This window comes from Pleurodeles waltl, chromosome 9, assembly GCF_031143425.1.
Source record: "Pleurodeles waltl isolate 20211129_DDA chromosome 9, aPleWal1.hap1.20221129, whole genome shotgun sequence".
NCBI lineage: Eukaryota > Metazoa > Chordata > Amphibia > Caudata > Salamandridae > Pleurodeles > Pleurodeles waltl.
The window spans coordinates 222354453-222426541 of record NC_090448.1 but is presented as its reverse complement, the minus strand read 5'-3'; positions in this window follow the sequence as shown (position 1 = coordinate 222426541).

The window sequence follows — 72089 nt, the reverse complement described above, 5'->3', positions numbered from 1 at the left end:
ATCTGCTTTATTTGTGTATATTCTCTAGTCCAAAGACCTTTGAAGCAGACTACAGTTGCCATTTTGGTTTAAAAACTCCAATACAATCCAGTGAATTGTCAAAATGGTACAATGATTGATTTTCAAAACTCACACAGCTCTCAGATTTCTTCATGTCAGGCATGAGTAGCTCATCGAGTTCTGGTATTTACTTTACTTTTTGGCACTCTCAGTTCCCTGTTTATAGAGGGCAAACCAAAAATACAAATACCACCACCCAGAGTAAAGGTAGGGATTAGATAAATTGACTCACACCTCACAAACAACAAATTCAGAACTTTATTTTGAATAAGAACATGCAAGAAATAGACCTTTTAAACCCTTAAATAATAATGTGTTCGCCTAAAGGCACACACAGGAGGGGTGTTAGTGAAGTAACACTTGCTCTTCAGAAAGTGGACAGCTATCACTGCTGCCCTCTAGTCATCACAACTTGATGTACATACGCTGCCTATGGAAAACCGCGAAGCAATATAGTGGCCAAAACACAATTATCCTGTGAGAACAAAGTGGTGCCAAGTGACACATAGCTATATTTGACACCATCAAAAGTACAAACCCTAGAATGCAAAATGTTAAAACAAAACTAGAAAAAATACTCACACATGATATAGAATGACTTGGAATCTAGGTTTCTCTGAAGTGTTAATTGCTTACCTTTTCACAGAACAATACCCATTAGGCTTACTTTGCCGCAAGAGCAGCAAGGATTCAGGTGTAATCTGTGCAGAAAAGGTATTCTCGTAATTCATAAATCCCAGACTGCAAACTGTTTGTATCACCATCATGTTGACACCTAGAAGCCCACACCAGTAACCATCAACCCTCTTCACGACTTGCAGTAAAGCAATAAAGTAATTTTTTAGAATTAGTTACTCGTTCCCCTGTTATGAGATTGGAAGTGTTTCATTGTTACATGTCAGTGGCTCTTCCTGCTTCATACTTTCCTTTACTTTCTAGAACTTGTAGTTTTGCTTTATGCATGATTAATCCAAGACTACAAATTCCGGAATGCATAAAAAATATCAGGATGGTTTAGGCGCTAGATATCTTCACTTCAGTTTAAGTCAGTCACTAGTCACTTTTTAGTTCAGTCCTCTAGAGAGCAGTTTCCAAAGCTGAAATACTTGCTGCAACAATGGAAAGAAACAACATTGTTTGGGGTTTGTAATAGGTGCTGGAGGCAAGATTATTAATAGGGATAAGTGCACACCTCCTATTATCAATAAGGCCACCACCACAACCTGAAGTATCCGTCCATCAGCCCCTTTAAAGCAGTTACATACATCAATGCAGTAAATAAGTTAGGCACAACACAAAACAAAATCACATACCTATTTATAAACAATAGGAAATAATGTTATCTTTGAAATGACACTAAACATCCAATATAGACAACCAGAGATATGAATTGTTAAAGATTACATAAAAAAATGTGTTTTCTAGTACTTAAAAGCAAAGAGCACAAACTGGGGACATCTGCAAGGTAGTCCTCAGGGCTGTAGTTCCCAGTGTGCAGCAGGAGCAGTCCTTCAGAGATCAGATCTTTGATGCGTACTGAGGCTCCAGCAGGGCAGTCCTTCTTCTCCCTGCAGTTTCAGGCAGCAGATCTGAGTTGCTATGTAGCTCTCACATATTTAATCAATTGGGGGGGTCAAGCAGGTGGGGCAATCCTGTCCAATGATATTCAGGGTGCCACCCAGTACCATGACAGCTTCCTCCGCAGGGTGGCATATTCTTGTCCCACAAATCACTGCACTTCAAAAATTCAAGATGGTGGATTTCTCTCAAGCAGAGTAGGACATGGCTAAATCAACCTACTGGTGTGGCTCATTTGCATTCACACTCCCCCTCCAGACCATCTGCAAATTCCATTCCTAGGCCTGCCATCTGTCTGTGGATTCCAGGTGAGGGATTAGGCCTGGCTGGCACTCCTTTCCGTACTGTTCTCTTTGAAACAGAGTTTGATTTACCCAGCCCCTTTCTGGCAGCTGCAGAGCTCTCCCCACCGATAACCTCTGCTCAATGCAGGCCGCTTACCCACTCATGAAAGCAGCCTGCTAATCCTGTTAAGGACGACCAATCAGGAGAGGCCCCTAGCAGGCTAGATTTTGGCTCACATGAAGGAAAGTCCTCTAACTTCTTTACTATATTAGTTATTGTAAGTTCAACTGTGGCAAGTTGTTGTGCTTATCATTAACAATCTTTTGAGTCCTTGAATGACCATTTAGCTAATTCCTAGAATGATTTATATTTATGTGAAATATTCCAATAGTAACCTAAGGAGCTAAGTATCTACAATTTGGGAAAAATGAAATGGACTGTTTTCCTTCACCAGGGCATATACAACACCTTTTATAATGTCCCTGCTTATAGTTACATGGCACCCCACCAATGGGGCACCTAAGGGAGATCTTAGGGGTAACTTATATGTATAAATAAGGTAGATTACCACTTTGGCAGTGCCTTTGATTCCAAAGTCGTATTTGCACACATTTTACTGTTTAAAGACAGTCTGCAATGCAGGGCTGCCTTTAAAAATGACAGCAGGCAACACAGCAGTGCACATTCCAGAGCAGGAAATCTGCTGAGCCTCTAAACCTCCCTTCCCTATTATATACTAGGGACTTATGGGTAGTTTGGATCCCCTTGTCCTATTATAAATTAGGGATTTACAGGCATCTGTCATTGCCATTTGTAAGTATACACAGCACCATATATCTTTTCAGTCAGAGAACTGGCCCTGGACCTGGTTAGCAGAGCCCAGGGTACAGTCAGAGTCAGTTACCACTAGTATCAGTCAGGAAAACAATTGGGTGACCAGGTTTAAAGTATTACTTTCTCACAACCGGGCACTTTTTACAAGGCACTACTGATCAGTATAATATTTATAATATTTCGTACACAGAGATAACAAGGCCTTGTCATGAATTCAAGCCACTACTGCAATAGGTTGGCCAGGTACCCATGGCAAGACCAGGACCCCAGGTCAACTTTGCTCAACCACTGGGAATGGTATCTGTTAAACCTAAACAATGACATGTCTATCTTAGATTGTCAAACTTGTAAACTTGTTTAGCACACAAATTGACCTTATTTGTCAGCAGCCATTTTTCATGATGTTAATTACTTTTTCCTTGCCAAATAACTGATTGCACCTATGAAGCTAATATAACATTTTACTCCAAACACTGTTAATGGTATTGCTCTCACTGTAACGTATTTGGAGAGACAACCTGACACATAGCGCTGTTAGTTGTCCAGGAAAGGTACTGTGCCTAATGGCTAGAATGACTGACTTTGGAAGCTGGGGTACCAGATTCGAATTCTGGCTCAACATCATGTGATTTTGGGCAAATTACTAAATTTTCCAGTACCTAAATGTGAGAAATACATATATGTGTGCGATCTCCAGTTGATGTACACATCTCCAAATCCAGCCTCATGTAATGTACGGCTCTCTGCTGCTTCCTACCTAGGTTTGCTTTATATAAATACCAATGCGTATAGAAAAACAGTACCACAGAGGAAGGTGTGGAACTAATCAGCAGGAGCGGGTAAAACAAACATGAACTCATTTATACCAGTATTTGGTCAAATAAGTCTGAAAAGGAAACTAAATCACACACTGCCTTAGGAAACATGGAGTCTGATGAACCAAACACTTTTACTTGTACCGGCAGCGATTCAGAATGTTTGTGAGCCTTAAAACAGTGTTTGTTACACACAAACCTATTTTAGGACTCATATTATTATTGAAAGACATGAGGTTATTGGTTGAGTGTTGGAAGTGACACTCAGGCAACAAACACAATCCTCGTCAGGGTTAACCACAAAAGTCATCTTCATTGTCACCTTTATTCAATTTTTAAGTAAACATCATAAAACCATATATACAACACATGGTTCGAAGTACAAAAGATAAAAATCAGTAACATTAATAAATACTGCATTCTCCAATAGGTACAAAATAAGTGAATGTATATAAAAGCAGACATCTCCTAAAATCACAAGATGATAAAAACTCCAAAAGAGGATGTGACATGATAAGTGCAAGGGCATACTGGAAAAACAAGATATACATAAAACAAACAAAAGTCCTATGTACACAATTTAAATACTCCTGATAACAACCATGACACATAAAAACATATGGTGGGTGTTGATAAACATTTCAAGAATAAAACTGGTAGTATCGCCTGTCCAAAGTTCATAGGCCACAAAGGTGGCATTAAAGATTTATAAGGGTAAGACATGAATTCTTGGGCAGATGAATACAATCTGCAACACCTCGTAAACTGAAATATTGTCACACTCACACACAGGGGAGTTAGACATTTTAAACCAACTTCCATTGGGTTGCAACAGCTGGTGAAATATACCCAATGTAAAGTAGGTCAACGACCGACGATGGTGACTGGACATCAGCAAGTTGAAATATAGTTCCATTCTACTCACTGATGTCACCAAAATGTACTGTTCCATGAAAATCTTGATAGAGCCAGAAGACTCAACACCAGCTGCAACCCTAGACAAGAAAGCCTCCTTCATCCAAACCACATCTTCTTTGATAATACTGCACTGGTGGTATAAGAGCTCCAGTCTGACCAGCTCTTTCAAATTGGACATGATATAGGACAACCACAAAAAATACTAAATTAACCAGTGCTTAAAACTGTGGTAGCTTGTTACAACACAGCCAGGCTTAACCCAGGGGCAAGGTGTAAAATATTTATGCAGTACAAACAGTAATGCAGTGAATACACAACACAAGGCCAATTCAGGAAAATAAATGAAAATGTTAATAAATAAAATAATACCAGAATGAAAAAAATCAAATTGGTAGAAGCATAGATATGCAATTTCAAACTTTTAGGTAGATATAGCGCCTAAAAGCACAAAGCACCACTTGAAGTCATCTGGTCGAGCTAGACTGGATGAAAGTCTCAAGTTAAGGCCAACCGTGATGGAGCATGGGCGGATACAAGAAACATGTTAGTCCCACTGAACACATTATGATCTCAAAGTCCAGTGCAAAGATCTCTGTTCATGGTAGAGGATACTATGAGGAGCATTGTGGATGGCTGTCACTGTAGTGTGAATGACAAGCCGGGTTCTGCAGACAGCCCGTGGTGCAGATCTAGTGGTACTGGTTGTTGGTGGTGGTCACTGTGGTGTGAAGAATCAGGTTCACCACAGATTTGCTTTGGCAGTTATCATGGGGGACAGAATCTCAGAGGAAACAGGTCTGTTTGTTGTTGCGAAGATCCCAGAACTTCAGGATTTCACCTTTCATCACAGGAGCTCAACTGATACCAGTCAAGGGTCCAGGAACTGGTGTGGAACCTTTTAAGGATCAGAAACTCAATACAGCAGAGGCCAGTAGGACATAGGTAGGTCCAGTTGCAGGTCTAGGCAAGTCCAGTGGAGTAAGTCAGCTTGGCAGTTGTAGGGAGCCCTCAGGAGGTTGTTGTGTCCCTGTGCCTCAGATAGGAAGTCAGCCAACTCACTCAGGATAGGGTGGGATGAAGAAGGCAGACATGGTCTTCCTCCTCAGACAACAAGGCAGTCATCAAGCAACAGGCCCTCTGGGAACAGCAGAGCAGTCCTTCTTCTGTAATGTTCACAGGTCCAGAAGTATAATGAAGAGTGGCTCTAGAAGTCTAATATTTACACATGGTGCCAGCCTTTAAAGTGGGGGAATCCCTATATACTGCCACTACATCTGGAGTTGGAAATTTCTACATTGCACCTATTAGGGCTCTAAGATGTCTGGGGTGGAGGACGCATAGTGTCAGGTTCCTTTGTGTGTGCGGGAGGCAAGTACTTTGAAGTGTAAATGGAGCACGGCACAGCTCTGCCCCCAGTCAACCTGACAGGATGGCCCATCCTGCCCACATCTAGTCACTTTTTGTTACTATCTGAGAACAATACACAAAGCTCAACAGCAAAGCCATTCACAGTCATGTGACCCAGGACACTGGCAGAAGGCACAAATGGTTTGGATAAGAAAATGCCACCTTTCTAAAAGAAGCATTTTCAGAATTGTGACTTAAAATTCAACTTTACAAAAAAAATGCAATTCATTTGAGTGTAAACCAGTATTTCCCAAACTGTGGTTGCAACCCACTGGTGGATCACAAGCCGATTTCTGGTGGATCAGGAATGTCTGAGAAATAAATAAAGATGCATTTAAATTTTGTGTTTATTTTGTCACATTTGATGGTGCTTCAGAAACAGAGGTCTAATGCCAATCTATGTCTTCTGACAAATTGCTGTTTATTCTTTTAACATGGGGATTGGAGTTTACTTTTGTTTCTGTTACTGCAAAGTGGGAGGAGTTTTTAAGGTGAATTATGTGACAATCTTCTTGGAGTACAGTGAGTGTGAAAGGAAAGGCTGCAGTAATTAATTTCTTGCAACACACAACAAAATGCAAGTACTTATACATTAACTGTATTCATTCAGCTGTAAGGAATGCTAAAATAAAGCCTATTTTTTGTAAATCTGAAGTCTGGTGAAAACAGAGATATTGATAGGATAAAAGCAAATCAAGATACATTACTTGGTGATGCACAAATGGTAAATATTTACAGAAACTTGATTTCCACACAATATTGTTTATGTGCCAATTCCAATGGAAAATATTCTGTTTATAAATGACAATGGGGGTCATTACGACCCTGGCGGCCGGCGGTAAGCTGGCGGTAACACCGCCAACAGGCTGGTGGTGTTCCGCCAGCTATTATGACCGTGGTGCAATAGCCACGGCCATACCGCCAGCCCCTCCACTATACCGCCAGGCTTCCGCCTGGCGGTCATAATCCCCAGGGCAGCGGTGCAAGCACCGCTGCCCTGGGGATTATGAGTCACCGACCGCCAGCCTGTCCGCGGCGGTAAACACCGCCATGGAAAGGCTGGCGGTACGGGGAATTGGGGTGCCCCTGGGGGCCCCTGCACTGCCCATGCCTTGGCATGGGCAGTGCAGGGGCCCCCAGGCATAGCCCCGTCGCGCATTTCACTGCTCGAATTTCGGGCAGTGAAATGCGCGACGGGTGCTACTGCACCCGCTGCACATCAGCATTGCCACCGGCTCTATTACAAGCCGGCAGCAATGTTGATGTGACATTTCCGCTGGGCCAGTGGACGGTAACACTGTTACCGTCCGCTGGCCCATCGGAAATGTCGTAATAGGGAGCCAGGAATACCACCGGCAATGGCGGTATTCTGTCTCCCGCAGCCTCGGCTGTCTTTTTGCAAGACCGCCGAGGTTGTAATGACCCCCAATGTGTTATCACATGGTGCTTTAGTAGCATTCAAAAATTGCCTCTCCTCATGTCTATTAAAGGTAGGTCAGTCACAAACGTTTGTCTTTCTGAAAAGTAGTGTAAGCAGCATATTTCTATCTGTTCTCAATCCAAGGTTATCACTTATTAAAAGTAATAAGATAACCCAGTGTTAGTCAATGAGAGAGCTAGGCCTTACAACAGTGATAAACAACATTAGGAGTTTTTCTACTACCAGGACATGTAAAACCTACTTTTTAAAGACAATGTACCTTGCCCTGTGAGCCTTTAGGGCCTACTTTAGGGGGTGTCTTATAAGTATTAAGGGCCTCATTTACAAGGCCTTTGTGCCATCTTTGCATCATTTTGTTTATGTAAAGGTGGCACAAGCTGTGCTCTACACTGTTCGACATTTACAAACTGATGCTTTTGGCCCAATGAGTCAGTTTGTGTAGCCTTGTGTCACATTATACCTGTGCCTGGTATAATGTATGCAAGGTAGGCGTGCCCACGGAAAAAGACACACAGAACAGATGTAGTGAAATTTACAACATTTCAATGTGTCATTCTGTGTCTTTACTGCGTCAGAATTTTACCGGCTGCTCAGAGCAGGTGTAAAACTGACGGAGGGCTTTTCTCAATTGGTGCCTCCTGGCACTACTGGAGTAGCATAATTTTTTTACACAAATTCAGCAATGCATGAGTTTAGTGGTGCAGATGCACCAGAATTTCTGTGAAAATTTGCACCATAGATCTCTGTATTGTAAATATAGCACATCCATGGCATCACTAGGGGGCTGTAAGGCAGCACAAGAAATCTGACACATCAGAGCCGATGCATCCTATTTTTGTAAATGAGGCCCTTTAGGCCTTGCAAAATGTTCATATTGCAAGGTTGAAATGACTAGTTTAAAACTGCACTACAAGCTGCACTGGAAGGTCTGAGACAAATTTCAGAAGGCTACTTTAGAGGGTGACACAATGAGTGCTGCAGACCCACTTGTAGAATTTATTTACAGGTCCTGGTACATGCAGCGCCATATACTGGAGGCTTGAGAGTAAATTAAATGTGCCAATAAGGTATGCGCCAATTGTTTAGCAGGGAAAACGTGCACAGGGTCCTTATGTCAACAAAAATGGTTTCTGTAACAGAAGGAAAGGATTTGGATGAGACCCTGCAAAAAAAAGCATGGTCAAAACAATTCTCAACTCCAATAATGGTTTTGTGACTCCATAGACTATTATTGTTTGGAAGGGGTTCAAATTTGTGGATTTTTTAAAATTTGTATCAGGATTTTGCAACCAAATATTTGACGACCTTCTCAGGTTTAGTGGTTAAGCAATTTGCAATGGGGAAGGTTTAGGGACCCCTTCACCTTGCTGAATAAAACAAAGTTTGTTGGGGAGTAGACAGTGGAGCATGGTACACTCTCTTACAGATGTTTTAAAAAACTAAGCTGTCCCTTTTAAACACTGCTTGTTTTCCTTTATCCTTTATGTAATGCAGGCTGTATTTTAAAAGGTTTATTTTATTCAAGTGTGATCACAGATATAGTGGTATGTTTTTCCAGGCAGCTCTGCATTCCTGAGATGGCATCAGATCAGAATAAATTGAAATTTGTAAACTACATAAATAACATTCAAGAGGTAGGTCAGAGGCAACTAATTTCACATGGAAATTTTGTGAATGTATCTTTGTAGGTTGGTTAAAAAAATCCAAACTGGTCGCAAAAATGCAGATTTCAATTTGTGACCAATATTTTGTGACCAGTGTATTGTACATAAGACCCAGGGACATGAGATCCAACAGTAATGGTAGAAGCCAGTTGTGTACAATTGATTTATGGGCTGATTATATTTGGGTTATGGAGTTTCCAACTAATTTATTGGCAGGTTTGCAACTTCATTCATGACAGCCATATTAGGATTCTTTACAACATGGTGCAGATTTCTCCACAGATAACAGGTATTTGTCCATGCTGTGGAATCACTGCAATCAAATGTGAGCACTATGAATGTCTCCAAAAGGATGATACATTGTCACTGCTCACATAATTGGTCTCTGTTAGAAATGCCCATCTTTTGTGTGGTGTATCACCAGATTTTTGCCTTGACTCTTTTGCTGTTTGTAGAACTCTGTGCATGTTATGCCTGTAAACCAGTGATAAAGTGGCTGTGCACACCCTTTCAACATCATGAAATTGGCATTCCCCTAATTGGCATACTTTGTCCCTAGTATATGGTACAAAGTGTACCCACAGCCTCTAAGTTAATGTCACCACTAGACCGCAACACCCAGTGTGCCCCTACTGCAGTGGCAGTGCAAACATGACTGCAGGCCTACCATATGTAGTTCTACCATATTGGTTTCAGGTGGAGAGAGTCACTGTGGGATTGTTTACTGTAGGGTACACAGGAAGTGCTGCAAAAGAGGGTGGGGTCACTCCTGGGAACGTTTACTCCATTCATTAGGAAGTGGCCAGAAATCTTTCACAACCATAGGCTGGTTCCATGAATAAATGGTGCTTCTCCTCAGAACTCTTTATTGACCTGTGGAAGGACAGAGGAAGGATGTGCAAGATGACATTTGACCTAAGAAGAGCCTAGAGGGCTAGTTCTGATCCCTCTTCTATTCAGGACAAAGAAGTAAACTCCAGGGATCATAGGGCTGACCTTCTGTTCAATCTACAGGGGCACAACAAGCTACCAAAGGCCATTCCTGCACCTGCCCAGCTGACCAGTTCCAACTGGACTTGCCTTGGACCCTGCTTCCGGAGTGAGTCTTGGCTCCCAAGAGCTGCGCCCAAGCTCCTGGACCCTTAGGTGGCATCAGAGTACTCCTAATAACTTCTCCTTAAACCTGGGACTTAGAAACGTTTTTGCTCCAAGGCCAACCTGGCAATCAAATTCTACAAAGGTTCATTGCTCCTAGGTCAAAGATTCAGGTTGTTTCTCCTTGGAGCTTTTCAGCAGTGCAAATAAAATTTATAGAGACCTCACTGGGTAGGTATCTGGCTTCATCAAGCCCTCTTCGGCTACAGCCTGCAGCCTTGCTCCCTGGAAGAATCCAAGTTCCAAAAAATTGACAAAGTCCAAAGGTTGAACTCTTCAGCAGGCTTAGGCACCACAAGTACCCAGCTGGCGAGGGTTGTTCTCTGGGCATTAAATTCAAATTTCTCCCACTCTCAGCTCTTCACCAAATTTCAACAGCTTCCCTGGTACATCATCCAGATGCTATCCGATGAAGAAGAGCCCTGTTGGACCACAGCCTGGTGCCTTTCACTGGTGAAGATTTTTGACTTCCATGACAGAGACTAAGTAAAACTTCCAACCAGGTGAAACTTGGTTTCTGTATCTGACCCTTGCTCCATCTTGGCCAGCCTTAACTTTTGCCTAGGTACCGGTCAAGTACAAATAGATCACCGCAGTTGGCCCTTAACAATTTTTCACATTATTCTCACATTAAAACTTCAAGTTATAACTCCAGATTATAGTATTGGATTTAGTCATTTTTGGTCATTTTATTTAATAAAATTGATTCTATTTTTCTTTATTTGTGTGTTTTGTTCTGACTTTCTTACTGTTTTAATACTGCATAAATACTTTACACATTGCTTCTAAGTTAGGATTTACGCTTTGTTCCATAGCTACTAGGGTTTGAGTTAAGGTTAACTTGGTGACTTGAAGGGTTCACCTTGACAAGGGTTATTATTTGAGGTGGTTACTCACCGTCCTTCAACTAATAGCCTAAGTTCTTATATTGGCTTTCAGTGGTGTGATCAGGGACTTGTGTTATGCAGTAACACTTGGTGATTTAAGTTAAAATCAAAAATACTTAATGTGACATCAAAATAGACGTTTTATTTATCACAATAACTTTTGCTTTTTAACTGCCCATTTTTAATATTTCCTAGGTTCACTCCTACCCTCCTATTTTTGAAATGATGACCGTAGATCAGAAAAATATTGAGAGCCTCCTCAAGACAGATATGGGGAAGCTGTGCAAAGAGAAGAGACTAAAGCTGGCAAAAGGATCCAGGATTGGGGTCTACCAAAAAAGCCTTCAGTGCAAGGATGGAGTTCATCCTGCTACAGTCCACCAATCAGGGGCAAGAGGAAGAAGTGCCCTCCAGACCCAGGTTACCTGTATTGTTGAGAGTAGGGAGCCATGTGTCCTCCCACAGTCTGATCCAGTCAGAGATATGGGACAGGCAAGCAGAGAGAAACCTAAAGCTACAACTGTTTGCCCTTGCCTTGGGGGATAAGAAAATTGCAATGGCCCTAAAGGAGAGGAAATTAGCCTTGGACTTGGATGAGAAAGTATGAACTAGGACAGAAAGAACTGGACTTGAAGGCACAAATGGCCTCTGAGTCCAGTGATGATGGGGACACAAACAGTAAAGTCCTGAGGAAAGGTAAATGAGTGCATATCTCAAGGATCTGGTGCCTAGGTAAGTGGAGGGGAAAGACATTGATAAATGATTAGCAGCATATGAGGTGGTCCTCCATATACATAGAGGGAAAAGCCCTTTACCCCTGTGAGAAATAACACCTGTAGTTCAGGGACAGCCAGCTGAACTCACACCAGTAATCGGTTGATTTTGTGGACTAATCAAGTAAGAGACTGGATGACTGACTAAAGGGCAGCAAAGTAAATGAATATGGTGGACTTTATAATTTAATGATAAAGAAGCACATACTGAGTAATTGTTTTACAGAGTTGTGCCAACACCTAATTGATTCTGCTCTAACTTTACCCAGGTAACTTGGAAAAGGGACTGACATCTGGATCAGTATCAGATTGTCCAGGAAGGAAGTGGGGGACCACAAGAAAGGTGGGTCGTGCCCTAATCAACACCATATTGTGACCCTTCAATATTCTGTCTTCGATATTCTCAACCCACACCTGATAGCATATATATTTGAAAGACTTCACTGCTAACAGGAAATTTGCACTAATGTAACCACATAGTTTTACACTCGACACAAAAGACTGTTTTGGTCCAAAAACATTTTTGCTATGGCTGCAAATAGGAGAACCATCTGCCCCCATATAGTTAACCTTTGACGCATGTTCAGCATGAAAATATATTGTAATGGTCATCTACTACATTATTATGGTTGAGCTATCAAACTACACATTTCTAGGAGTTTGAACACATTCATACAATATTGAACATTTGGGCCCTCATGACAACCCTGGTGGTAAAGTTTTCTGACCGCCATGCAGACGGCCGCCAACATACCGTGTCCGCGGCGGAAATCCGCTACGGGTATTATGACACACACTTAGAAATCCTCCACAATGCAGACATCCACACAAGCCAGCCAGACCAAAGGTCAGTGATAAACTGGTGAGAGCAAATCCCACACCGTCACGCCAAAAGAAATACGCCCACACTATCACGACCCATGAATCAACGCAGCGGTCATTCAACCGCAGTAATACATTGGTGGTACACACCGCCGCGCTCAAAATACACACACATTTACAAAACACAACCACATTGGACAATTCAAAATACACACACCTGATACACATACACACACCACACCCACACACTCACACCACTATAAAACACACACCCACATTACCCACAACCCCTCACAACGACAATTTTGAAAGAAGCAGAGACAGAAAAGCAAAGACAACACCAGCATCCAGAGGCACACAACACCATCACTCATACACCATCCAAGGACCTCAAAGAACACACCCCAACACATCACCCCACACATCACATCAACCATCACCTTACACATCACCCACACCACATCATGGCACCTCAAAGACACCCCAGGTTTTCTGAGGAGGAGCTCAGGGTCATGGTGGAGGAAATCATCCGGATAGAGCCACAGCTATTCGGATCACAGGTGCAGCAGACGTCCATTTCTAGGAAGATGGAGCTATGGCGGAGAATTGTCGACAAAAAGGTCAACGCAGTGGGACAGCATCCAAGAACACAGGATGACATCAGGAAGAGGTGGAACGACCTACGAGGGAAGGTACGTTCCGTGGTATCCAGACACCAGGTAGCAGCACAGAGGACTGGCGGTGGACCCCCACCTCCTCCCCCACAACTAACAACCTGGGAGGAGCAAGTCTTGCCGATCATGCATCCTGAGGGCCTCGCAGGAGTAGCAGGAGGACTGGACTCTGGTAAGTCATATGTTTACTACTATATCACCCACCCTACCTGCATGCCATCACAAACCCCAAACCCCTACCCTCACACCTGTCACCTCAACACCTCACAGATATCCCACTATCACAACCCACACATCCCAATACCAAGCCCTGCATGTGACAACAATGCATGGACACCCATCACAGACCTGCATGGACACCCATCACCAAAGCATGTCCAAGGGAGAGACTCACCCAGGGCACACAATCACCACTCACACAAGGGCCAAGGCGATAATGCAAGCACAGTAGTAGAGGAAAACACACCCATTGCACAAGATGGCACACACAGATACAATAACAATGCATTTACACCCCAACAGGACCCCTACACAACGTTGCCAGACAGGAGGTGCCAGGCATATCCAGACCCCCCACAGAAGAGGCCCACAGTGACAACAGCAGCTCTGCACGCCTGGATCAAGATGACCAGACTGGCCCAGCAGGGACCTCTGGACAGTCGGTTCCCCTGCCACAGTCCCAACCCACCACAGAACCTCCCCCTTCAGGAAACACCACCACAGCACCCACCCAGCGGGCCCATGCCACTGTCTCCAGGACACCTCAATCAGCAGTGTGTCCACCACTACAGGGACCCCAGGCAAACCCACTAACACAGAACGATCAGGGACCTGGGGTCAGTGGCAGGGGGCACACGGTTCAGGGAGCAGAGGCAAAGGACAACAGGGAAGCTGGGAGGAGTGCTGTGTGACAGGGGGAGGACAGGCCCAGGGAACTCACTCTCCACGAGGCACTCTCCAACATCATGGGAGCATACCACCATTCCCAGGAGACCATGGGCACGGTACTGGCCAAGTTTCAGGAGACCCAGCGGCTGTAGGAGGAACAGTACCTGGGGATCAGGAAGGACTTGAAGTCCATTAACACCACCCTGGTCACCATTGCAGGGGTGCTGGCATACATGGCCAACACCAGGAGGGAGACAGTGGCATACCACCGGGCCCCTGACACCAGCCCGAACGATGAACAGATTTCCAAGTCCGCCGGCGCTAGTGGACAGGAGTGTCAAGGAGACCAGATCCTCGGGGCTTGCGCATGTTCCCAACATGTCAACCTCTTGTCAGCTTCAAACTCCACTAGTAATATAGCACAGAGTTAAAGAATGGCCAAGTAGGGGAAGGAAACCTGTGGAAGCAAGAGTTAAACAACACAATTGCAAGATTAATCACAATGACTTTCAATATGTTTTGTTTCAAATAAACACTTATACTGAAAGCATGAATGGCCTAAGGCTTCACTATAACCAGGCCTCAAGAATCTAGGTACCTGGAAATCAAGAAAAGGTTATACAAGGTTTTCATATGAACATTCCAGAATTAACATATTATATTTTTGCACCATAAACGCTCTCCAAATAGTTCTTAGAGTAGTCACTGCATTGTAACAAGAATCAAAGAACACATGTTTTTTTCTCTGCATGAATGAACTGTACTAGATTCATGAATAACACGGCTACGTCACTCTCTGACTAAGAGTTCAAAAACTCAAATGTTCAGGAAATATTATGCACCTTAATCAAACTTGCACTTTTAAATTTCAATGTCTAGAAATGATCGCGCACTCTGACGATCTGTATTTCAAAGGTTAAATGCCTGGAATGAATCACGCACACTGTTGCGATTCGATTATCAAGAACCAAATGCCATGAAGTGATCGTACACTCTGCCGATCTGAATGCCAAGAAGTAAATGCGAGGACTGAATTGCACACACTGTTGCCGTTTCGGACTTCACGATACAAATGCCATGAAATGATCACGCGCACTGCCGATCTGAATGTCAAGAAGTAAATGCCAGGATTGAATCGCGCACACTGTTGCTGATTCGGAATTCACGATACAAATGCCATGAAATGATCGTGCGCACTGCTGATCTGAATGTCAAGAAGTAAATGCCAGGAATAAATAACGCACACCATGGATATTCCTCCACCGTCACCCCAGCCCATTGCACATCCCCCTCTACTTATTAGCACTTAAATAAACACCCTTGAATCACAAAACAATCTGGAGTCAGTCTGTACTTTCACAAATGTATTATTACAACCTCTTAGACAAATATCAATGTAAATGTTCATTTGCACATACCAAAGTATGACAGTTGTTGGGCAGCAGTAAACATAGCGGAAGGCAGAATGTGGTACCCAGATCTGTGAAAAGGAAAGCCAAAGTGAACTGTGAGGATCCATACACACAGGTAAAAAGGCAGACTTATACAATGTCCTACAGTAGTCAGATATGAGATGAGCAGTGCCAGTCTCTTACCTGTGTGTCACTGGAAGTACTGCATGATGATGTTGTTTCGGTTTTCAAAATCTTCTTCCTCTGCCTCCTCTTCCTCACTGTCCACAGGCTCAACAGCTGCCACAAGACCAACATCAGGCCCATCCTCCTGCAGAAAAGGCACCTGGCATCGCAAAGCCAGGTTGTGCAACATACAGCATGCCACGATGATCTGGCACACCTTCTTGGGTGTAAAGGATAGAGAGCCACCTGTTAGATGGAGGCACCAGAAACTGGCCTTCAGAAGGCCAAAAGTCTGCTCAATAATCCTACTAGTTCGCCTATGTGCCTCATTGTAGCGTTCCTCTGCCCTTGTCCTGGCATTCCTCACTGGTGTCAGTAGCCATGAGAGGTTGGGGTAACCAGAGTCACCTGTAAATGTCGAGGGATATCTGTTAGACATACACCAGCCTTTAGGGACTACCCCACACCCAGACACCTATTCATACTGTGTGGGGACCTTGGGCTCACCTATTAGCCACGCACGGTGCCTCTGGAGTTGGCCCATCACATAAGAGATGCTGCTATTCCTCAAAATGTAAGCGTCATGCACAGAGCCAGGATACTTGGCAGTCACATGGGAGATGTACTGGTCTGCCAAACACACCATCTGCACATTCATTGAATGGTAGCTTTTACGATTTCTGTACACCTGTTCATTCATGCGGGGGGACAAATGCCACATGTGTACCATCAATGGCACCAATGATGTTGGGGATATATCCCAGGGCATAGAAGTCAGCTTTCACTGTGGGCAAATCCTCCACCTAGGGGAAAACGATGTAGCTGCGCATGTGTTTCAGCAGGGTAGATAACACTCTGGACAACACGTTAGAGAACATTGGCTGAGACATCCCTTATGCCATGGCCACTGTTGTTTGAAAGGAACCACTTGCCAGGAAATGGAGCACTAACAGGACCTGCACTAGAGGGGGGATACCTGTGGGATGGCGGATAGCTGACATCAGGTCTGGCTCCAACTGGGCACACAGTTCTTGGATTGTGGCACGATCAAGTCTGTAGGTGATAATGATGTGTCTGTCTTACATTGTCGACAGGTCCACCAGCGGTCTGTAAACCGGAGGATGATGCCACCTCGTCATATGCCCCAGTGGATGTGCCCTATGGAGGAGAATGGTGAGCAGATGGTCATGTACCACATAGTTTGCACAAGGGTTTTTGCAGTAATGTGATTAAATCGGTGTGTGGCGTTGTCTGTCCATATTTGTGCCCAAATGCGCTGTGACGCAGTTAAGTGCCCTGCCATGTGCCACCCTGAAATGGCGGCTGCCTGACCTGTAATGAGGGACAAGGGGAAATGAGGTAACTGCGCTGGCGTTGTGCAGCGTCGCGTAGGCGGTCGAAGACAGCCACGCAATTCAGCATTGGTTATCATTTGGCCCTATGGGTTCCAGAAGCCAATGACGATGTACGCTGGTGGTGACGGTACGCACTGCGGATGTGACCACCATTTTCTAGCTGTTCACTCACTTGATACCTGACCTTCAATAGGAGAGGACCTACACTGCAAGTGCTGCTGTGACCTCAGAATGGAAGCGACTCGAGTGTCTGGGGAAAGGGCCCCTGCCTTCAGTGTGGAGGAGTTGGAGAGACTAGTGGATGGGGTCCTCTCCCAGTACACGCTACTCTACGGTCCTCAAGAAAAACAGGTGAGTAAACTGTGAGCATGTTGCATGGGACATGAATTTATGGAGTGGTGTGGATGGAAGATACATGTTGGGGGGCTGAGGCCTGCATGTGAGGATGGTGAGTGTATGTGTGTCAGGGCATGGGTGAGAACTGGTGGCCAATGAGTAGGATGAACCGGACTGGGGAGTAAGTTCCTTTCTTACTTTATCTTTCCTCTAGGCCAGCGCCCACCAGAAGAAGGGTGTGTGGCGTGCCATCGCCAAGGAAATACGGACCCTGGGGTCTGTCATAGACGGAGCACCCACGGACGCAAGAGATGGGAGGACCTGCGCCGCTGGAGCAAGAAGACGGAGGAGGCCAAGCTGGGGATGACCTCCCAATGTGGAAGGGGTGCCCGTCACACCATGACCCCCCTGATGTTCAGGATCCTGGCAGTGGCCTATCCGGAGTTGGATCGGCGCTTGAGGGCATCCTGGCAGCCACAAGGGGGTGAGTACAGTCTCATTCAGCTGACTGCGCACTTTATGAGGTGTCTGGGTGGGGAATGTGGGTAGTGGGTTCCCCTAGGCCAGGGCAAACTTGCTAGGGTAGGTCCCTTGTTAGGCAGGCTCTGTGGCACTCCAACCCCAATAGTCGTAGTGCTCATCTACAACCAGTCAGGCTCCTGTGGGTTCCAGGTGTGCAGTAGATGGGGTCCCCCCACTGGCAGGTGATTTCCCTACGAACAGTTAGTGCATGGCCTAGTGCATAGGGCTGCTCCCTGTGTGTTGTGTCCGCCAACAGTAGTGGTGTTGCTGGCATTGACCATGTGTCTCCTCTGTCTTTCCCCCCCTTTTTGTTTTGTCACCCTGTCCTTGTGTGCAATAGCATCATCTGGTGGAGGAGCAGTGGCACCGGAGCAGGAGGGAGCTGCAACCTACATGGCCCAGGAGGGTGAATGTACGGAGTCTGAAGGCACCAGTGGGACAGAGGGCAAGGGGAGCTCCACGACAGGGACAGGAGGGGACACCAGAGACAGCGACTCCTCCTCTGATGGGAGCTTGCCCTCCCAGCAGCCCCTCAGCGTGTTTCCCGTGCCCGCTCACCCAGGAGGGTGGGCATCTCCTTCGCCCCAGGCACCTCAGGCCCTGCCCCAGTCAGCCCTGCTGCCCTCAGTGAGGAGGCTATTGACCTCCTGAGATCCCTCACTGTTGGGAAGTCAACCATTTTGAATGTCATCCAGGGTGTCAAGAGGCATTTGCAGCAAACAAATGCATACCTGGAGGGCATTCATTCCGGCGTGGCAGCCCAACAGAGAGCATTTCAGGCTCTGGCCTCAGCACTGATGGCACCCATTGTCTCTGTGTCCATCCTCCCCCCTCCAACATCCACTACCCAGACCCAATCCCCTCTACCTCAGCCTATCCCAAGCACACCATCAGACCAGCATGCACACACATCAACACACAACAGTGGCTCAGGCAAACATAAGCACCACGCATCTCACAGGCACTCACACAAGCACCAACCCCATTCAGGTACACCAACATCCACTGCCTCCACTGTGTACCCCTCCTCTATGTCCTCCACCTACCTCCTAGTCTCGTCTCCACTCACACCTGCATGCACTACATCCTCAGCCAGTACCTCCATCACCAGCATGCCAATCACTGCACACCGCTCATGTGCAATCACCACCCCCACTACTATTCACACATCCCCTGTGTCCTCTCCCAGTGTGTCTGTGAATCCTCCTCCCAAAGTACACAAACGCCGCACACACCCACTCAACAGCCATCCACCTTACAACAGCCTCCATCCCATGCACCTTCACCCAAACTCAGCAGATGTACACCTCCTTCCTCCACTCGCAAACCCCCTCCGTCTTCCTGTCCCAGTGTGTCTAAAAACTTTTCCTGGCTTCCATTGACCTCTTCCCTACACCTCCACCCCTCGTCCTTCACCTAGGGCCAGGTTGTCAAGAGACAAGACCAGCACCTCAGCCACCAAATCGTCATCCACTGTGGTCCCAGCAAGTCCAGGAGGATCGAAGGGGGCACCCATGAGGGCTGCCAGTGTGCCACCTACTGAAGACAAGGACCACCCTATTCCGCCACCTGCCAAAGTAAAGAAGGGGCCATCATGCAGAAGAGAAAAGCCGCACCACCAACCCAGCAAGACCTCATCCAGAACCAAAGAGGACAGTGCCAAGGTCCCAGCAGCGACTTCCAAGGTGGGGAAGAGACACAAGAGAAAAGGAAAGTCACCTCAGGGCACAGAGCCTCCAGGTGAGGGACTGGTGACCCCCATTTCTCAAGACAGCACAGCAATCTCTACCGCTGTGAGCACCGCCACAACGACCACCACCTGCATCGCCACCTGCCCCCCCATCTGCACCGCCACCTGCACGGCAGCTGCCACAACTACAGTCACCAGCATCATTCCCAGTGGGCAGCTTTCCGAGGCTGCAGGACATGCCGGGTGTCTCCCTCCACTACTACAGACACCTGCACCACAGGCACCTCCGGCAGCATCTCCGCCACAGACACTGCCGCAGCCACCGCCACCAGCCCCGCGACGTGCCCAGGCAGTGCCACTACAGCGGACATCAGCACCGTCCACAGTGGGCAGCCATCCAAGGCTGCAGGAGCACAGGCACTACCAGCAGTTTGCAGCCTAAGTCGTCGCAAGGTGGAGTGTGGCTCTGCCTCCGTGGAGTATCATGCTACCTGGTACCGGAAAATCTCGTGGCTCAGACACCCAGGTGAGGGAATGGGAACTGTCACACCCCTGGTGCAGCATCATTAGCCACCAAGCCCCCTGCAGAACCAGTGGAGAAAAGCATTCACTAACCAAGTCCTTAGCAGTATGAAGCACTCTGGGCACCAAGCCCCCTCCAGAACCAATGGTGAAAAGCATCCACTAACCCAGTCCTTAGCAGGATTAAGCACTCTGGGCAACAAGCCCCCTCCAGAACCAGTTGAGAAAAGCATCCACTAATCCAGTCCTTAGAAGTCCTTCATAATGAACCAGCATCTAGGATTGTCAAACTACTGACATCCATTGTATTAGTACTTCTAAATACAGAAATTCCAGTGTTGGGATACCATACTGTTTATGATGGGGATCATTAAAAGCTAGATTAGTCAAATATATGGCATTTCTACATTTGGTGCTGATCTGTGGTTCTTTAGCTTAGAAAAGTATCTTTATCTTTATCTTAGGTAATTATTAAGATTTAAAGTCACAATGCTTTAATAAGGGGGAGAATTGCACCCTTGTGCAATCAATTCACTTTTGAATATCCCTCAAACATGTGCTTTCCTTTCTTTTGAGCAGATATCAAGTCAGTGAATATTTATAATGGTCTACTAATCAGCCAATCTACCACCGTCCAGAGAACTGTTAGGGTAGGAATGATTTTGGTCCTTAATCACACAGTTCACAATTTTTCTGGTCTCTTCAGACTCACATGCTATGTAGCAAGGCAGGTTCAATGAATATCACTAACTCTACTTGATCAGATCCAGTAGGAGTGATGATTGTCTTCCTTCACATTCCCACACATAGTATTGTGTTGACCTTCAGCACATTAGGGCACTATTGCTCTGCAACTTTTGCTTCTAGTACTCAGTACCTAGAGCTCTGTACTTCACTCCCTTACCTTTACTGATGTTTCAATAGCCTTGTTGCCTTTGGCACCTAGTGTCCTCAGCAGTACATACAACAGTGACATCAACAATTGTGGCTGTGTGTAAATGGTGCGCACTTCCAAAATTTCCGCTACTTTCAATGTATACAGTTCATGATAAGAAAGTCTGATTTGAAGAAAGGAGTCCTCAAGTGGTTTTACACCCAGCCACAGGGTGTATAAGCTGTCACCTGAGAAAGGTCACAGTCCATGTATAAAAAGAAGAAAAACTAGGCATATCGCAGGACATTTTGGCACCGCACACAGACGGTATAGACGCCAGACCTGTTGCAGACTTACCATGGTCTTTGGACTCTCCTATTACTTATGCCAAAATGTGTATACTCTTTAACATCCTTGAGAATTGGAGCCTATCAATACATCTATAACTTTTATATACTAGGAGCCTTGAAAAAGTCAATGTTGACGAAACACATGTCGGCTGTTTCCTTACAATCATGAGAACTGTTTTGGCTTTCAAACAACTTAACTAGTGTGTTTCATTGGATCAGGGGACTTGTTTCCTGAGACATCACAAAGGAATAAATGGATTTCACTACAATCCTGCGATGTGCCGTGGTTTTTCTTCTTTTTATACATGTCCTCAGCAGTACTTCAAAGAAGATCACATCAGAAGAGACCACTTTGGTCAATGGTTAATGTGGCGGAAATCTCTAATGGACACTGCAGTGTATAATGATGTATTACTAGGTGAATTGGAGATAAGGGTCTTCATTGTGAAAGGTGATGTTATTATGTTCTAGGGAATGTGGAGATAGTGCCATCTAACATGCAAGGCTTTAAAACCTTTTTTTACCAACTGTACGGTCCAAGGAAGGCAGACCATCTGCAGTACTCACTACTTGGATCATCATTGCCCTGGAATGTAAGGTAAAGCAGGTGACGATAGACTCCCCAGATATACTTGGGTTAGAAGTTTCATTCTGGAATCAGAGAAATCTTTTCCTATATAATGTGTTCAATTGAAGTACAACAAAGTCGACTGAGTCCCCAGTTCTATTGCTCGTGAGAAACTGTATCGAAAGGGCAGGTAAAAAGGCTGCCATTATTATGGGAGGGGATTTCAACGCAAGCTTTGAGCCCTCTACTCTCTTCAGGGACATCGCCTGCGTTGAAACTCAAGTACAGGGTATTCCACAATTATCAGGCTCAAGCACATCATTTTTTGCCAAGGTGGTTTTACTTATGATAGATATTTTATTATGCTGCCACCTGAGAGCTTGTAATGGCTGAACAGCCTCTGACCTAGCTATGCATCCTACTTTTAGGAAGAACAGCTATCTGAGCAACATTGATTATATATTCTTGGATTTACATTCCTCGCCTAACCTTATCAAATATGGAAATTGTTCAATGATACAAAAGTGATAATTTTCCACCGTTCCTTACCCTAAACATGATCCTCCAGGCCTTGCAGGAAATTATCTGATGCTAATAATCAGAGGAACGTTAGGTAGGACACCCTAGTCAACAGTGATTATTATTATGAATCTTCACAAGTGTTTTGAGGAATTCTAAAAATTCCTTTTTCACAAAAATGTCCCCCAGGCGGAGTACTCCCTTGTCTAATAATTCCACATGGTATAATAATATCTGCAAGAGAGCTAAGTATCACCTAATCAAAGCCATTAAAAACGGTTCCTCGTCTGACATTCAGGCTCCTAGAAACAAGTATAAAGAAGCCCTAAAACAGACTAAAGTAACTTTGGATACAACTCTGTGGAATGATATTTTGGAAGCTAGTCAGTCCGGAAACCAGCCAGTTTCCTGGCATACGATTAGCCATGGAGCTAATCTCATGAGGCCATTAAATAATATTTTCTCTCAGGGACGGGTTAGCTATTTCCATGTGCTTTATAGTGAAGACATAACTGGCTCTGCCATTCCTAATACCCTAGTCTTTGAACGGTCACCCCTAGAGTGAGACAGTAATCTACTAGGCATAAACACTCTGATCCTGAGGGAGCAAGTCAATGACATAGGATTTCCTTGGCTGATATAAGCTGTGCTATCTGTACATAGAAAATGGGCAAAGCCACTGGGCCAGACAAGATCCCAACCCAGAAAGATATTGTCCAATAAGCCTGATTGATGCATCCCAAATTATATTCTGCAAGCAAAGTTTGGATCACCTAGTAACATGGATCAAAGACACAAGATCCTTTCCCAGTTTCAAGCGGGGTTCCATTCTAAGACTAGCACAGTAGACCAAGCCTTTAGATTCCAGCTCCTACGATGGAAAGTGGTGGATATTAATAGGGTGAGCCTCTATGTAGAATTTGTTGACTCAAATGCTGCTTTCAACATGGTCCCCAGAGACATGCTTTGGTTATTTTAACAGAAGCAGGGTTACAATCTTTTTTACTTGATGTTATAGTGTGTCTCCATACTTACAACTATGCACAAATCAGATGAGGACTAAATTGGGAACCAACCAACCTGATAAAAGTTGTAAAGGGGAACTGGCAAGGATGTGTTCTTGCCCCAACACTCTTCTTGCTGTTTTTAAATGTTTGTGTAGACTTCCTTTTGTGCTGTGGAAATTGATGTCCAGCCTTGGGGATACAGAAAAGCCAGCCTTATTGTTTGCTGACAATACTTGATTAGTGTCCAAAACACCCAAAGGCATTAAGACTTTACTTGCTGGGTTTAATTTATTTTGTACCAACCATGGCTTGACCACCAATGCTAGCAAGACTAAGTTTATGGCAATCCACCTGACAGGCACTTTATAGGGGTTCTAAGCTTGGAGAGAGTGAATCTTGAGAGAGTCTTAGACTTTGACTTCCTTTCAATTCACCTATCCAGTGGTAACTCATAACCTAGGCTGGTCAAAAAAAGTATGGTTCTGCTAAACCACGGGGCGGCAGCAAACTTGAGATTTACAAAAAATACCTCACTTCACCCTGTATCTCCTCTGTTAGAAATTTGGAGAGGCCAAGCAGTGGCTGTCAAGGCTTAAGGAACAGAACTTTGCGGATACAGCAACACTGACCCATTAGGGGCTGAGGAAAAAAAATTCTTGAGGGTGGCATTACAACTCCTCCAAAGAACCCCATTTGTTTTCAAACTGGATTTGGGCATGCAATCTAGCAATCTATAATAGTTCAAGTAAGACTTAAATCAGTTTTATATTGGTAGAGGATCTGATTGACTGATGAGCTGGAACTCTAAAGAATATTTTGGGTCTGCATAAAGGAGTGTGAACACTACCATGGTTGAAGTATATAAAACAGGCACTAACCACACTGGGTCTGCTCGATCTCTGGGAAAATCCAGCATATATTATCTCTTTCTCCATCAAATTTGTAAAGACCATTTTCTGGAATAACGAAGAGAGGAAAATTATGAAATATTCAAACTCTGGTACACTGGTACACTGATTAATAGGTTTCTAGAGATAAAACCAGCTCCCAGCTTGAGTCCTTACTTGATGAGAATGATTTACAAAATTCCTTTATAAAAGGGACAGGTTAGGAACCCTATCTCTCACATTTGCCACTGCTAAGTGGAACGGCACAACCGAAGGCAATCAACTTTGCCCAGCATGTGAAATGGAGGAAACTAACACAATTGGTGGTTTTTGTCCAATATATATCAGGCAATGTAAGCACTTGATTGCACTTCTTTTCCGTACCCTGGGAACCTGCCAACATAGGGTGGCGTTAAGACTTTGCAGGTCAGGCACAACACCATATATTGTATTCTCCCTTGTAAAGTGTCTTGAATGCATTTTCCCATTTGGTCTAAGATACTGTTGCTTTCTGCTCTTGCTTAGCAAACTATGTGTAAAATATCTGAGCTGTTTTGGCCCTGAATGGACAGGCAATACGTGAATAAATTTCCATATAATCTGGCCAAGAATGAGCATCTAAAGATCTGGAAACTGACATTTTTATATGTTCTTGCACAAGTATAGTTGTGTTTTGTTGCTTCGGGCTAGAAGGGACTAAATTACTTATTCCTCAATACAGTTAAAATAGGTTTTATTATAAATCTAAGCTACCTTTGTGGTAGTCTAAACTGTTAAAATCAAAGCACTTTATCATTTTTGAATAACAAGTGAGTTATTTTTATAGAAATGTTTTAAATGCTCTTGCACAATGAACTTACTGAATCCCTTTATCATACAGTACTTACATTGTATGTGAGTCTTCTATAAGAATTTTTATTAATATGCTTGATTTGTATCTATTGGATGACTTGTTTGTAAATGAAACTTTGAGATTTTTTGTCCCTTTTAAGTTCTTTGAGTGAAATAAAGTGTTTTTGAACTTGAACTTAAATTGGACCCAGAATTACAATTTTCCAAGGTAATTACTCAATTCTCTGGGAAAGTGTAGGGTTCAACCCAGAGTATATGATCATTTCCTTCCTCAACCACCAGTTATGGGTAACCATATCATTATTAGCTATGGGGATGAGGCATTAACACAAAGGCACCAGGGCAACTGTAATGATGGCCTCAGTCTTGTGACATACATTCTCGTTCACTTTTCTGATGGCTATTAATGGGACAAGTGTAAAATGCATCCACATATATTTAAGATTGGTGTATGTCTGCCTGGGTGTGAAATTACATGCATGAAAACTATTTTAAATCTATGAGACCAATGGTGCTCCAGAAAACACAGTACCAGAATCACAAAAATGATGTAGTAGGCAAGTAGAAGTTCAAATGTGTGCCAGTGCAGCACCCCAAAATAGTTGTAGACGATCATCAGTGTGCAGTATGAATTCAGGATGGCATGAAAACAAGAATTATGGTATTAAAAATATTACAAAAAATCTCTGTGTGTGTGTTTGTATGTAAGTCTGTGCAAACATGTGAATAATACATTAAATCCATGAAACTTCTGTTGATGTAGGAAACACAGGCCCTCAAAACAAGACTGGTGGTCTTAAGACTGCCAGCCTTGTGATGGCGGTCGGACCGCAGAAGACAGCGAGGTCTGACCACCCCATTATGACCCTGGCTGATCCGCCTCGGTCATTCCGCCGACACCGCCAGGCTGCAGCTAGCCTGGCAGTTCTGGTGGTTGTAATCTGCTGGGGCAGCACTGCCCTGGGGATTACGAGTCCCCAACCACCTGCCTTTCCATGGGGGTAAACACCACCATGGACAGGCTGGCGGAATGGGTGTGTCGGGGGCAGTGTATGGGGCCCCCATGCACAGCCCCATCGCACATTTCACTGCACAAATTATGGGCAGTGCAATGCGTGGCGGGTGCTGCTGCACCCAACGCACCTCAACATTGCCGCCGGCTAGATGACAAGCCGGCTTCAATGTTGTGGTGAGTTTTCCGCAGGGCCAGAGGGTGGAAAACGCTATTTTTGGCCGCTAGCCCAGTGGAAAACTCCTCATAGGGTGGCAATTATACCATCAGCAGTATGATGGTGCCTGCGGCTTCAAAGAGCGCCAAAGTTGTAATGAGGGCTACAGTGTCAGACTATGGCCCTCATTACGTGTTTGGCGGTGTTCAGGCAAGACCGCCATGCAAAATTCCACCACCATCCTGCCAGTGTTGGCGGTACTGTGTCTGCCGTATTACGAGTCACAAACACCAAGCTGACGAAACACAGCCAGAAATCCAACACCGCCAGTGCCACTGATGCCGAAAGAGCGACTGTAAGCCGAGCCGCCACACCAACACCATTCCATCCACCATATTATGAGTTACAAATCAGCACAGCAGAACATGCACAGTGGTATACCATTGGTGGTGCGCACCGTGGGGGGGGCTAGAAAATCACTGTCAATAGAAGGCAATGTTAGATTGGACAGCCCGAATACCCCACACCTGAAACATATACACACACCACACACACCTGTTCACTGCATTATAATACACACACCCTCACACCCCTACAAACCCTTGCAAATATCACCACGAGCCAGAGAGATACGACCCATGAACCACTTCACATAGAGCAATAATTCACATGCTGCACGCACCCCCACAACATGTCATGCCACAAGCACCCACGCTTCACCAACAATGCGTTGTGGGTCATGGTGGACGAGATCATCAGAGTCAAGCCAAAACTGATGGGGGCACAAGTCCAGCAAACATCAATGTCCAGGAAAACCGAGCTATGGCAGAGGATGGTCGACAGGGTGAACCCAGTCGGCATCTACCTACTCACAAAGGAGGACATCAGAAATTGGTGGAATGACCTCAGAGCGAAGGTCAGTTCCATGGCGTCCAGGCACAACATTGCCGTCAATAAGACTGCCAGTGGACCCCCACCTCCTCCCCTTGACCTGACAACCTGGGAGGAGAAGGTCTTGGACATCATGCATCATGAGGGACTGACAGAAATCATTGGACTGATTGATACTGGTAAGGAACCTACATACACCCCACTGAGCACTAACCACTCCAGTCCTGCATGCCTCACAAGCACCTACCACTCCCCATCATATCACAAACCACAAGAATGCACCCCCCACCATCAACCTACCTTCCTACTCTGCATGCCACACCACCTCTCTCCCACCATCCACACACCCACCCGCACAATGCACGCTAAACCTTCACTATCTCCTCAACTACCACTCCTACAATCCAAGACTAGGCATGCCAGATCCGGGTCACACTCACAACTCACAATGGTGCACCTGCATGAACATTTATCCCACAGCCCACCCCGACTGCTAGCCAACACCACCTCACTACCAATGCCAATTACAACAATGTCAAACAGCAAACAAACAACTACAATGGATAGGACAAGCATGGCCCAAAGGCCATTCACCATGCAGTGTCAGCATTGCTGCAAATGTCATTACCACAACTGCAAGTGGCACGCCATGACACTACAACAACATTTCCACGTAATAACTCTCACCCTTTCCATCCACAGCGAACCTGCTACTGCCACCCAGCAGACGATGCCAGGGTCAGACCGCCCTCCCCAGGATGAAGGCCCTGGTGGATGTCTGGAGGATGACAAAATGACTGGGCCATCTGGGGCGATTGGCCAGTCCACCTCCAACAGCACCAACCTAGACACCCCCAATTTACCCTCCCGTGTGGCTAAAACACCACAGCTAGCCCCTCCTCCCTAAATCTGTGCCTCAGTGACCATTCAATTAGAGGTGTGCTCCACAGTACAGGGGCCTGAGTCAAGGGCACCCCCCCAGACAATGAAGGCCTTGGTGCTACTAGGAGTGGCCACACTGTGCCAGGGCCACAGACACAGGGGGCCAGGGCTAGTGGGAGGGATCTGTGCTCCAAGGGAGGGGGCAGCAACAACATGAGACTGTCCAGGAGGCCCTCAACCAGGTCCTCGGTGCATACCACCAAACCCAGGACACCATGGCCCAGATCCTCACTACCCTGCATGAGACCCAGAGCCTACAGAAGGAGAACCATCAGGAGGCCATGCAGCAGTGGCAGACCCACAATGCCACCATGTCCACAATAGCAAGGGTGGTGACAGAACTTGCCACAATCTAGCGTCAGTCAGCCTCCCAGCAGCTGTCCCCTATCATAACCCAGATCACATCTGATCCCTCATGATCAGCCACAACCAGTGGAATGGAGGCCCTTGCACAGGACACGCAGGACAACAGCACTCCTTCCCCTGTAGCTGTGGAGCCCCCACGCAAACAAGGACATCCAACCAGACATCCAGCCTCCACTGATGCCAAGACCACCACCAGGAAGTGAGCCACTTCAGAGCACACCCCCTTGTGTATCATAGTGACAAACTGTTGACTGTCCACTGTCATAACACCTTTTTCAGATGGCATTCATATCGGACAACAGCTCCCCACAGGTGGGCTAAGTACTCTGATGATCCCACTCGCCATGACCCCACTCATCAGCCCTTGCACTTGTATCATAAAAATAAACACCTTTGATCACAGTTTCTGTCTACGTATTTATCTACCATGAGTACAATATGTACAGCCATCACGTATGTAACAGGAAGACCATTGACCTACCAATTTATGTTACAGTGCCAGAAGGGGGAGCAATCCTTTACAAGTTCTGTAATACAGTTAACAGCGCCACATCTAAAGTAATGTGTACACACTACACCCACATTGAATACACAAACCTGGTAGCAGCCCTGCACATGGCAGACATTGCTACTGGTTATATAGCATGGCTCTGACACATCCCTGTATGTCAATGGAAGTATTGTTGTATCAGCTCTGCACTGGAATCAGCTGCATCCTCGTCATCATCCTCCTCATCATTCCCCATGTCCCCTTCATCAGCCATTGGCACAGCTATACCCTCCCCAGAATCCAGTAATGGGATGTGACATCTGATAGCCAAATTGTGCAACATGCAGCACGCTACAATATTCTGACACACGTTTGCTGGTCTGTACAGTAGGGCCCCTCCAGTGAGGTGTAGCCACCTGAATCTGGCTTTCAGCACTACAAAGGTGCATTCTATTACCCATCGGGTCCTACCATGAGCCTCATTGAAACGGTTTTCTGCTGCTGTAGTCGGATGCCTGAGAGGTGTCAGTAGCCATGGCAGGCTGGGCTAACCAGTGTCACCTGTGTGCACAGAGGTAATAGGCATATTGAAAACTGTAGGTAAATCTGGAAGGTGGTGTAGAGTGTGCAGAATACAGAAGCACAAATATGACACGATACATACTGATGAGCCAGGCACAATCCCTTTGCAGTGGTGCCCTCAGGTGTGGGATATTTCCTTTCTGCAGTATGTGGGCATCATGCACTGACCCTGGGAAGCGGGCAGTCACTTGAGTGATGTAGAGATCTGCGAGATATACCAGCTGAACATTGGTTGAGTAGAAGTTTTTAAGGTTCCTAAACACCTGGTCATTCCTCCTGGGTGGCACCAGGGCAATGTGGGTCCCATCAATAGCCCTGATTCCATGTGACACATGTACCACAACATAGAAGGCTGCTTTCACAGTGGGCAGATCGTCACGTAGAGGGAACCTGATATATCTGCCAATATATTTCAGTAGGGCACATAGGACGTTCTTCAAGACGTTACTGAACATGGGCTTGGCCATTCCGGAAGCCCAGCTCACTGTTATTTGGAAGGACCTTGAGGCAAGGAAGTGGAGGACTGCCAACACCTGTACTCTTGGTGTGATGGCATTGGGATGACGAATACCAGGATGCTGATCCGGCTCCAACAGCCTAACAAGCTCCATGATGGTCTGACGGTTGAGCCAAGAGCACTGGATGACGTGTCTCTCTTCAAGGGTGGCAAGATCAACCAGCGGACTGTAGACAGGAACATTCCTCACCATAATTCTTCCACTGTACCTGGAAATAGGAGAGAGTGGCAATCATTATGTGCATAATGGACTGTATGGATGCAGCAGAGCTGTGCACAGGTCACTATTAAACATCCATGACACACATCATAAACCCCCTCTGTACACATTGTAGAAGTAAAATGGCAGCCCCCTGCCCTGCATGCTCAGGACAGATGGAAGTTCGCAAATTTCACTGGCTTAAGAGGTCATGGCGGTAGGCGGTCGCAACCGCCGTGAAACTCCTCATTGGTTAACCGGGTTGCCTATGGGAGACATGAGATAATGACGATCACCGCCGGCGGTGAAGCTGATGTCTGCAGCGGCTGTGACCGCCATTTCATGTGCTCATATTGACTCCTGGCACACATGCTGAGTATACCTCCACTGGGTGTGCTGCTGTGTTCTGCCAGTGGTAGCCAAGATGCCACGTGCTGCAGGGGATAGGACCCCAGCCTTCTCACAGAAGGAACTAGAGAAGCTTGTGGAGGGTGTCCTACCCCTCTATGCCCAGGTGTATGGGGCACCAGGGCCGCAGGTGAGTGCACTATGATTGTACTGTCTGTGAGTGCTGCAAATAGGGATGAGGGTCTTGTGATGAGAATGAATGACTTGTGAAAGAACCTGGCTGAGGGCTTCGTGGACAACTGGAAGGTTGAAATGTGCGTATTTTCAGGGGAAGTGTTGTGTCCAATGCAGTCCCTAAGATGCCATGCTACATGACTGTCTAGTTTTCGCTGTGTTATCCATGCAGGTGAGCATCCATCAAAAGAAGGGGATCTGGCGTGCCATTGCCAAGCAAGTGCGGACCCTGGGGGTCCATGCCCGATGGAGCACCCACTGCAGGAAGCGGTGGGAGAACCTGCAATGCTCGGTGAGGAAGACCGGTGAGGCCCAGCTAGGGACATCCTCCCAATGAGGGAGGGGTGACCGTCGGACCCTGACCCCCCTTATGTCCTGTATTTCGGCGGTGGCATCCCCTGAGGTGGATGGGTGCTTGAGGGCAGCACAGCAACCACAAGGGGGTTAGTTCACATTCGTACTTAGGTTATGTGGTGAGTAATAGGTGCAGCCTGTGCAGTGTGTGAAGGCTGTGGAATGAGTGCTAGGTAGCTACTGTATGACTAGGCTTGGGACACATTGATGTCGGTTGTGCTACATACATGTGTTCATATGCCATGCAGGATGTGAGTTGGGGTTACCTGTACTTCTAAGTGGCATTGATGACAGGGCAACTGTGTAGTACATAAGTAGGATCTTAGATGTGGACAGGGTTCCTGCTTCTGGAGTTCACACACAGTGTACTCCCAACTGTCCAATCAGTGATGCTGGGACCACATTCCTATCTGCTGTCTGCTGGCATGCAGTGCATGTGTAGTCTGCGAAGTCTGAGGTCTCACATCATACAGTTATATGTGCTTGGGTAATGTGGCTGTGTAAATATGCCTCCAAAAGCCTGTAGAATATAAAGTTTGGGTCTAGTGACCGTATAGAGTCATGAGCCAATGGGGTGGTTCAGACATGTGTTGAGGATATGGCTTTCATCCTGTACCGGATTGAATGTGTATCAGCATGTGTGAAACCCATGTGCATGACTGAGGTGGCATGCATGGGCTGTCATTGCAGTGGCATATGTGTGTGAAGGCATGGCATGTAATGAGATGGCACTGAAGTATGTTGTAGTGACTTGTTTGTGGCTATTCTGCTGGCAATGACCACTTGCTCCCTGTTTCTCTTTCTCCCACCCTGTCTCTCATTGTCCCACCCTTTCTCCCTCTGCTCCTCTGTCTTTATGTGCAACAGCATCATCTGGCAAAGGAGAAGGGGCACCAGCAAGTGGGAAAGCTGCATCCCACGGGAACCAGGTGGCTGATACCAGCGGAGCTGAGGGGACCAGTGGGACGGAGGGTGAGTGGAGCACCACGGGGGAGACAGCAACATCTACACCATCATCAGAGTCTTCCTCGGATGGTGACTCACTGGTGGTGGCGGATCCTGCAGGCCCTATGTCTGCACCATCCTTGTCCGCCACCCCCTTACCAGCACCGCCATCCCTGTAGCTCCCCACCCAGTTGCCCGTGCCCACTCACCCAGGAAGGTGGGCACCTCCTTCGCAACAAGCACCTCTGCCCCTGCCCAAGTCAGCCCTGCTGCCCTCAATGAGGAGGCTATTGACCTCCTGAGATCCATCCCTGTTGGGTAGACAACCATCATGAATGCGATCGAGGGACTGAAATCCCAGATGCAACAGTCTAATGCATTCCTGGAAGGCATTCATGGTGCCCTGTCTGTCCTTCAGAGATCGTTTAGGCTCTGGCCTCCTCATTGATGGCAGCCAGTGTTCATTTTTCTTTCGTCCCCCCTCCAACTACCTGTTCCCACTCCCACATCCCTCTCCCATTTCCCATCCAAAGCAGACTTTCATACCAGCAGACCAGCATGCGTCCCCACCAACAGACCCAGAGTGCAAGGACTATCATATGCACCACAAACGCCACCACCGCCATGCATACTGCCACCATTCAGACCACACACAACAACATCCACTACCTACCCTGACCCCCTCACCTACTCACCCTTCACAGTCACATCGCCACTCACACATGCAGACATCACATCATCAGTCCCAGGTCCAGAAACATGTCCTGCCACAGCCACTGTCAACAAAACAGCTGACCCCTATGTATGCACCCCATACATCACATCCGCATGCACCACAACAGTCAACACAACCACATGTAGCACATCCACCATACCTGCACACACCACCCCAACATTCACTCACACATCCCCCTTGCCATCTCCCTGTGTCTCCTCCACTCCTCCTCCCAGTACACCTTTACACCCACACTCATCCACCCAACACACATCCTGCACACACACATTTCATACACCCATGCACCAGCACCCAAACCATATCCATGTACACACCTATCAACCATCCCCTCTCCCTCCACTCCCATGACCTACCTGCTGCCCCTAAAAAGAGATTCCTGCATGAGTTTTCCCTATTCCTGTCTCCTGGTCCGGTCCCCGCTCCCCCCAAACGCCCTGCTACCCTTCCCAGACCCCTACCTTCCACCTCTCTGTCCTCCTCTGGGCTGAGCCATGCCCCACAGACTGCAGTATGCAGTGCTGCCACAACAGGCACCTGATATGGTGGCCTCCACTGCTGTCCCACCTAAGAAGGCAGGAAAGTGGGGCAAGGCTAAGGCATCCCCGGAAAGCAGGATATTAAGGGTGGAAACCTGATAAGAAGAAGAAGGACCCCCCATACAAACCCTGAGAACACACAACCATCCCTGAGGTGCCTGCATGCCCCATTGATGCCCCTGCCCTGTGGAGGTCTGCACATTGCAGTCAGAGGTCAAGTTGGCCAGTCCTCACATGCCCAGTCTGCCACAGTCATTTGGACAATGAAGCACTGGTCCTTGTGGCATTTTGTATATAGTTGTTGTACTGACATTTTTTATATTTTCAATACTATTTACCTACAACTGCACCGTTGGTGTCAATTTTACATAGCTTGCCCTGGCTTTCCTTCCGCATGTATGTATGGTGGCTGTGCGTTTGTGCATGCGTGTGTGTGTGTACTAATGTCCTTCCCGCCAATGTGTGCTATGATGGGGTACTTACGGCTGGTGTCTATGTCGGCATCGCTGGTCCTGGATGTCAATGGCCAGCAGGAACATTGGACAGACTTGCAATTCACGTGCCATGGCTCCCAAAGACGCGCCTGTGTTCCAGAAGGTGGGTGCTTCCTTTTATGTTGTTAGTTTCCCCCATGGTTTTCGTGGCGGTTATACCGCCCGGAAGTCCTGGTATTACGGTGGCTGAAGAGGCCTTCCGCCGGCAACAGCAATCCGTCCACATTGGCAGTTTGGACGGAAACCTGACCGTGTTCTGCAAGTGCCTTCCCAGTACTCGTAATATGGTGGTCTATACGGCAAGTCCCGGGCGTTCAGCTGCCATCTCCACTGCGGCGGTCCACTGACCTCCAAACTCGTAATGAGGGCCTAATTGCTTAGTAGGCCACGAATCTCCGTTCCCTAAACAACTCAAAGGTATCCACCGGGATTCGAAGCAGATTTCTTACTATAGAAACATGTCCATATTCTCACAGAATAATTGCATATGGAAATTGATTTAAGGTATGTTTATGCCAAATGTATTAAATGAAGAAAACTGCAATTACTTGTACTCATATAAATTCCCAATTCCCCTTTCCAATATACTTAATAATGGACACATTTATATTTTATAGGCTTAAATTCAGTGCAGAGTTCTGGCGGACTCTGAGGATGCTCAGTAACATACACGCTGTTACATGATTTGGTCAATTAGTTCTGTCAGTGACAATATGGCAGCCACACAGATACCTAGGGCCAGATGTACGTAGCTTTCCATTTCCGACAACAAAAAAGCATTTTGCTATGTACAAACCCTATTTTACGATTCGGTAATCATTTTACCGAATCGCAAAATAGATTTGCGAGTCGCTATTTGGAAGGGGTGTGCTTATGGCATCCATTCCAAATAGTGAGTCGCAGGAGGATGCGTGATTGTTTTGTGACTGCAATAGTGGTCGCAAAACAATCAGAGTTACCACCAATTTTAAATTGGTGGTAACCCATTCACAAACATGGATGTAAATAAATGAGAAAATATTTTTTCAGAGCAGGCTTTGGTTCCATTGCCTACTCTGAAAAAATGAAAGTGAAACATTTCATTTTTCTTTTTGAAATGCATCGCATTTTCCTTTGAGGAAAACGGGCTGCATTTTAAAAACAATCTGCTTTATTTAAAAAGCAGTCACAGACATGGTGCATCAGCTGTCCTCAGCAGGCCACCATCCCTGTGAAAGCAGCCATTCCCAATGGGGTCGCAAATTGCGACCTATCTCATGAATATTGATGAGATAGGTAATTTGCAACCCCATTGGGAATCTCAAGCAGTGTAAGTTACACTGTTGTTCATTTGGGTTTGTGACTTGCAAATGAGTCGCAAATTGTGAGTCGCTAAACTTGCAGTCGTACATCTGGCCCCTAGATTTTAATGCTGCCCATTGATATGCATTGGTAATCATACATCGGAGCACTTGAATGTGTGTAAGAGTGTGTATGTGCGTGTGTTTGGGTGTGTGCATGAGTGTGTGGAAAAAATAAACTTGTAAATGTTATTTCTATTTAGCATTGTTGGCATGGCAGAGTCCTAGTGGTGAGAATACCAAGAGTCTTTTTTGGCAATCCCTCTTCATTAGAGACAAAACAAATCATCAGTCCCAACTCAAGGGGATCACAGGGGGTGGGGCGACGTGCAGGGGAGGGGTGAGGGGGACTTTAAAAACATTTTTAAAACATGTTTTTATAAAACGTACCTCCGCTCTTTGTGCTGCTCCTCTCCTCCGTCGCTGCAGGGAGGCACAGACTCCCAGCCTGCCCTATGGCAAATCCTGATGCTGCTCAGAGCAGACTGGGAGCCTGCGCAGGCTCTCTCCAGGTCGGGAACTGCATTGCCGGGCTGTAGAGAGCCTACTGCACATGTGTGTTTGGCTGGCCCGAGGTGGCCAATCAAACATACATGCGCAGTGAGGAGAGTGCACAGTGCACTCCCCTCACTGCTCATCACCCCTCATGCCCGGCTCTTTATCCTTTCCTTATTAAAGGATTTTCAACGGTTGTTGTTGGAGGGGGGGTGACGCTCCTCCGTCCTAGCGGAGGAGCCGCCACTGCAAATCGTATCAGTTAATTGAAGATGGGAGACTAGCTGAATATTACTGCTGTACAACAGTATCTGGAGGTAAAGAACAGTGGATCCCACAGCCACTTCTCTAACTGTAACATAAAGATGTTAATGACCTTTGCGCTTTCTACACGGTAATAGTGATGGAAAGTAAAATCCAAAAGAAATGCATTAAAGTGGATGATTGTCTGTAAGAGACTTGTAGCATGGGATAATTGCCAACTGCACTGAAAAACTTAAAAAAATATTAATGGTTTGTTGTTTGTGCCATTGTCATCAACTAACGGGCACAGCTAAAAGTGTTATTAGTCTAAAGATAGTATTTTTCCAAAAATATACAGATCTAGCTTTTTGGATTTTCAGTGGAAAATGGAACAAGTAAGCATACATGATGCTTGTTTTGTGAAGATGCCTTTCGCAGACTTTCTTCACTCACATTCTCTCAAGCATTTCGCTGTGCCCTTATAGGAACAGGTTTATCATTTGAACTTGATTTAAAAGTATATTTAAGTGTCTCAATATTTGAGATTGATTTTATATGTTTGAAACCACCATTGATACACAAACTGATCTTCTTGATAACTTACTTACCAAGGTTCACATTCACTAAACTTTCGCGTAACACAGGGCAGAAAGCAAAGTTGCTGCACTACGTGAAAGGGAGAAAGCACAAATGCTCTATATTTACAAAGACATGGAACATTTCTGCTCCCTCCTTACTCTGGTGCAGTGTGCTGCTTAGTGCCATTACAAGAACCCTTTCACCCTGGAGCAAGGATCCCTTAGTTACGGCCAGGATTGTTTTTTGCAGGAAGGGATATATACCTGCACAAAAAAATCATTACAGGCATTCTCCTCATTCTGTGTCTTCTGGACAAAGCTGCACATGTGTAAAGAGGAAAGCCTCAGTTGGGAAGGCGTCCTATTTTGAACACATTCCTAGGTTTACAAATCTTTGTAAAGCTGGGAACGCACCAAAATCCATGGGTGAAAACACGGGAACGCCCATAATCCACCCTCGGATTACCTCCAAAGTTGAAATGTAATGTAATGCAGTGCAAGCAGCTGCATAGCGTGACATTTTTTTTAAAGCTACTCAATGCCATGCAAGTCAGGCTTTAGGTGGCTTTGTAAATATTACTAAAGCCCTTGTGTTTTCCTTACTTTGGAAAGCAATGTAACATGACGTAAGTACAAGATAAATGCTTCATAAATTTGGGCCCAAGGCATACACCTTAGATAAAACTCCAGAGCAAATGCATCATCACAGGTTTCACCAAGATGTGTGTGTGCGTGAAAGCATTTGTGTGGCTCGTCCTGTGTGCATGGATGTGTGTAAAATGCTTGAAAAGTGAGCTCTATGTGGCACTGGATGTCAGTGGAAAAAGAACGTTAGAGGGCAGGCTTACTGTAAAAAAATGTGCTTCAATCTAGATTGCTAATGACATTTCGGGACACACACATACAGTGACACTTCCAATAGTGCAAAAGGTCATTTATTTAGGACAGGCTTTAAACATAAACAACATTGAAATTCAAGCGTATATCCAAACATTAACTAAACCCCCAACTTCCAGATTTTCCTTTGCTCATCTCTCTCTCTTCCAAACCTCTCTTCGCTTCTCCTCCCCTAGCCACTCCCCTATTCCTCACATGTCCTACTTGCTTCGAGCCTACCCCCTCACTCTGCTCCTTCACCTCCTTGTAATTCCCCTTGGAAAGGTGGATAAGCCCGCATCTGGCTCTCCACCCTCCCCCATCTTCTGCCATCCAGCAAAACCCACTTGGCGTTTTGCTGCCCCACCCCAGGAAGAACCACCTTCTTCAGGTCGGCTTTCTCTTTAACTTATTTTCTTTTTTTTTATGCTCTTAGGTTTGTTCTCTAAATCACAGCTTCTCTCCCCATAATTCACTTAACAGCAACCTCAACTCTGTCAAATAATACACGTTTCCTAACTTTGACAGATGTACCCCATCCGCCCTAAAAAGCGCCTCCTCATGCTCCTTGATGTCCTCGTGCTTAAGGACCTTGATCCCCTGGGCCCAACAGAATACCCTCATGGCCCTGTTCAATTTCCTCCGAGCCCGCTCTATGGCTCCGTGATTGACTGCCCCACTCCACACTCGCTGAGGCACAAATTCTGTCCACACCAGGCATGTGCTGTGCAACCTTTGTTTCAACAGTTCCAAGTCTCTCTGCATTAGTTGTATGAGTGTGAGCCCTGATAGCTTCACAAGGTCATTTCCCCCCAGGTGAATCAATAGTAAATCAGGACATCCCCATTCCAGCAAACTTGCAGTGATAAATGGAAGCAAACTTCCCCACCTCATGCCACTCTTCCCCCACCAAAAACTTCATGGTTTCTGCTAGGAAGTCCCATCGCCCTGCCGTAAATGTGCTTCTCTGCGAACTTCGCTGCCCAGTGAACAAAAGAATGGCCAACTAGCCATGTCACCATCTTGCCACTCTGTGGCCCAGCCACGCAACCTGTAAAGAAAATACACTATAAAGACTGCCCTGAAAACTTAACCCCCACCCCTACCAGACCCCTCAGGCAATCAAAGCACCCGTTTGAAAATGCTGTATCAGGGTCTCACATAACGCTCACAACATCTGGATTTCTACCTACCTATGGCCTTAATTTTCGCCCAGTCCCAACCCAAGTGAGCTGCCGCTGTAGCTGCGCCAATCCAAAATGAATGCGTTCCAAAATCTACTGCGCCGGCCTAAATGCCCAAGAGCCATTCTCAACACCTGCAGCAGCCGGTAACTAGTAAGCTTCGCCCCTGTGTCGTGGACAAATACCCCGTATTCCCCCGTCCTGCGCCGCCTTTGTTTGAACGCTGTCCATTCCTTCACCGGGCACGCCAATTCGTCCCCTCCCTTTTCCAGCCATACCCATTTTCCCCTTCCCAACTGATCTGTCTTCGAACGCCTGAGCCAAATGCCCAACCGGTCCCCATGTATGCACACCTCCTTTATCTTTACCCCTATCTCTCTCCCCACCCCCAACAAATCAGACACTCTGAAAGCACCAAAAAACATCCAGATCATACACAGTCGGAATAAACCCACTTCATACTCGTCCGAGCAGCATACTGGCAATACATGTAATAACTCAAGCAGTATGTCAAACGTGATGAGTTCTCTCGCTGGTTTGCTTGCAGTGGACCTAACTCTGCCCCAGCCCTTCAACATTCGCCCTAACAGGTCATTGCGCGCTGGATTGGTGCCAAAAAACAACTTCCCATAAAACGAAACCCCAGCCAGTTTTCCCCCAATAGTTGAGGGAGACAAACCCTGCTCGATCAGATACAGCACAAAACGCAATGCACGTGCCTCGAGAGCCTGTGACCATAAAGCCCCAAAATGTCCCACAACCAACTCAAAAGATTGAAACTCCAACCATGCAAGCCTGTAACTCCGCCGAGTGGACACTGCTAAATACATTTCCACCAGCCCTGTGATCCTCACCCCCCCACTCCCAAATGTCTGCGGGGACTGCAGTCTTGTTCCATTCCGCTTCTGGGGCCAACTCGCGAAATCGCTGCCACTGTGAACGAGACAGGGAGTCCGCAATCTCGTTGTAAATCCCAGGTATGTGTGCTGCTTTGAAAATAACATTTAGAGATAAACATTTAAGCATAAACTGGCGCAATAAGCGCAACACTCTAAGGTCCCTCGCCTGCTGCCTGTTGACTAGTTCCACCACCGTCATGATGTCCACCTGGAAAACCACTGACCTGTTGGTCAAATCCTGACCCCAGACATCCAGAGCCACTAAAAGTGGAAAAAACTAAAGGAAAGCAATGCTCCTTCCTTGCTGCACCCATTGCCGGGGCCATGGTTCAGCGCACCATCTCCTGTCCCAATATAGACAGAAACCCGAGGCCCCCGCTGCATCAGAAAAAATTTGGACCTGCCACACTGTATCAGTGTCCCCAAAAGACATAGGCACCCCATTGAAATCTTTCAGAAACGTTTCCCAAACTTTAATGTCCTCTCTCAGGGCCAATGAAATCCTGATCTTGTGGTGTGGGAGTATTGCTCCTGACATGGACAGCCCCAAACGCGTACAAAATGTCCTTCCTCCCCTCACCACCCTGCATGCAAAATTGAGGTACCCCAACAACTTTTATGCTGTTCACAAATCCATCTTGCGAAGTCCCCCGCACCATGACCAGGAACTCTAGCATCTCTGCGACTTTAGTCGCCGGCAATCTGGCCACCAAAGTGTTTGTGTGCAATTCAATGCCCAAGAAGGTCATGACTGCTAGAGGGCCCCCAGTCTTTTCTGGGGCCAAAGGCACTCCTGCCTGCTGAGTTAGCCTCTGAAAGTCTGTCAAAGCCTGGGCGCAAACCCCAGATGTGGCCGTCCCTACAAATAGGAAATCATCAAGGTAGTGAGTCACCGTCCGGTGCCCACTCATTTTAACAAAAACCCACTGCAAGAAGGTACTAAAGCTTTCAAAAAGTGAGAATGAAATAGCACAGCCCATGGGTAACACCCGGTCCAGTTAAATGGCTCCGTCCAGCTGCATACCCAGGCGGTCAAAATCTGCTGGATGAATGGGTAATAGCCTTAAAGCCGATTGTATATCACATTTTGCCATTCCTGCCCTGCGCCCACACTTCATACTTCATAATTAGCTTCACGGCATCATCCACCGAGGCATACACCACCTTGGAGTCCTCATGTGCAATAAAATCATTGACAGACGTTCCCTCAGGCCACGACAAGTGGTGTATTAAACAAAACTCACCCAGTGCTTTTTTGGGCACGACTCCTAGGGGTGATATCATTAAATTCCCACTTGGCCATTTGAAAAATGGCCCTGCTATTCTACCCAGAGCCACCTCCTTTGCCACTTTGTCGCAAACCACCTGAGGTTGTTCTTTGGCTGACCGTAAATTATCTGCCCATCTCCTATACCGAGGACCCTGGTATCCTATTCTGAAACCTTCACGAAAACCCCACCCCAGCTGACAAGCCTTATATGCGTCTGGGTATCTGTGTGACCAGGGCAATAGAAACTCCAGCCTAACCGGCGTAGGACCCCTTTGGCGCAGTACCGCCTTGTGTGCCCCGCCCTCTGGACGCCCTCCATTGTTCTGCTGGACTGGATAAGGAAAAGCATTGAGTGACTGGATGACGGCCCCACACTTGGAGCAGTCATGTTTGAACTTACACTGCTGTCGAGAGCAAAACCCTTTATTAAAGTTCCAGCAAGCCCCGTGGTGGGCACTGGGGCCTTGTTGGCTGCGCCCGCCCCTCCCTGGGCGGGACGAGATTGCAAAGGCTTGTAGACCATTGGCAATCCACTCGCTGTATGCGTGGAGGCCGAAGATTGAGCCGATGCCATCCATTGCATCCATAGCTCAGAGTCTACATCCCCCCATGGTTTTTCCGGATTTAAACTCACCCTGGCCCTGAACTCCTCATCGTAGCTCAGCCATGCGAAACCCCCAAAATGTAACTGCGCCTTCCTTATGATGTCCATGTACTTAAACAGTGCTATGGCCCTGTCCGGATAATTCTCACAATAGATACTGGCAAATATCAGGAAGGCAGATGTCCAATTATCCATTGCGTGCCAGCTCCCATTCCTCCTCCTTGGAGCCTTCCTTGGCCTGAATATCCCTATGTATAAGTTTAAAAACATCTACATATTCGTGTCACCAAATTCGCGCTTTTGTTTTCTCTGCCACATGTGACCCCAGTGGCATGGCCAATCCCATATATGGGAGCCGCTTCTTATGGCTTCCCCCTTCCTTATCTTCTGTACCCTTGTCATCCCCTGCCTTTTGACTGCCTTGTTCAGTAACTGCTGCGGGTAGGGCCTCCTTCATCTTGCTCACGTCCCCTTCCTGCCCTAAACCAACCCCAGGTGTTTCTAAAACTGTCCCATCTACGACCCCAATCGACTTGTGTGTACATGAGTCTTTGGTGCCTCCTCCCCCTTCACCCCAAACTGACCACCAACTCCCCTTACCTCTGTCTACTGCCCCCATGTTCCGTGGCGTTTTCTTCACGAACCATCCTTGTGACGTCCTTTGCCGCACTCCTGATGGCCCTATTGCCAAGATGGTGCCCTGTAAAACAAGAGCAGAGGAAGAGGTTGTGCCGCACTTGCGCCCTCGCTCCCCCTTCGTGACACCGCTCACCCCCGCCTCACGGATCTCTCCTTCTTCCCAATAATCCCCTTCTTCCTCATAATCCAGATCAAACTCATCATCTCCTTCCCACTCACACCTGTTTGCCACATACCCCCGTGGCTTCACTGTTGTTGTAGCATTTGGTTCTTGTCCCACATGGTACAAACCATCCGTTTGGTTCCCACGTTCCCGCGGTGTAGAGAAGGCTGCCGTTTGCCCCTCTAGTGCTTCAGACCAACATAATGAGGCTGTGTTGCGTCCCATTGGCATCACCTTCCTTCTGCCAACCTCAGCTGTTGGCATCGTCTTGCCTCTCCCCCTGTGGCCGTGTGCGACACCGGGGCTTCCAGCGCCGACCTGCCCTTCGGCCGCACCAGCCTCCTGTCCCCCCCACTTCTGACCGTGGTACCCAGACCCAACTCCCTGCCCCGGAACTGGAAGGCTGAGGCCCCCTGGCGTCCAATACATCTGTGGCCCCCCTGCTCACTGCCCCCTGCGGCGCTGATTCCTCCCGGTCCCTGCACAATTGAGCCCATCTGGCCTCAGTCTCCGCGACGGCCCTGCGCTGTTCCCGGATCCTGGCCTCCAAATCCCATGTCTCTGCTTGGTCCCAACCTGCCTGTCTGCTATTGCCTGAGGGCCCTGGGGCCCCCCAACCCTGCCTGCCTTGTGCTTAATTTGTCTGGCCTGTCTTGTGGGTGCCTTGGCTTTAGCCGTGCCCCCCTGGCCTTGCCTGCATATTTTCTGCGTTTCTTGTCTGGGGCCCCCGCCCCCACAAAGGGAGCAGGCCCTCCCTTGTGGCGTGACAAATCTAAAGGAGCCCAAACCCCGCTGGGCCCCAGCATGGGGTCTTCCTCCCCTTCAGCCTGTCTTGCTGGTATCTCCCCCATACTACAAGAGGGCCCCATCTGCTAGTGGCACGAGCCCATATCCTCCATGGCCCCCTCCGCCCCGACCCCTTTGTCCTCCTCATCTCCAGAAAACATTAGGGGGCTGTGAGCTCTTTGCGCCCTCTCCCCAGTGTTTTCCCCTTGTACCTGCTCCCCCCCCCATTCTTATCCCCTAGTCTTGGGATTGACATGCGTCGATGGCAGCCGCTGCCCAGCACGACGCTGCACGCGTCGGCCGTGTCATTCCGACCCAGGCCTGGTGAAGAACCCCAGGCCTCAGTAGGTCGGAACGTCAGGCTTCGCCCAACATGAGAAGCGCATCCTTGACTGCTTCAGCGTCATGGCTGATTGCCATGGCGCTGTGCAGTGCGAGCGGCGAAGCCGCGTCTAGAAGGAAACCCCCGCAGGGCCCGCAGAGGCCTCGCGCACCAACGACGCGCCCTCCCTAGCGTACCCTCACTGCCTCTACCAGCACGAAGGCCGCAGAGCCTCGCGCTTCAACCCAGTTAAATCTGGCTGCGCTCTCCGGTTCCCGGCCGCGGGACCACAGAGACTCTTCCCGCTAAACCTGCAGAAACCCACCACACTCGCCTTGCTTCCCCAACGAGAGGGTCGGCCTCAAAGTCCGCTCCTCCCTAACAGCGGTCGGCGCGGAAAGAGGCCGACCCTCCCTCCCTCCCCCCTTTTAAACTCTACCCTAACTCCAACCCCCACTGTCCTCCAATCAGCCTCCTTTGCACCACTTCCTGCCGTCCCCCGAAGGTGCCCGCGGAGAGACTAGAGCGGGTCTCTCTCTCCGCGGGCCACTCCATTCGGGATGTGTCAGCAAAACAGATACCCATTGACGGGTTCTTCAAACCCACCGGAGTGTCGACGAGCAGTTTTGTTTTAAGAAGTTCAAAGCAGGGAATTGAAACGATGGAGCAAGAAAAGAAGCATGCAGGTTTTTCTGTCAAATAAGGACATGTCGAATGTAAATGACTCACCCGAAGCCCTTAGACTATTTACTCTCCAGTAGCTATAACTCACAGGGCAGATCATCATCATCATCAGATTAATTCTTTGAATAAAGGTCAACAAAAACTGATAAATGTATATATTTTGAAAGAAACCAGGCAATAAATACAATAGTTACAGTGAAGACATTATTTTCAAATGTAATAGCAATCCAAAGCGGTTCGTGAGGCCAAAACGAAGGCACGCGTTTGCTTGATTATTAGGAAACCCTGTGCGCCACTGCTAGCCAGAGAGTCTAAAAAAAGTAACCACATATGTGGAGCCATTTCTCATTGCCTAATTCTCAGAGGGGCGGACATTAAAATCGGATGTAAATGGTTCCTAATATGGGATTGTTCAAAATAACGTTCACTCCTGATTTTTGCTCAGGCAGTTACCTCCAAATCCCTTTTGTAAGACATTGTGCAGCACAAACAATAAAGCTGGGATAATGCCATTCACAGAGCCCTAAAAATACCTTTCACATGCTATTCTCGATTTGTTACTGACAAAATAATATTTGGTATGGTGGTATCCGGGTGGGGGATGTGTGTCAGTGGGTGCCCCTAGCCCAGGCCTGACATTGCAGAGTAGGTCCCCTGATGGAAAGAGTCCTGAAGGGATAATCATGCTACCTAGCTCGTAGGCATACACAACTGGTCAGGGCTGCATGGGTCCCAGGTGGGCTGCATTTAGCGGTGTGTGCCCCCTTCCCATGCTTTGCTGGCTAGCAAAATAACTGGTAGTGCAATGCATAGTGCGTAGGGCTGTTCCCTGTGTGTGAGAGTGGTGTGTACGCCAACAGTGGTGTTGGTGCAGCCATTGACCAGGTGTATCCTTTGTCTCCCCCCCCTTTTGTTTTTGTCACCCTGTCCTGAAGTGCATTAGCATCATCTGGCAGAGGAGCAGAGACACCGGCGACGGAGGGAGCTGCATCCCACAGGACCCAGGAGGCAGAGTCCACTGATGGTGCGGGCACCAGTGGGACAGAGGGCGAGGGGAGTACCAGGGCGGAGACTGGAGGGGACAGTTCAGACACAGATACCTCCTCTGATGCATGCTCCCTGGTGGTGGCTGACACCTCTGTGACTACCCCATCTACAGGTACAGCCGCCACCCCGTACCAGCACCGCCCTCCCAGCAGCCCCTCATTGAGTTGCCCATGCCTGCTCTCCCAGGAGGGTTGGCATCTCCTTCGCCCCAGGCACCTCAAGCCCTGCCCCAGTGAGCCCTGCTGCCCTGAGTGAGGAGTCTATTGACCTCCTGATATCCAACTCTGTAGGGCAGTCACCCATTGTGAATACCATCCAGGGGCTGGCAGCCCAAATGCAACAAACTAATGCATTTCTGGAGGGCATTCACACTGGCTTGGTGGCCCAACAGATATGGATCCATGCTTTGGCCTTTTCTCCGATGGCAGCCATTGTCGCTGTTTCCACCCTCCCCCATCCAATTTCCTCTTCCAAATCCCATTCCCCTCAACCCCAACCTATCCCAAGCACACAGGCAGGCGAGCATGCACACAAGACAACACAAAAGAGTGGCACTGGCAAACACAAGCACCACACATCATCCAACAGGCACTCACACAAATACCATCCAGATGCAGACATACCAACATCCACAATTTCCACTGGCTTCCCCTCCTCCTCCTCCTCCACCTCCATCTCAGTTGCGTCTACACTCACACCTTCATTCACTACATCCTCATCCCCCACCAGCATCACCACCACACCTAGCAGAACACACATCTCACTGGCAGACACCTCCACAACAGCCATGCACACGTCCAATGTGTCCTCTCTCACTGTGTCTGTCCACTCTCCTAAAGTACACAAACGCAAGCACTCAGACACCCAGCAGCCATCCACCTCACAACAGCATCCAGCCCATGCACCTGCACCCATACTCAGCAGACAGACACCTCCTACAACCACTCCCTCTTCCCCGCTCCCAAACCTACTCCCTCTTTCCACCTCAATTTCCCTAAGAAGCTTTACCTCCCCACCATTGACCTCTTCCCTACCCCCCGTCCTTCAAGTCTTGCCAGGGTGGCAAAAACCCAGTCAAGCACCTCAGCCATCCAGTAGTCACCACACCCACTTGTGGTGGGAAAGAATCCAGGGCACTTGTGCAGAGGGTGAAGGAGACTGCACCAGGCAGCCTCAAGGAAAGGGTGCCTGCCCCAGCTGCTGACCGGAAGGTCAAGGAGCCAGCCCCATCTGCAGCCAGGAAGGGCAAGGGGCCAGCCCCAGCTGCTGCCAGGAAGGGCAAGGAGTCAGCACCAGCTTCTGCCAGGAAGGGCAAGGAGCCAGCACCAGCTGCAGCCAGGAAGGGCAAGGAGCCAGGGGCAGGGACTCAGACGGAGCCCCCACCACCAACCATGGGTGTGAAGCCATCCGACGCTGCAGGGGATGGGCAGGAGCTTCCCCCCACCTGCAGCAGCAGCACCACCACCACCAGTGTGCAGCTGTCTGAGGTTGCAGGGGATGGGAAGGAGCTTCCCCCACTACCAGCAGGAGCAGCACCACTACCAGTGGGCAGCCGTCTGAGGCTGCAGGGGATGGGCAGGAGCTTCCCCCCACCACCAGTGGCATCAGCACCACCACCAGTGGGCAGCTGCCTGAGGCTGCAGGGAATGGGCAGGAGCTTCCCCCCGCCAGTGGCTGCAGCAGCACCATCACCACCACTGAGCAGCTGTCACCGCCGGCAGACGGTATGTAGTCCTGCCTGCATGGGCTGCTGTGCAGCCTGGCCCCTGCTAACCCAGTGGGTATGACACTCACCTGAGTGACTGTGACCTTGCACTCCCCAGGATCAAGAGCAAGGGCACGATGCCCCCTCCAGAACCAGTGGGTAAGACACCCACCAACCACAGCCTCCCCAGGACCAAGCACAGGGCATGTTGCCCTCTCCAGAGCTTGCGGGCAAGTCACCCACTTGAGAGACTGTGGCCTTGTACTTCCCAGGACCAAGCACAGGGTACGTTGCCCCCTCCAGAGCATGTGGGCAAGTCACCCACTTGAGAGACTGTGGCCTTGCACTCCCCACAACCAAGCACAGGGCATGTTGCCCCCTCCAGAGCATGTGCACAACTCACCCATGTGAGAGACTGTGGCCTTGCACTTCCCAGGACCAAGCATGGGGCATGTTTCCCCCTCCAGAACAAGTGGTCTTGTTCCATCTGCCGGCTGAGGTGCCCCCCGTTCCCCATCCCCCTGAGGTGCCTGCCTATTTTCTAACTGATGCCCCTGCAATGTTCTCTCCGTGTTGGTGCAGGTGACAAGGGGGGCCTTGGACTTTGGCCTGTGGCCCTGTGGCCCACGCACATTGAGGACTAGGCAGTGTCCCTTGAACTGTACATTTGTATATACCAGTTACCTTGCATATTTCTTATTTCTACTGCGTTGATCTTATTACACTCACTTTGGTAAATTCATGTTGTCCTTGCATTTTTCATCCGAGGTACGGGGTATATATGTTTGATTACTGCAGCTGATTGTGTGTATGGTATTGGGTGTGTGTGTGTGTGTGTGTGTGTTGCGTGTGTGTGTCACTCTCGTTTTCCTCCCTCCCTTGTGTGCTAGGCTGCTGTACTCACCGTTGTCGTCTTAGCCATTGTTGGTGTTCCTGGTGGAGCAGCACGTAGGAGAGCATTGGGAAGACATGCAGCTCGGGCTCCATGGCGGCATGGTTGTTCCCTGTGTCTCTAATGGTGAGTTCTTTCACTTCTGTGGAGTGTTTCCGTCAGGATTTTGATGTCGTTAGTCCTGCCCCGGGAAAGGTGGCGGATTGCAGGGTCTTAATACGGTGGGCGGGACATTGCTTCCACCTGGCTGTAGGCGGCTACCGCCGCTGTTTTTCTTGCCCTGGTGCAATATCTAAACTAGATGCTCAGCCTCCAAATGTGCAGACTGAATTCATCCTTCTCTCCATATCTCCAAAATACTCCTCTTGTATTTGGATGTATTTCAGTTAAACGTTGTGCGGTAAGAACTTTAACTGGTATACTTATTTTCTAGATGTTTCATTTTTTAGCTTACCATTATGTCTTCCCATAACTTTTCCCATTCTTTGTTACTTCCCTCCTCAGAGTTCTCTCCCATGCCTTCATGAAGCTTTACCTTTCCCTTTTTTCTCCCTTGTTCATGAGTATGTAGATGTTTGAGGTAATCCCTTTCTAGACACATCATTATATATTTTTTGAATGCTGCAAGAGTTTGTTTGCTCCCACTTTTCCCAGAGGCTGGAGAACTCAAGAATGAAATTGCCCACAAGTTCATCTGTCTTTTTCTGTAATCTTATATTCTGTCTTACGTTGTGGAAACAACTTAATTTTCCCCTCCATAAATAAATGTCCCAGTATTAGACATTCTCCATCTCTCCACCACGAGGACATCTGCTACCCCAATTGTCAGTGTTTATTCTAGATTCTCATGAACTAGGGTAAATGAGAATGGGTACATGCATTGTCCCAGATTCTTACCCACAGCATCATGCTGATAATCACACTAGTGTATGAATTCCTGGGCCTAGAATGTTTAGGCATCCAAATTAAAATCCCAGTGTGGCATCCCCATAACTGTCCTGTCAATGAATACCTATTTCATGTCTGTTTCCCTTATAATCCAAGCTTGAAGAATACTTAAGTGTGCAGCCTCATAATATCTCCACAGATCTGGAAGTGCCAGTAACTTTTTTGTTCAAGACATCATTAGTAAATTTCTTGAGGTCCTAGCTTTTATACCGGTCCACAAAAATGTTTTTAATTGTATTTTGTAGGCACAAACATATATTGAGAATGCAGAGCTTGAAATAAAAAGAGGAGATATGGCAGAATACTAATTTTAACTGTGGCTATCCTACCCAGCCATGACAGTGAATTTTGCCCTCATTAAGACCCTGGTGGTCTCTTGGCCACCAGGGTTATTGTGGCGGTATCACCGCCAACAGTCTGGCAGTGTATACCGCCACATTATGAGTGTTGGCTGCTGCCAACCTGCCACATCTTCACTCATACCACCATGGCAGTACAACCTAGCTGTCCACAGAAAAAAACCGGGGGCATTATGATTTGGATACTATGGCGGTAGGGCTACTGGTGACAGGGAATCCCTTCCCTGTTACCAGTAGACGGCTCCACTAACCCATCAGCAAGCACCTGACACCCCCTCAGAGTCACAGCACCCCCACCCGCATGTTGCCCCCTACCCCCCACTCACATGTCGCCCCCACACACATAGTGCCCCCACCCCCATACATGCACACATACACCCACAGGCACCCAGTATACAGTACACCCATTCACCTCAACTTTCAGACAAGCATCCACTCACACTCATCCATACATGCATTCACTCACACATACTCACACGCATTCACTCACACATACTCACATGCATACAAACTGACATGCAGACAGGCACTCACGGGAACCATTCATACATGCATACACTCACATGCATACAACCATGCATACACCACAACACTCACAGACACACACATTCATACACACAGGCAGACACCACACACAACACTCCCCCTCCCCTGTCAGATGCCCGTCTTACCTTTTCAGACGAGGAGGTTGTCTGACAGGGAATGGGAGGGGGCGCTGCTGCCTCCGACAGCACACCGCTAGCAGGACACTGCCAGTCCATATTAATTGTCTTAGGAAAGGGTCAATGCTTATTCCTAAGTACCGTATGTAATATGTAGCCCACATAAAGTGAAAAATCACTTTGTAGCTTGGTGACTTATTCCTGTATCAGGTCGAACTCATTTTAATTCATTATAATTCAATATTTAGGATCAGCGCAATATTTGCTTCTAACTTAGATGGAGAAATACCATTCTCCCACTCATTCTCCCACTCAAAGAAGTTAAAAAGCTGCATCTTGTTTGGGGGCCAACATTCCTCCCAGAGCCTTATGAAACACACCCATCCAATGTGAAAAACGTGCCTCCTTTAATGACTCGGTAGCTATTATTACATTTTTATTCTCTATAGGCCTGTCTAGCTATTCTCTCTGTTTAATAGTTATTCTCTGCCACCTCATCATTTTGGCTTTTAGTTGTAATGCCAAAAGCCTATCTGTTTTATCACCTGTAATCTAATATTTTTGTTGGGTCCTCAGCAATGTTTTTTTGTATTTTGTCGGTGGCCATTTCATGCATTTGTCCATCAGTATGTGAATTCTTTCCACTCTACCCACTGTTGTTGCAGTTTGGTAAGTCATTCTTCCCTTCTCATTGTTTCCCAGATTGTGTGCCCCGAGTGCCATCAACATGCTCCTGAGGAATGGTTTTCTTATCTCCCATTTTATTGACAGTGAAGTACGATCTCTGCATGTGTGGCAATGTTATCCCTGTAGCTAAGAATGAACTTCTCGTAGATAAACAGGAACACTCAATAAGTAATCCTAAGTTTCCTTTTCCCATGTTTCCTTCTCATTTTTCTAATTTTCCATTCTACAGTGAAGTGGGCACGGTCAGAGAATGTGATAGCCCCATTTAATCCTCTTCACCCATCTCATATTTTTGTCCACAAATAGGTAATTAATTCTCGTGTAAGTCCTATGTATAGCTGAGAAAGAAGGCATAATTTCCCTCTGAAACAAGTATCTGGCGGTCATTCTGACCGCGGCGGGCGGCGGTAGCCGCCCGCCATGCGGTCACAGCCATTTGGCCACTCTGCGGTCAAAAGACCGCGGAGGCCATTCTGGCTTTCCCGCTGGGCCGGCGGGTGCCCACCAAAGGAGCGCCCGCCGGCCCAGCGGGAAAGGCCCTGCAACATAGAAGCCGGCTCCGAATGGAGCCGGCGGTGTTGCAGGGGTGCGAGGGTGCAGTTGCACCCGTCATGATTTTCACTGTCTGCTAAGCAGACAGTGAAAATCATGCTGGGGCAGTGCAGGGGCCCCCAGGGGCCCCACGATACCCATTCCCACCATCCTGTTCCTGGCGGTAAAAACCGCCAGAAACAGGATGGCGGGAAGGGGGTCGGAATCTCCATGGCGGCGCTGCTTGCAGCGCCGCCATGGAGATTCAGCCCAGACAGGGAAAATCCCGCGGGAAACCGCCGGATCCCCTTTTCTGACCGCGGCTTTACAGCCGCGGTCAGAATGGGCAGGGAAGCACCGCCAGCCTGTTGGTGGTGCTTCCGTGGTCATCCACCCTGGCGGTCGATGACCGCCAGGGTTGGAATGACCCCATCTGTCTTCAAACATTATCCACTCCCAGGTCATTCACCACTGATTACATTTTTTTGTGGCCAACTTGTAGATGTGGCCCTTGGTGCTTTAATGGTCTGGCTCAAAATTCTATGCCAAAGTAAAATCGGCTTTGTGTGAGCCACTCACCTGAATTCAAGGCATTTTGATATGGCAAAGACAATTCCCCAATCCCAGTGAGGATTAACATGACCGCGATGAAGAGTACATTGCCCTCTCGCAATTCCTCAAGGGGAAGGGGGTTTTGGGAAAAGAATAAGAGAAAACACCAGCTTCTGCTTCGTGGACTGCAGAATCGGATTTCTGGACCTTAGACTGCGTGTCGTGTCGAGTGTCAGAACTTCTGATTTCTCAAAATACTGGGTTCTTGGTTATTAGGATTCTGAGCTGCAATACATGAATACATTGAACTTGCAGGAACTATTGTACATTGCATAATGTCAATTATTGTTGAGATACTGTACTATCAGATATTTAAGGATAAACAAGTCTCTTCTTCTTTTTGTAATATTTTCAGAGGTTCTGAAGCAATGTCCAAACTCAAAAACAATCAACTTGACTAAAGGTCGTCTTTGTATTCTGGGGTAATCTCTTGCCAGTAATAGTTTTGATAAATGTGCTCTATTTCCAAACTCCTAATTCTCAGGGGAGTACTTGTTACAGGAAATACGTCTTTCCTTAGTGTCTGTTTAGTGGTATCTTGGATTCCCACTCAAATGATAAGTCACTTCTAATTGACATAAATTATTTAAAAGACAGAGCTCTGTTTTGTTTCATTTAGGCGAATAATCTTTCTTTACCTTGAAATGAAGTTACTTGCTTGAACATTTCAGAAGAACCCAAACTGGGTTTGTTCCCCTTTTTGATTTTCTCTCTTTTACAGGAAATACGGGATCATCATCAGAAAACGGAAGAGGAGAGTCTGGACTCTGCCGGAAGCCGGCCAGAGGGTGAGGATCGCCAGAACTTGACTGTAGGCTGTCTGGAGGGCGAGAAATGCTGGAACTCGACTCGAAGCTGGTCCGAGAACGAGGAACTCTGGAACTCGACTGGAGGCAGGCTCGAGAACCAGAAACTTGACCTGCACTGGAACTTAACTAAAGGAAGGCTGGAGGACAAGTAACTTAACGAATGGAAACAGGTGAGCATATTAAATCTTCAATTTGGTACGTGGGATTAGGGCTTCTGTGTTTGTCAGCTTGTAATTTCATTTGGGTATTGTGTTTAGCTTGTTTTTCGATTTCCATTTGATGTTCTGTAAAATCTTTAATCGTTCAGTGACAGAGATGCCTGAAAGGGTTAAGTCTGGAAGGGTTACCAAGAGATTACGGGGATGGGTGCCGGTGAGAAAATAGAATAATGAGCACCCTAACCCTGAGTGGATTGAGTTATTATTGAGTTCTGCCAATGGTAGAGCTTGGTCTCAAGTCCCTGTTAGTGAGGACAGAAGGCACCTGAGTGTTTTTTCTAATGTCTGGTTAACTTTCCCCATTTGACCATGCATTTGAGGGTGGTAAGCAGTGGAGTGTGCTATTCATTTGCCAAATGAAGAACAAAAGGCCTTCCAGAATCTTGATGTTAATTGATTTTCACGATCGGAGATCATTTTCCAGGCAAGCCATGGAGTTTTACTATATGGTGAAGGAACAGAGTATTAAGCTTAGCAGCCGTTGGTAATTTCTTGAGTGGCACGAAATGTGCCATTTTTGACAAGAGATCTACTACAACTAACACGGAAGAATGTTTGTTAGATTCTGGTAAGTATGCAATAAAATCCATGCTGACTGTGTGCCATGGTTTGGGGGAATTGAGAAGGGTTGGGGAAGACCAGCTGAAGCCAGGTGTGAGGATTTATTCCGATCACAGGTTGGGCATGAATTAACATGGTCATAAACATCTTGGCACATGGTTTTCCACCAAATTGTTTGTGAAAAGTTTTCTAAAGTTTTTTTGTATACCTGGGTGGACAGCCAGAGTGGAATCATGATTCCAGGCTAGTAATTGATGTTGCAGTTCCTGCGTTGGAATATACAATTTCCTACATGTACGTCATAGTCCTGTTTGATTGTATTATATGACTTTCTGAGCCACTGTGCAGGGGGGAAGTGATGAGAGCCGTCTTGCCATTATCCATGAAGGTATCTATTGTGGTTAGAGCTAGCACTTTGTCTGCAGGTTTTATACTGGGAGCATTACATGAACTAGCATCCTTTGGGTGCCCTACACTTGACAAGTTATCTGACTGAAGTTGTTTGGTCCCTGGTCTGTATGTGATAATAAAATCAATATCGCTGAAGAAGTGAAGCTAGCGCATTTGTCTAGGGGTCAAAGCGTTAACTGAACTAAAGAATAGCACATTCCTATGGTCGGTGTAGATGATGACAGTATGCTTTTCTTCCAGCAAATGATGCCACCACTCAGTAAATGCTGTTTAATTGCATTCTACCCAATTTGGGGACTGTGTTTTTGCAGCAGGAAACATCAACTTGCAGGAAACCACACAAAAATAGTAATATTACAAGAATGGGCAACAATGATGTGCACAGACTGGTCAGCCACCGGGGGAGCCATGAGAACCAGTTCATGAACCACTCCTGCTCAGGGGCACCTCCCTTCTCATGACTGTCTCTTCATAAACAGTGTAGTGCTTGGATTGCAAGAGTGAGGGTTCCGTAGTCCATGTCATTGCCTTGTATAAACGTGTGGCAGGAGACACCAATCTTGAAACATGCCCCTCCCTCCATTGCGGTCATTAAGTCCAACACATATCAGTGTTGCATCACCATGAAGCGGATGGTTCTCAGTTCTTCCTTGATCAAATTAAGGCAGAGCTCAGTGCTGTCCATCATCTTGAGCATTTCCACCTGGTTATCTGTAACCACCAAGCGTTTGCTTTTGTTTGCACGATGAAGAAGGGCATAGATCCTCCTGCTGACATTTGTATGTCAGAGAACAGTCAGAATTCTTCTGGAATGTCCTTGTACTGAGCCCAGACAAAAAAACAGCAGTTCTTTTTTTCTTGAGCCTGATGCAACAGAGTTGTCTTCTTCAGTGGGTGTTGGTACAACTCTGACAGATCTTCTCTGGGAATGACCATGATTGGGATGTGTATGGTGATGAGGGAGCAGAGGCTGTGCCATCCGGGGATGAGCTAGGTATAGGCAAACTTGCTGCATTGGCAGTAGGTGTCCATCAGCGTGGAGGTGCCCTATTGCATGTCTGGAATGTGCAGGATTGTGTCACAGTTTTCATTTGTTCCCAGTAGAAGAGTTCCTTCACCCCTGAAACACAAGAAGTACAGTCTGAGTTTCCATACAATTAGGGGTTGCGCCTTCCCTTCTATCCACGTCTATCTATCAACCTCAGTACCCCAGATTTACTGACATGGGGTATGTGTGCTGTTATTCAACCCTTCCCCACAGGACTAATTTCCCTTTGTATCATTAAGGGGGATGGCCCTACACTGGAATTTCATGTTTGGGGATAATTTGTTATTAAAGAAGACAGCTCCAGATACAGTAAGGGTCACCATGTGACCACAGATGGAATCAGGAGTGGATGTGTTTGTCCATTAGTTTGGTAGTTTTGCTACCTCCAAGAATCTCTTTTCTGGAAAGTCTCATGGCCAAACATTATCATTGTCCATGATGCCCTTCCTGAGCATCCTATCAAGCTCTGTTTTAATATCGCTATGCTCGATGAAAAGATACAGTGCTGTGGGATTGGTCTCATATCAAGTCAGGTTCACTACTACTCTATGGGGTTTTACTCTGTTGGGTTGTAACTTGGCCCTAATTCCACATAGGTATTGGTAGAGAAGGCATTTTGCTTTTTCAGGGGCTACCTCTTGGGACAAGTAAAGCATGTCTGCGCCTACTGCGTGCAGTATTAACAATTGGATGTAACATGACCCAGCTGATGTCTTGGAACCCACTGTAGTCATGTGCTTATACCATGTGTTGTGTTGGAGAGCGCTGTGCAGTGCATGTGGAATGCTAGTGTTGGGTGCAGTGTAATTATAGGTGACATGGGAGAGGTCCCTACACAAGCACCATAATACTTTCTGGATGGACTCTAATTGACTAGGTAGTTCTTTGACTATGAATGGATGCCGTAGCACCCCTAGCAAACAGAGGGTATGCAGATGCACAAAAATACATAACTTATAGAGCATTGTAGGTTTTGATATGAATCCAGGGGAGATGTCTGTAGTCCTCTGGTGATGGAAGTTTCTTGGTTTTAACAGTTCCAAAAAGTTAATGTTTCTTGATCCTGTTGGGAGCATTGATGTGGCAGCTGGAAAAAGTGATGGTCCACTGCAGAGGTGATGCAATTGAAGGCTCAACTGTAAACCTGTTGAGTAAGAACTAGGGGCCAGATGTAGCAAAGTTTTGCGAGTCGCAAATGGGCCGATTCGCTATTTGCGACAGTGAAAAATCGGAAATGGGATGCAAAAAGCCCATTTCCGACTTGCAAAAAGCGATGGGACCCGTTTGCGAGTCGCATCAGTTGCGACCCCATTTTGCGACCCGCAAATAGCAAGTTGCAATTTGTGAGTCGCAAACCTTATGCAATTGCAACTCGCAAATTGCGACTAGTCGCAAAAAGCCCATTTTGCACGTCCCATTTACCACTAACTCAGAGCAGGTGGTAACCATTACCAAAGTATAAAAGGAGACCCAGAAGGCACCTGGGTTACTCAAGATGGCGGAGATATACCTGATAGCAGTGAGAAGGAGAGTCCACGCAGCCCAGCAGAGGAGGAGGAGGGGCCACAGACAGGAGAAGATATATAGAACAAGGCAGACTCTTTTTCAGCAAACTGAGGATGAGATATACGATAAATACCGCCTTAGCAGCGCAGCCATCCTAGAATTAATTGATTTACTGAAACCACAGCTAGAACACCAGACTCTGCGTGGCTGCGCCATCCCTACGCATGTGCAAGTGCTATGCTCACTGCTCCTCTTGGCCTCAGGGAGCTATCAGGGGGTCATTGCTGTGGCAGGTGGGGTATCCCAAAGTGCAGTGTCAAGGTTCCTCAGGGCCTTCCTAGATGCCTTAGTCACGCACATGTCTCACTTCATATACCTACCAAGGAATGAGGCAGAAATGAATAGCACCAAGCTGGACTTTTACCGCATTGCCCACTTTCCCCATGTCATAGAGTGTGTAGATGGGACACACATTCAAATATGCCCCCCTGAAAATCTGGAACACCTTTTCCGCAACAGAAAGTGTACCCACTCACTCAATATTCAGGTTGTTTGTGACGCCCATTATGTAATCACGGACATTGTAGCTAAGTTTCCAGGCAGTACCCATGACTCATACATGTTTAGGCATAGTGGGGTACATCAACGCCTGGAACGTGGGGAATTCGGAGACGGTTACCTCCTAGGTAGAGCTACAGACACTTTGCAGACATACACACAGGTCACTGTGCACAACAATCAGGACTTCCTAACAGTGTACCTTTTGTGCCCAACACGTGACAGTGCATATGCTCTAAGGTCATGGATCATGACTCCGTTTTTAACACCCAGCAATGAATTTGAGAGGCAATACAACAATGCACATAAGAGGACCAGGAACCTTATAGAGCGTACCTTCGGACTCCTGAAAGCAAGATTCAGATGCCTCCACCGCAGTGGAGGTTCCCTCCATATACCCCCATTACCGCATTCAAAATTGTGGTCGCATGCGCCATCCTCCACAACATAGCCACCCGACGTGGGCTACCTCTCACCCCTACAGACCCAGATCCTGATGATGAAGAGCAAGAACAACCACATCGCCATCATGGGGATCGGAGTATTGCTAATCAAGGCAGACTGAGACGGGAACACATCGCAACACAATATTTTGGAAGGTACGTGTCAACTCCAACCATACTCAACTATTGACCAAAAACTCCATGTGTTAAGTGGAACAAAAATAACTATTTTATTAGTGCAGAAATGAAACTATTTACAAGTAGTGAATGTCCATGGGCATGAAAATGCAAACCAGGCATGTGGCACATTGACGTCATGTGCCACTTCTAATGGTCCAGGGTGGTCTCTATGACCTTCTGCCCCTCCTGCCAGCCTGGCTGGTCCCTGGTGCTTCCGTGGTGCTCTGCCTGCTACTCCTGAGCACCCTGCTGTCAGTGACAGAGACACTGCTCACTGTCGAGCCCTCCTCACTGTCCTGGGGTGTTTCCCCTGTGCCCCTAGACATATTCCGTGTCTCCATCAAGTCAATGATGAGGGTCAGACGTCCCAGGCCCCTAGCTACATCCCCAGCTAAATGGCCCATTTCCACCTGCAGCCCAACTGTCCTCCTCGACAGGCCTGTGGTGTTCATGGCGAGTCTGCCGATGGATGTGGCCATCCTGTCCAGTCTGTGCAGGAGCTGACGGTCCCTGCGCCGCCCACCCTCGGCCTGGGCCAGTAGTCCTCCCGCCATTTCCCTCATGGCAAGGGCAAGGTCCCCATTGTTAGTGCAGATCATGTCCATCCTTGAGTTCAGGTGCTGCATGCTGGCATGGTTATTGCGCACGAAGCGGTGCAGCACACCACTAATCCTCCCTAAAATTCGATTTTGTAGGCGCTGACCATGCAGCAGCTGTGCCTCACTGGTGCTGGGAGGAAGTTGCCCGGATGCAGACTGCAGCCCTGATGTCCTGGACCTGCGACCCCTGCCCAGCGGTGGCTGCCCTGTGATTTCCCCTGTCTCATCCCTGCCTGTTGCTGGGGCAGCCTCTTGTGATACTGTTTCAGCAGGTGTGGCTACTGCAGGGATGCTGTTGACCGTGCAGGTGGGGGTGCTGGCGGGTCCTGAGGTGTCCTCATGGGGCTGGCTGATTGGAGTAGTGGTGGTGTCTTGTTGGAGACCTGTGGGACATGGGGAACAGACTGTCAGTGTCTACTTTCTGTTGCACACTTCCTAATAAACATTTGCCTATGAACTGCCTACTTGACTACATTTCCCATAATGCATCATTCTGGCATTTGCTACCCTGAAATGGAGCTATCTTGGTTGTGCATGCCCCTGTGTACATGGTGGGTGGGGGTATGGCATTGATAGGGGTACAGGCATGTCACATGGTACTCACCGGTTGATGTGCTGGGCTCTGAGGTGTCCAGGTCCCCAATTCCAGACACTGCCTCCTGCTCCAAGGTTTCCTCCACCCTTTCTTCCAGGGGTGTGGGTGGTGGCACAGGCGATGGTCCCCCTCCTGTGCCTCTCATCTCCCGGAGCCTTTCAGCCACCCTCTCCTTGGTCCGGAAGCGGAGGTCATACCACCTTTTCTTTATGTCATCTATGGTCCTATGGCTCACCCCCAGGGAATTTATCTTGTCCTGTATGTCCTGCCACAGCTGTTTCTTGGTGGCTTCAGGAACATTGAGGGCTGATTTTCCAAACAAGTCATCATAGTGCTGACAGCATTCGTCTGTCAGCACCTCCAGCTCCCTCTCAGAGAATTTCATCTTCCTCTTCCTTGGTGTTCCCTCCATGGCAGCTGCTGTTTGTCCTGTGTGTAGTTCAGCAGTTATAAAAGGGTGTGGTCCTCCCTCCTCCCAGGTGTATTAGTAAACTTCCTGGCTGTGATGTCATCATCATGTGCCAGGAAGTGTTTCCAGAGTGTTCTGGAGTGGTTTCTGGAGTGTTCCGCTGCACCTGTAATCAATTAACAAGTTAATCGCAATTTGCGACATCGACTCGCTAATTGCGAGTTCGTTTTTTGCACACTCGCAAAAAGCGACCTCGCAATCGGCGGACTCGCACACTGCGTTGCGAGTCCGGGTGCGAGTCGCTATTTTGGCACGTTTTTTTTCCCTGCATTCCAATTTGCGACTCGCATTTTGCGAGTCGCTTTAACTCGCAAAATCCGAGTCGCAAATTTTTAGTTTGCTACATCTGGCCCTTGGTTTGTTATTTTAGAAAACATTGCCTCCTTGCATGTGTCATCACCAAATATTTATTAGGCATTCCTGTGCATTTTCGGTATTTAATTTGAAAATAATGGGTAATTGCTCGTGGAAGTATCAGCTTTATGTGTTCAGGCTTCCACCCTCTCCGTGCATGACTAAGTATATGGTGGTAAATCATTTTTTACAGGGGATCTCATGAGCATGTGGATAATTTCAGTTATTAACTAGTGCTCTGTAGTGGCTGCCAGCCCTCCAGTATCCTAGTATGTGCATGGGGGTATCATTGGTGTGGGCGGTGTCCTTTGACCTACACATGATGGGGCAATGTATAAAGGGGAGGCGTGTCACAACTGAATGTTGTTTAGTGATCACAATGTGCCATGAGGTCATGTGTATACCCCTCTTTTCCCAGCATGTGGCATGCAATGTGACCCTCTCTAGCCACCCCATGTTCTTCTGATATTGCGGTGTCTGACATTGGGACTATCGCTTTTTCCAGATGGTGAGTTTAAGGTCTTGGGTGTTGGCTGATTGCCGGGCCTGATACAGGAATGAACATCTTTCTTTGTTCTATTCTGCTCGGAGCTGTGATGCATATTTTTAGACTCCCTTTTTACCCAGCACTACCTTCTCCCTCGGACTACATCTTTCACAGGATATTTGGACCTGTGGCTCCTGGTTCTTACTTGGAAAACTTTTAGGGAAAGGAGGATGCAAAAATATTGCAACATGGAGAATCCGGTGCGAGGCCAAGAACTGTAAAAATGTGCCCAAATGATGGTAGTGTACAGTGATGGCTGGTTGTTCTGGTGAACCCCCTCCCCCTTCTACTGGCTTGATGCCATACAGTGCTTCACAATCTGACCTCGTGCATGTGCTGTCAAGGCTTTGGGGTCCCCACTATCCCAAGCGTATGAGAAACATGGCTCTCAACACAGAAGGATAGCTTCGTTTTCAGAACTAAAAAGGGACCTCCATTTGGCTGGAGGCCATTTAGCTTTCTGTGGGTGCTCTTCGGACCACATATCATAAAGGAAATTAGATTTTTCGGGCTGAGTGCCTGAGATTGGGGACCTTTTGATGTGGTGATTGGAACCTGTCCCAATTGACTTGTGGGTGCGAGGATCTGAGTCCCTGCATTTAGGCACTGTTTGGAGAGGCACCCTGGCCCCCTCGTCAGACTGCCCTCCACATGGGGTGTGGGCAGGCAATCCTGCCCTGGGGGATCAGTTGCAGAGTGGGGCCTATGCTGCTGCAGATACCCTGAATTGAGGACTTTAGTGAGGATACCCAATCGAGAAAACACATACAGCAGCTCTCAGCTTCCCAAATGCAAGTAAAGGCTTGAATCTCTCACATTGTTTTGTTTGTCCTTCTTTTGAATTTTGGCACAGCAAATGTTAAGGTGAAAACACCTCAAAGATCTTGCCACTCAAGATCTTGCCTTTCTCTCTGACCACTAACTCTCTTGGGATTAGTTTGTCTGTCCCCATGCATTAGGGAGGAGCAGTAGACCTCTTTGTCGCTGCTCTCGTTGTGCAAACAACAAAGGTGCCATCTTGGTTCTTCTGTATCTAAGTTGAGTTTATACCAGGCTTCCTTGGTATCTTATGGGGTTGGGGTGGTGCAGGGAGTGCCTGGGCCTGTTAATCTGTCATGCCTGGACATAACAGTTCTTTGTTCAGTAGGGGACCCTCCAGCTCCCTCAACCAGCAAACTGGTTTAATCTAATGCAGTGATAGCAGGAATCGCGGAAAGCACCTCCATTCCTGCATATCGCTGGGAGGTGAGTATGCCTTGCTTGCTGATTTGGGTAAGGATTATCTGTCTGGGTCTCCTTGGAGATGGCCCATAGTCCTAATAATGTTTCTCTCCTGTCCTTCTTTTGCCCCATGCACTTAATCTATATTTGTGTCCTCATGTGTTCAATTATGTTAGTGTTGAAGGTTTCCTCCTTTGGCCAGGGAATTATGTGTACCTTAGTGTGTGCATGGCAAAACTTGTTAAGTTTTTTAGCATGAATAAGAAACCTGGTTTTAACATGTTTTAGTGGTAACTCCATGGTACACTTCTAGCTTTTCTGGTTTTAGGAATCTTACATTTTACTCTGGTAGTAGAGAAATATATACATGGGGATCACTAGTTCTAACTACTTTACTATGAGCTCAACGTTACTTACAGATGCATCAACATGAACATCTCACAAACAGAAATAGCAGTGCAAATGAAGGGTCACAATCTAGAAGAAAGTACAAACATCAATTCAACCATCATGAAATTTGGCATTAAATAGCATATTTTACTTTCAATAGCGATTTTGAGAAATAGCAATGTCTTCATAGCACATTAAGGGGGTTATTCTAACTTTGGAGGAGGTGTTAATCCGTCCCAAAAGTGACGGAAAAGTGACGGATTTACCACCAGTCGTATTACGAGTCCATTATATCCTATGGAACTCGTAATTCGGCTGGTGGTATATCCGTCACTTTACCGTCACTTTTGGGACGGATTAACACTCCTCCAAAGTTAGAATAACCCCCTAAGTCTAAGACAAAACACAATACTCAAGACAAAACACAGTTGGATTCATTTACCAGACACAACATCGAAGATACATACATTTTTAACTAGAATAAAGAAAAACTGACAGAAAGAAAAAATGATGACTTTGTCAAAAATACCATAGACCGCTCTTAGCTCATGCTATCATGTGACCAGGGGAAGCTCTGCGTGGTACACGGACAAAGTGAGCCTGATAGTCTATCAATATTGGCTCCAGAACGAAGATAATAACTATTTATCCAGAGAAAAGGAATGAATCAACAACCACAGATCCTTCTTGGCCAAACACAGGCTGCACCTAATTTCCCAGATCCAAATCTTTTTTCCTAACATCCAAATCACACCCTATATCACACCCAAGGGTCATGCATATCATCTGTGTCACGCCCAGCGGTCCAAGCAAACAATGCCTCTCACCTCTTTCAGATATCAACAGTGTTATAAAATATTTTGAGATTACAAAAAACAAGATTAGGGTGCTTGCTCTATATCGCACCCAGGGCCTAAGTGTATCATCTGTGTCATGCCCAGTGGTCCAAGTTGTGAGGCCTCAACCATGTATCACACCCAGGGAACAAGTGTATTATCAGTGTCACGCCCAGCAGTAGAAGCCACTGACAACTTTCAAAATTGAGATGCCAGTCCTATTTCCCACCCTGGGCCTATGTGTACCATCTGTGTCATGCCCAGTGGTCCAAGCGATAGACACCTCTTAAAATTGAGGTGCCTGCCCTATATCACACCATACCATCTGTGTTACTCCAAGCAGTCAACCCTGTATTACACCCAGGGGAAAGGCATACTATCAGTGCAATGCTCAACAGTCCAGGAAACAAAGTCTCAAACCTGTGGCATACCCAGGAGACAAGCCTACCATCTGTTTCATGCCCAGTGGACCAAGTGACAAAAAACATTTACCTTTTCTAGCGAGCTGATTATCTCCGAGACCGCCATGCGAGTTCTCAGTTTGGACACACAAAATAGGTGACATGCCAGATTTCTGTCGGCGGCAGAGTGCTCAGTAAAATTTTATGTTTCTCCCTAGTTTGCCTTTCACCAAATGCTGGAACTAAACCTCTGATATAGTCTCTTACCTTTTGACGGCAGCTTCAGCATGGACCTCTGTCCCACAGAATCAGCAGAAATTCCAATCAATTGCAAAATCTGCTCATCTTCCCTGTTGCACACATATGAATCCGTCCGGGCATGGTCCCCTTTCTTTAGCTTCATTCTTAGTCCGAGGTACCAATCAGCTCCTATCTGGCTCACCGGAAAATTGTGCTCTAATGTGAATTTACCTTGAGAAAGCAAGAGACAAGAGGCGTTTGCCAAAAACAGGAACAGTTGATTTAAATAAATATTACGGCCAGGGAAACAGTTACAGAACAGAGGCATGAGGACTGTCTCAAACTACAATTGATTTTAGTGGTGTTTTATACATTTATCTGGGTACCACAAAACACTTGCAGCATCCCTTCTTAGGGTAAAGAATGTGAATGGTTGCCTTGGAGTCATAAATAAGATCCTGATGTCCAATGATATAGTTCATCCCTTTATTCAATTCTTTATCTGTAGCATAGAAATACACCCTGCCAAAGTGTTTCGTCTATGCCAGCAGACTTCTTCAGGGATGTAGCATTAATAAATACACATCAAACATATATAATGCCAAATTCCTTAATAAAAGTTAAAAACATATAAAATTCAATACATACTGCAAATCATTAGAAGTTTACAAATAAATGCACACCCACCAATAAGAAACACTCCCTACCCAACCAAAAAGAAACAAGGGTTGAAAAGATAGAATGTAGTGGCGGCATGATATAATAAAACATATTTCCATAATTACTTCTATTAAGATTATGGAGGCTCCTATTACTAATAGATGCCCATTTCCACCCTTAGATAAAAAGTGAGTGATATGAAGAGTAAAGAAAAATAAAGAAGAAACAAGAATAGAAAGGGGTTTAAAGGAAATGTGAGTTTACACATATTTTCCTATTCACTGGCATATGTCAAATACATATGATAGGTAGTTCCAAAATCATGAGAACCACAATAATCCAATAGGCCCATCCACATTAGTGAGTTCCTAGCTCTTGATGATAGAGCATTTGCAATAAGCCATCAACAGCACCAAGTACACGGAAGCAAGATTAACAAGTATATCCTAATGCATCTAATTAGAACATCATGTGGCCAAATCATACCAAAAGAAGAATTTTCTACATGAATTCAAATGGCAATCCATATTAATGGTAAGCCAAATTGTCAAGCCCTCACCACCCAATGAAGTCACATTTTCAATAAAAAATGTGTATATAACTCCCTGACATCCCCCACAGTGGAATGACAGTTTAATCAAGAAACATCTTATATTACTATTGTCAGATTTATGACTGTAGTATGTCTCTAAATTGGTGCATAAGTTCACTTTATGACACAACATCGGAGTCAATGTGATACTTTAGATACAAACCTTTTCTCATATCATAGTTGTTACGGCACGCAGAGAGAAAAAGGGGCACCTCAGGGAAAACCATAGCATGTTTACAATGCCACCAACTAGAGTAATAGCCATCATAAAAACTCCCATTGTTGATACATTTACCTCAAACAGTACGACATTGGAAACACGGTCCATCAGCCACATCACCTTTCTTGAAAAACAAATGAAATAATCAAACTCATGCTGGATTTAAAAGAACTGGCATGAAAGGCAAATTATTATGATATTTCTACAATACACTTGGAAGGAAGGCAACTGCCAGAGTTGTTGTTCCAAAGCTGTTGCTTTTTACATTGTATTTATCAAAGTAAAAATATTCAGTGATAATTTTGGTGACAATATTCTGTTGAGTGGCACAGTAGAAACATGAGGGTCTTGCTAGGCATGTCACTTGGAAGTTTTGGTTTACTTCAGAATGGTGTGATAACTTTGTTTGAAAAACTGAGCATTGGAGCGGATAAGTGACATTGGAGTTGGAGCAGTAACTCTGGCAAAATAGGTTCAGTGGAGAACCTTCCATTTTGGGCAGATGGCCACCACAAAATCTAAAAATCCCAGTGCCAACATTTTTGGGAGCTTCCTATTGTACAAACGTGGTGTTGGGTGGTCGCAGTTGCAGTGTCCATCCTGCCTCAACATTCCCATAATAGTAGAATGGATTTTCTTCTTTCCTGGGGCCACTGACATAGGCAACATCAGTGAAGTAGGAGGTGCTAGACTAAATGCGCATCGTGGGCAGTCACTGTCTGCTGTGGTGTCTCCATCTGACTCATGCCATTTTGGGTTTGTTGAAGTGGGTGATACTGGTGCATTGCTAGGGGAAGGGCTGCTTTGCCTAAATATGTCACCCTCTTCTTCCTCACCACCCACTGTGACTGGAGCTGATGATTCTCCACTCTCCTCACCTTTACCACCACCACTTGCAGCAATTTTTAAGGTGCTCCTCCCACCTGATTGCGTGATGGTTTTTCATTTGGGTTATTTGGCCTCAGTACCATAATGTGAATCAGGCTTACCTTCACGAACGCTCATGTGGCAAATGGAGCACATTGTAATGTTATCATCCTGCTTACTATTCATAAAAAGTCCCAAACTGGGGGGGGGGAGAAGTTTCTATGTGTGCCAGTGCCAATGCCTGAAGAAGAACTGGAGGTAGGTGGGTGTATCGTCGATTGTCCCTCTGCCGTGCATACTTCTGAGGTAGGAGTTGATGCTGGACTCAACAGGGGACTTACAAATATGAGAGCTGGCACTGAACCCTGTGCCACATCCCCAGGGGCAGATTAAATAGGAGGGTTAATGTCAGCATCCTCTTGGCTAGCTGCCATAACAATTACTTGCTCGTCATCCTCCTCATCCTCTTCCATAATAATAAGGCTTTCAGGAACTTTTCTTTTCCCTTGTCACTCCTGGCATGTCTCGGACTCTGGCGGGCTCCAATCCATGTACAGATAATCATCAGAAGGGGTGCCTGGGAAAGATGGTGGAATACCCTTCCTTTGTCTTGTGGGAGATCTGGTAGCTTATGATTCTAAAAGGGGAGGTTCTTGCTCAGCAGGAAGCTCAGCCTCCTGTTCTGCTCTAAGTCCAGGAAAATCTACTAATGCTGGCTGCTGTCCCCTTTGCTCTGTTTCCTGAAATTATTGGGTACTACTTTGGGAAAGGGACAAATCTAATTCAACGTCACTGTCCATTGGTGTGGGAAGCTAGTCCTTTATGTGATATGTGTGAATACCATGTAAAGGGTACAGCGGTCTCCCAGTGAGTGGACAGGGCTTGCTATGCAATCTCAAAATGCTCTATTTAGGGGTAGTGTGGTTGAACAGCCTTAGGTTTAACACAGAAGAGTGCAGGACATCTACAAATACACACAATAGTTAAAAATTAGACACCCAACTCAAGAAGGAGATCCACACCAATCTATAAAGAAAATAGCAGTTATCTTTATATATGATTAGGCATCTGAGTAAAATTGTTTGGGTAAGTACATTGTTAAATAGGAATTCTTTTCACTTTAAAAAGTGGACACAGTGATATTTCTGAGTTCTCTAAAGTTATCCAATGGGAAGAAAAACAAGTTCTGTAAATAGATAGAGTACAGCAACTTACAAGACAAATCTACTGGGGTTGAGGTGAGCACTGGCCAAGGTCCAAGGCAGCACCCACAGCAGACCCTCAGTGGCACAGGGGCGGCTGGGTTAAGTGTGGAAAACAGCATCAGGTACCCAATGAGTTCCTATAGAGATCGGTCACTGCGGAAAGAGGCTGCAGGCTCTGGCCAGAAGGCCAGTCAGGCTGAACCAACAGCAAGGCTCAGGCCTCATGATGCTTGGGCCTCATGATGCTTGGTCCTCTTCTCCACAGCTCAGGGGTGACGAATGCGCAGGTGCTGGGATTTTCTGACCAGAGCAGTGCCAGTAAAGGGGGTCTGCATGCAGAGGCTGCAGGTGTCGTCAGGAAGTCCAGGTGGGGTGCAACCACAATGGACTCGGACTCTGGAGGGCTGGGGAACCCTCTTGGCACTGGTTATCTACTTTAACTTGGGTCAGAGACTGCAGGTGCAGTGGTGACTTCAGGTGTTGAGTTTTGCTCATTCCAGATTCTTTAGCATCCCTCTTTTTGGAGTTTGCTGGAGAACAGATCCACTGTTCACAGGAGGTCTTGAGTCTTCTTTGAAGGAAGGCAGTCGTCCCGGGTTTCTAGCGTCACTGCTGCAGGAAAAGTCACCTTTGGTGCAGATTTTGTCAAGGGATGCATACAGTCCGGCTGGGTGGGTGTAAGGTCAGCTGATTCTTCTCTCTTCTTTTGCTTTCACAGCTCTTCTGTGTACTTGGTCTTCTTAAGTCATCAGGATCTGCCTCTCAGGTACCATTGACCCCCCTAAATACTGAATGTGGAGGCTTTACAGGTGTGTGGGGTAGTAGCCAATGGACTACTAACCATTGAGGTCACTATACCCCCTATATGACCACTTCCTCTGAGAAGTGGGCAGAACCCTGCCCCCGAATTCCTGGGTATGCCATTCCAAAGATGGCTACCTCTGAAAAATAGTGTCCAACTCACAGTAGCCCACCTTAGGGGTGGTACTAACCTAGAGGTCGGAGGCCCACCTGACTAGCTAAATTTCCCCCCTGTCCAGGTGCCAAATGGGCTCTGGATGGTAGGGTGACTTCCTCTCCTTTGAGGGGAGCCAGATTCTCATTTCAAAGCAGCAGCCCTTTGAGGCTTGCCACCTTAGGAAGGACAATTATCAGGTCATCCTGTGGGATGAGATGTTACATTCTCTTACTGGACAGGTTTTTGTTTTGGGTCTTCTGAGAGCAGATGACTCTCACCTTAGGGTTCTGAATGGTGTCTCGGGTGGCAGGCTGGTCGAAACCAGTCTGTGAGGACACCAGAGACTGGTAGGGTTTCATGAGGCACTTCTAAGGTGCATGTATTGGTAAATTGAAACACTGGCATCAGTTTGGGCTCACCAATATGAAATGTTGATACCAAATATCTCTATCTTCAGTGAAGACATCATGCAGCTGGGGAACGCGTACTAACCAGTGTCCAGATTTAAAATGGCTTCCCTTGCCACTTACTATGTCTGAGAATAGACAAAAACATAGCAGGGGCATATCTCTCTTGCGGATATGCCTTTACCTGAAATATAATGCACCCTGCTGTAGGGATGTCAGGCCTGCTATAGGGGTGGCTTACATATATTGCATGCAGGGTAAGGGGACATGGCACACTGGCTGTGTGCCATGTTGTCTTCTTCACTTTTGTCTACACTAAGGCATGCAATCTGCAATGACAGTCTGTCATGGGCTTGGTGAGGGGTCAAATAGGGTGGCATAATTCGTGCAGAACCCCTAAGGGACCCTATTTAGCACCTCACACTTTATGTACCAGGGGTACAATTTACTAGGGACCTACAGAGGGTGCTAAAGGATTTGCCAATTGAGGAAATAATTGTACAGTTTAGGGAGAAAGAACACTGGCACTGGGGACCTGGTCAATGTCGCATCAAACAACAGGCAAAAAGTGTAGGGAGGGTACTGCAACAAAAAAACAGTTCCTAACAGTCATTTTCGCCATGATTCCAGTGGATTCCTCACAGACAGAGTGGTCTTGTGCTTAGGTTGGGGTGGTGCAGTTGATGCAGGAGTGCTGCACCCAGATTTCTACCCGGAGGCCAGTGTGGCAGGCACAAGCTTCCAGGAAAAGGTTGTGGCTGACACGCCAAGCTGCTTCTTCTCACTGCCCACTTTTTTGGCAGCAATTGTACTTGGGGCTATTTTAAAGTTGGCATTTGGCAGTGAAACTGGGCTGCACAAGCAGATGAGATTGGAGGACTGATGTTAGATGTTGTGTTGGCATGTGTCTCTGCACAGGCCTTCTGTGGGGCAGTACTGTGGGTGATGTCTCTAATATTGAACACCTAAAAGTAAACAAGCAAGAAAACACTCAGAGAAATGTGGCATTGCTGCAGGTTGAATTAGTACAGGCAAAGACAATATAATTTAGTGTGGTTGGTTACTTGCGCTATTATCCTAAACATTTAACAACATTATATCCAACCATTTTAAATTCAAATCACACCACCATAACATAAAATATCATTTCCTATCAGGATAACAACATTCAGATGTAACTCTTTGCTTTATGTGTATCTATTCTAACAGAGACACCTGTAGCAGTCAAAGAGGTGCATAGGAGTATGGAATAATCCTTACAAAATGAAGGCTGGTGTGCACCTGTGGAAGGGGATCCAGGGGGAAATGGAATAATACCTAAAAAGTAATGCTTTTGTGTGGCTGTGTACCTATCACAGTCAAGGGGTGGATGGACAGAGGCAAAATGCGATTAAAAAAAAATGAAATAAAAAATGTAAAATAAAAAATAAAATGAAAACAATTAAATACAAAATTAAATGAAAAATTTAAATGAACAAAAATTTACTGCTGACGTTTTTATTACGTGAGTATGAGAAAGCGATTAGGAGGCAAGGAGGTGCAAATGGAAAATGCTAAAAATTGCATGTAATATGAAGCAATGCACATAATAATCATATTCATAATATACAAATACTAAATTGATGTCAGGAAAATGTAAAAAACTCTGTACAAAACAAAAAGCCAGAGCCCTCTTCTATAAAACTTCCTATAAATGCCTTTGAAAAATGGAATAAAAAAGGGTGGCTGCACAAAATGGCCACAGACAACATGGTCAACCAACAACAGCCAGCAGGGAGGCATGCAAGCTGATAGCAAAAGCACACTGATTAGCTGCACAAAATGGCTGCTGGTCATGGAGAACAAATAACACATGCAAGCCTATGGCAAAACACACTGGCTGGCTACATAAAATAGCCACCGGCCACACGGTCAAACAACAACGGCAAGCAATGATCCATGGAGCACAAAGAACACATGCAAGCCTATGGCAAGCATAATGGCTGGCTACACAAAATGGACACCAGCCACATGGTCAACCAACAAGCAAGGAGGCATGGAAAACAAAGAGCACATTCAGGTCTATGGACACTCACTACACAAAATGTCCCCTGGCCACATGGCATGGAGAACAAAGACAAATGGTGGCCTTTGGCTAATTCACACACATACACACTTTTCTAGACAAAAGAGGCATGGTAACACTGAAGAAAACACTACCATTCTTTCAGCAATGCCAAACATGAAAATTCACTGAGCTAAAAAGAAAATCACAACAACAGTACACATCCTCCTATCCCATCAAATATTACCCTACAAATATACTTTTTTGCAGAAAAAATGGGAAATACAAACAATAACCCATATTTTTAGTTTAATCCAATGCAATCCCTGCCCCAAATGATGTTTTAAAGAAAACCACATATACCTCAGAAACATTTCTTTCAGGCACTGATGACTAGTACCGGGCCTTCTGGCTGCATGGCCCATTGGCAGAGTAGGCCACATATTGAAATAAGTAGTATGAAAATGCCTGAGAGCATCTTGGTGCTAGCATAGTTGTACATCCAGTCACAAAACGCTGATCGTCGGCATTTAAACCAACCTGTGTTATAAAGGGGAGGTGAGCAACCAGGTTTTTAGATGTTTAAATTAGTTTGGCTTTTTATATGCTGGGGCAACCTGTTCCAAAGAGTACCTATGGAATGAGAAGATACACTGAAATGCGCAGCATTTTTCCATTACAAAAGGTGGAACATGAAATGCAAAAATAAACATGGCCCCTACTAAAACTCTAGGCTACCCACCACAATGAAATTTAAAAGTCAAAGAAAAATACAAAGATATACTGTTGTATGCCCTTTCAAACAAATAACTCCCTTATACAATAGTTTTTTAACTTACTTGTGATAGCACAAAAACAAACTCCTTAAATCCAATGGTATCATGAATCAGACAAAGAGAGTGATCCTTCCTTCTTGAAATCCAAGTGAAAAGTGACCATGAGATAGAAAAAGCACTGAGAGGAGCCTACTGGACTGAAACAGGAAGATGGAGTCTCTGGGGCACTTCCTTCCTGTTGGGAAAAAAAGTTTAAAAAAAAGGCTTGTCACAGTGAAACACAACTTGAATGGTCTGTTGGAGTAGAATATCTACTTGAAAACATCTTTTTGAGCAGATTTAGCTGCCTCTCACAAGAAGAGAATTTGTTCAAAATGCAGCCGCCGTCGTTCGAGCTTGCCAGTGGCATGATAAAGGTGCCATTGCAGCGAAAGCCGTGCTAGGGGGCACAAAATCTCGTTCATGCTTGCAAGTGGCCTTAAAGTATCATGGTGCTTGCCAACGCACTCTATACAAGTCTTGCACGCTGCAATGAAAAAACAATTCTGCCATTAGCCGGATGGCTGGATTTAGGGACCTCAGCATTACTCTGCATAATGCAGAGTTCCCAAATTCCACCAACTGCGTGAGTGGAGGTTTTTTCCTACCCATTGCTGCAGCAGACACACTATTTAGCATACTAATGTTGTCACACATAATTCCTCTCATGCATGCCAGTAGTGCTTTGCTATGCTCTCATGCGTCTAACAATGTTTCTGGCCTGTCCTTCTGCACCTATTACTGGAAATTGCTCCTGCTCCCTCAATATATAGCCTATTGAATCATCTAGGCGTGACAGACCTCCAGATGTATTACTCCTGCTAGCCACATATCGGTATGCCCAACAGATTTTTTCCCCCAACTTAGACTCTGTAGTTCTCTCTATAAGCTTGCGCTTACATCATAATTCTGAAAAACATTTTTGTTTTGCATCCTAATACTGAGCCACTCTCAGAATCTAAGAAAAAGATGGTGTACTGGTTGTCCACTAAAATCAATACACACTTTGCTGTCTATGATAGGGTTTGGCTTGAGAGGCAAATTCACTTGGTTGGTTTATTACGTAAAAGCTATCAAGGCGATTATGTGGTTGTTAACTTAAAATATCCTCGCAAAGTAGGAATACATTTTCTTAAATATAGCTTCAGTGATACTCTTAATGATTATGTTGAGGTTTTTACAGTAGGCTTTTTTATATAAACCCTCCTCAAGAACTAATGAGCATGATTTTTGGACTACATATAAAAAAAAAAATCTTAGCCTATCACTTTCTCGTAAACGCACTGTCAGTGTTCTTAGCACTTGCCATCGGGTCATTCAAAAATGTATTGTTTCTTGGGAAAATG